The following is a 72,089-nucleotide window of genomic DNA, read 5'->3' on the forward strand; positions in this document are numbered from 1 at the left end:
TTTTGTACAACAATAAAGGTGGTTTAATTCAATATCAATCATCACATTTCTTAGGTTCAATAAGTGGTTATCTACTAAGTCCTATGTGGTTATTTCTGAAAGAGGTTTTGTACAATAATAAAAGGGTTTAATTCAATATCAATCATCACATTTCTTAGGTGTAGTAAGTGGTTATCTACTATGTCCTATGTGATTATCTACTAAGTCCTATGTGGTTATCTATTAAGTGCTATGTAGTTATTTGTAAAAGAGGTTTTGTATAAGAATAGAAGTGGTTTAATTCAATATCAATCATCACATTTCTTTGGTGCACTAAGTGGTTATCTACTAAGTCCTATGTGATTATTTCTGAAAGAGGTTATGTACAAGAATAGAAATTGTTTAATTAAATATCAATCATCACATTTAGAAGTGGTTAAATTCAATATCAATGATTAGATTTCTTTGGTAGAGTAAGTGGTTATATAATAAGTGTTACGTGATTTTTTTACTAAATTTCTTATGAACAATTTTCTTGTGGTTTTTGAGGATACGTTTCAGCAAATTCATTGTTATAGTAAGTGATTATCTACTCATTTCTATGTGATTATTTTTGAAAGAGATTCTCTACAATAATATAAGTGGCATGTGTATGTTGTGATAAGTATTGTTAAAATAATAAATTTTGATATAATAAATTGTGATATTATTAATGTGAAATTTGTTTTTCTCTTTTCTTATTTCTTATAACTCTTCTAGCTTCTGTCATTTTTTCATTTATTTATTATTTTTTATAACTTCAAATATTAAAATAATTTAAATATATTATTCAAAATAATTAACTATATATTATCTATAATAATTATAATAATAAACAATGTTATTATTCATATAATAATAAAATTATAATTATTAATAATGTTTATCATTTTTTATAATAATAGTAATGACAAATATTTATGTTTACAATATAACTCGTGTTAAAAGAAGACTTAGATACTATTTATGTTTCAATATCAAATAGATATTAAAAACATTTTGTATTTAAAATTAATATATGTAGAGTTTGTTAAAGAGTTTAGTTGATAATACAAGCAAGAGAGAGGGAGTATGGAGAATATTAAAATAAAATAAAGTATAAGGATGTGGAAAGAGTTGAAAAATTAAGAAAAATATGGAGTTAATAGAAATTGGATTTGGAGGTTGAGAATTTTGAAGTGGTTCACCCAAACACACTCAATATGTTTACACACTGTTATGTGCACATAATAATGTTGTCAAATAGGAAATCCTAAAACACAACTTGCTAGAAACTTATGATCCTACAATTGCTAGCACATGCACAGAAGTGAAATTACAACAAGTTTTGCTAGAAAACTAGTTTTTCAGAGCAGTGAAATCTGGCTCAGAAGGCTTCTGAGGCATCAAGGGTAGCAATTTCTGTGGCTGTGGCACTCTGGTGCGTTTACCACTTCGGAGGTGGCGCAATGCATTTGATGCAAACTTTGATGCATATACAGTGGCAGCAAAGCTAGGTGAAGACCCTTCTTCATTTTCCAGATTTTGTATCCTTTCTTCTGCTTCACGTAACAACCTCTCTGCCTTCTTTTTTCTATATCTACGCCATGCTGCTTGTATGAAACATGCACCCCATGTCTTCCATTGCAAGGAATAGAACCTGAACCAAAAACAAACACACGTAAGAATAATCTCATGTTCTTTGCAATAACCAAAAACTGTCATACTGTCATCTAATTGAATTATATGTATGCAGACTTTTATAGTAATATAATAACAATTCCCTTTAAAGATTTGTCAACACAGATTTCAGATGGTTTAAGTTATCTGTTAATCAAAAGTCATCTTTGACATGACTTTTAAGATTATCATTGTTATCAGAATTAACATTTTTTAAGGTTGTGGTTGTGTTATAGCAGATACTTTTACATAATTAGTGCTTATATCATCTATTCATATGTTCTTTGTGTGTAATGCTTTCAGAAGTATAAGGAGAATTAACAAAGAAGATGGCATTGCTTAAAATATAATGACGCATTAATGATCAGAGCGGAAAAGGCTTAACCCAGGTGAATCCTTGCCTGAAAGTGTGTTGGAGTTGTTTGTTGTTTATAAGACGTCGAAATTGGGAAGCAACACTTTTCAAGTCCTCAGGCATGAGAGCAAAGGCTTCAACTTCTGATATAGTTTCCACAGTTCTAGTTGAAATGGGTAGATTTGAGGAGTAGTAGGGGTCCAAGGCCCATGTCAGAAGCTCTTCTCCGCAGAAATCACCAGCCTTGAGCTCAGAGGAATTGAAGAAACCAGTTCTTCCACCATTTGTTGTGGCAGTTGCAAGTTTTCCACGCATGATGAACAGCATTTCATCAACTGGATCCCCTTCACGGACTATGTAACTTCTCTCTGTGTACAGGACTGGCTTTAGTTTATCACACAGTGCATCCAACAACTGATTATCCATGCTCTCAAACATTGGAACCTACACCGATAAGAAGGTAGAATGCTCATCACACACATTTAAGTATGCATAGGAAGGAAGAGAAAGAAAAAAAAAACTAGGATTCAGTTGCTTGAGTGATTTTGTGTATATCTCTTACCAGAAGTTTTGTACATAATTTAATTTGCATAGTAAGAACATTCATTAAGGATAGTGTAAGTTATTGAATTGAAACTCCAATTCTGATTCTGATTGAAAAATAACACCAGAAACATCTAAGTAATATATATGCTTTGTCTAAGGGAAATAACTGAGTGAACGAGAGATGGTTATGGATGATACACACTTTTTTAAGTAGATCTAAACAAAGATGGCGCTTTATGTCCCTTCTGAGATCTTTGGGGAGGTTGCGAATCAATGTCTCCTCCTCAACACCCCTATTTTCTTGCCATTTGTATTGTTCATACCGTCTGATTCTTTGCTTCAGGAAATCAGGCAGCATACGGTGGGACATCCACAGTTCTGCATCCCTCCTTTTGATTCTCATCTCTTCAACTCTGACAGTAGTAGATTGTAGATATTTCTGCAACAATAATCAACACAAGTACAGAACCAATGAATTTAACAAATGAGAAAGGTGGGAAGATGAAACTAACTCTTCAATAACACTCAAAATTGATGAAAAATTGGTTTCATATTTAAGGTTCACCAATGTTACAAGATCACTGTATTCTCTTGTCTATTATCTCATCTCACAGTACCTGCATGTTTCCAATAAGTGATGCAAATAGAACCAATCCAAAGACAGCAATGGAGATAGCAAAGATTATCTCCCCTACATAAGTACTTGTCTCGAGACCTTGCCCAACTGAACTGCAAAAAGTCACAAAACAAAAATGACCTTGGCATGCTTTTAGCCTTAATCCTTAGGTTGTATTATGCTTTCATAAGATGTTACAAACACCAAGTATGTATTTGATTTGGTCTTTGGAACCTTGGATCCACATGTGAAAAATAGAAATTGTTCAAAGTAATTTCAGTTTGTTTGCATGTGGATGTACGGATTTACGTTATAGTTATGTTTGATATGATCCGAGGGTCAAATTAAACATGCACTAAGCATCGGCAATTAGATAGAAAAGTTGGCAACAAAATTAAGAACACAGGTACATTAAATTAAGTTCCTAAGTTTATAAAATGGGAATGTTGCATATGCAGTCAAGAGTATCAGTAGAGAAGATTATTGACCTACCTTACACTGCGCAAACCCCACCAAAAGCAGTAGAAGAACTTGTGATGAAAATCAGTACTTGATTCTACCACTCGATACTTTAGAGCTTCTTTGAAAATTCCAAAATTGAAAGCTTCCAGGTCTATAATATTTTCAGGATCAGTGATAGGGCAAGAATGATGGAGAAGTGATTGAATAGTAGAATTGTCAGATCCACAGCTAAGGTAGGATTCATGATAGGAAGTAATATTATTCTTCAGCCGCCTGCGCCAGCACCTCACCCTTGATTCTACTGAAAACAGATACCAGAAAGCTCCAACCACCTGGTACATATGCCACATGTAGTTGATGCTCATAAAACATAGCATGATTACTGGGAACAAGGTGAGGTGTTATGAACCTAAGTGAAAAAATCAACTCACATGACTTGCTAGCATGTAGAGAAAAAGATTGTAAACTGCTCCAGCCCATGCTGTCTCAGTCAATATGCCAGAAGTGCTTGTTACTTCTTTGAATAAAGGGTAGATCCGCAGAAGCCTTGGCACGTACTGGGCTATTACTGTATACTTCAACAAATCCTTTCCCACGTATGGAGCTGAGCATGTTGGGGATAGGATCATAGCTAAAATGACCATCTAAGAACACATTAAAAGTGTTAAAACAGCATCAACTTATGTCTTTCACATAAAACTGAACTTAAAATTATTGTTGCAGTTGCCTTAATTTTGGATACCATGGTACTTGTCATATGAAAATACCCAAAGGAATGAGTGTGTGTGTGTGTGTAAATATATCACAAGGCACTGAAACCATCCAAGGAATTAGTTATATATTGAGTTTAATTGTCAGTCAACTAATCAATAATCATCTTTATAGTGACTTTTAAAGTAGTCATTATCAAAGTTAACAAACTTATCATCGATCTGTCGCAGGATGAGATAGTGTAAAAGATTGTTTACACAGTTATTTTATTTTAATTAAATTTATATATATTTAGAGTCTTGATGTTGCAGGTTCAGACCGATATGCCTAGTGATTCTCCATGAAATATTTTTATGGGGTAATTGGCACTTCAATTACAGGTAATGATACAGTAAAAAGTACTTTTGGAAAGATATAGTAAGAATGAGTGTAGAAGAGAAAAGAAAAACCTGAGGAAGTGGAATAATTGACAGAATGTCAATGGTGAAGTAAGAACTTAAGTATTTCATCACTATGGCTGAAGGGTCATCAACAAGCTCACCCCTTCCAAACACACGAGAGGAAGGGGCAATAAACCCGGTTCGAAACTGAAAGACAATGTGAAGAATGTAGAGAAGATCAAAGAATGTACGGAGAACACTGGCAGTGATCTTGAGTGTTCCATCCAAATCAAGGCATTTTTTACTGTCATCAATCACTGGGATGTAAAAGAAAAGTGGATCCACAGAGATTGCCATCACACTTGTGATTACAAAAATTTTGTTCCACTTTTGAAGTGTTGCCCCCTGTGGATGAAGAACATGCCTCTTACAGGACAAATTTCTGATTGATTCATCACTGACAGAGCTTTCGCATGATTGAACTTTTTTCTTGTGAAATCCGTCACTGGTGGAATCATTGTGCTCGATACTTGAAGATGAAAATGACTTCCAATCCTTAAACCTGGACACAGGAATATAAAACTCAGTTGAGAATCAAGCACATGTTAGAATCAAATTTTTCCCACAAAAAATCGTAATATCAAATCTCCTAAGCAGCCAACACAATGGTTTAGTGCTGATTACCAAAGTATAATGATCAAATTCCATTACTAGCAGTTCAAGGTAGGAATAGGAAATTAAGAACAAAGGATAGTGTTTGCAATAGTGGAGTATTGACAAGATCATTTTCCAATTATTGATTTCACTGTATAGAGTCAATTTGTCATACATTAGAGAAGCATCTTTTAAAGTGGGTACATGCCACTGCTCCTTTTCTTTTTATAGAAAAATCAAAAATCAAAAGTGATGTTTTTCTGGATGGAAAAAATGATTAACTTTCTTTCTGGTACAAAAGGAAAATGAATATGCAGAGGCAGAATATATCATTCTAAAAGTCTGCAAAGAGTGTTGAAGTTAAAACACCAAAATGTACCAAAAATAATTAAAAAAGTAAAAATTGCAGAAATACAAAACGAAGCTTTAGCAAACGAACCTAACAAATCTCTGTCCCTTTGTAGTCATGATTAAGTTACTGCCACATGCACTGAGAATATTTATGCTTTATAAGAGGAAAAACACTTCACTTGTACCATAGAATATTCAGGCCTGCAAAATCCAACTTCAAAGTAAAAACTCTAAACAAGTGCAAATGTAACTAGTGAAAAAGGTTTTGCCTTTCTCTTTTTTTTAGAAAAAAATTTCATAACTTACAGATTCAAAGGTATTGCACTAACAAGAAACCATGAACAACTCAAATATTTACTTAAATTCATCAAGTCATTAAGTAAAGTACACAACAAAAATGAAGTAAACAACACCAAACTACACGTTTGTGTATGTAAATACACAACTAGAGTAAACATAATTTGGAAAAAAACTACACTTAACTGCGTGTGTATCTAAATATATACATATATATATATATATATATATATATATATAGAGAGAGAGAGAGAGAGAGAGAGAGAGAGGTTGACTTGAACGAAGTGGAACAATTGACTAGAGTTAAAAATGCTACATACAATGAAATAATGAGTAATAGGAAAATTTGATCAAAGAACAAGTAACTGAAAGGCTGATATGAATAACTACTGCATGTTGAACATAGACTTACAAAGATAGCAAGACTTGTTCAAACCAAAAACAACTAACTTCAAAGTTTTCTTTGGCAAACTAAGGAAAAAACTCCGAAACTCTCTTCTGAAGATTAAAACGAAACCCAAAGAAAGTTTAAAAAACGAAGACTAAATAAACATGTTTTTATGTTTTGCTTCTGACAAAGTTAAAGGCTGTGAAGTGGGTGTGTTGTGGGTGAGGAAAAGAAGAGAAATTGGCAGAGTAGAAGGTTAAAGGAACATGAACCTTGTTAGCCATGTAAATGTTGCAAAGTTTCTTCTCTGTTTCCTTTACTTAGTCCAGGAAAAAAGCAGGAAGTTGAAGCGCAAAACTAAAGAAAGAAGCTAATTTTGCATTAATAAGCCTTCAGCGAAAGATTTTTTATGGTCACGCACTTACAAGTATGATAGTGATAGAAAGAAAAAGAAGAAAGAGTGAATAAAGCAAGAGCAACACTGACATGATTGAGGGTGTTTGAAGACTGATATAGTACATGCATGCAGATATATACATATACGTTACTAAGTACCTACCAGACAAGATATTATTAGTTACGTAAGTGGTTAAAATGGGTAACTAATGTTAAAATGTTAAAAAGTAATTTAATCTCTATTTCATAAATTAATTATATTTTTTTTATTAATAATAAAATTTATTTTGAATTTAATAATTTTTAGTTCATAAAATTGTATATAATTTAATTAATATAATAACTAGTTTTTTTATTTCTAAATTTAGTTTCTATTTAATAAATTTTCTTGTAGTGTATTATTAAATAATAAAGATAGATCAATTTCTCTTTAATTAAAACTAGTATACACAAATTAGAAACAAGAATATAAATAAATTTGTACAAATATTTTTAACTTATTAACTTATATATAAACTAATTTAGCCTATTCAAAATTTATTTCATATATTTCACTTTTCTTCTGAAAATATTTGTAAGAAAACTTTGTCCAAACATGTTTTATAATCAAATTTAATTTTGGTTTTAAATTTATGAGCAGTGATTAAAGAAAGGTAATATCTCTTATGTTAATTATTGAATTTATTTTCCTCTCTAATCGATCTTGTTGGAGTGAATGATTGATTTAGCTTCAGATTCAGTAATGATCACTGGACATTTCCTCTGATGCATGGCCCATCACAAAGCTGATTTTAAATATCATTATTCACTCATCAATTATTGTAGCTATAATAAAGTAGTTATTTCTTTTAAAAATTTAAATATGCAATTAATATTATTTTAACTTTCATTTTAATAAAACATTAATTGCATTTTTTTACCATTTCTAGATAAAATATTGTATTTTTTTTCTTTTCAATAGTTTTTCTGTTGCAATTTACTGTTATTGTTTTAGAAATTATAAAAATTTATAATTTTCCAGTCAAATGAATTTATTAACATTTCTTTTACGTTGATTTGAAAATTAAATATTATTTATTAATTTATCAATGAGTCAAACTTTAAAATATCATAATATAATTGACAACCAACCATTATTCTATATTTATATTATTTTGAGCTTCAACATGTTTCAGTATCACGATAACAAATACATGCATAATTAATACAAATACAAATTTGTGAACTTTTAAATAATAAGTTATAATTTGTTTCAATTATAACTACAATATAACTGATATGTAAAAATTTACAAAATATTTAACATTAATCTATTTAAGATATGAAAGCATTCACAGTGCATTTTAGTTAAATTTTAAAAACTTTCTCTCCCAATAGAATTGTAAATTCCAACATAGAAAATCAAAGTACTGCTTTTGATAAGCATTTGCCAGATTATGGTGGCATTTCACAAAAGTTGATAAACATCCTCATTAAATTATGTTTTATGTACATTCATGGAATAATAACAATCTTTTAAAGGTTGAACTATAAAAAAAAATATCTTGTGTGGCTATAGTGTCATAATGGATAAGAATAAAGTAATTTAAATTTATTAGTATTTTAATTAATCGATCCTTAATAAGTACTAACTTTTTCTCTCTCTCTATGATTTGTTTTTGATGCATTTGCAATGGTTGAGGTGTTCATATGAGAATGTTGAAGATGAAAAAGAGAAGACAGGAAAAGAAAGAAGGAAAAAGAAGTCCAGAAAGAAAGAAAAAACAATATAAAGTTAAGCATTATGCGCTTCCAACGTGTTTCCCGTCAAAGAATACCAACATATTCAGACTCATTTCTTACACATAACGTTACTTTCTCTATACTACGTACATAATATGGTAGTGCATGCAATTATATATCAGCAACTAACGTATATTTCATAAAACATACTCAAATTATACTGTCACAAGTATAAGAGGGCCAACATCATCACATATCATTTATCTAATGATGTTTATAAAAAGTGTGATGATAATTTTGTAGAAAAATGAAATATTTTTATACTTTGAAATTTTGAATCTTAGTTAATCGATAATTCATCAGAAAACAAATATTAACGAATTTTGGACGTTACTTACTATATATATTAATCGATAATTTTAGATTATCTTTTAATGAAAAATAAGATTCTTCTCTTTCTAGATATTTCTCTTCTTTTTAGTAATGGCGGCCGGGAAAGTTTTTGTAATTCGTTATTGATTCAAAGTGTATTTTTTCTTTCATTTTTGTGGTTGGTAGGCTGATAATTTTTTTTTGTTTAGGTGATTGAGATTGATAGTTTAAATCTCTATTTTATTATTAAAATAATCACGACTATACAATAATTTCTACGTTATTATTGTTTGTTATTCTTAATATTGGAATTGTGTTATTTAGATATTTAAATTTGAATTTCAAAATATTGAAATTAATTGTTAAAATTAATTTAATGTAAAAGTAGATGAAAGTCATTTACGATTTTTAAAAATTTAAATTTAAGTTTTAAAAATAGTAAAAATTATAAGTACTAAAAATTTTGGAATGTACTGAAGTAGGATGGTGATAAAAATTAAAATGATGTAATAATGGGATTAAACCTGCATTTTTGTTGCTATTTTTCATTGTTCCACTTTTTCATATGCAAGTCTCTCTTTCTCCATATCGCAAGTTTCTATATAACATTTAAATATTTATAATGAGTAACATTTAAGGTTTAATCATTTTGATAATCTATGTTTATGTCAAGTTTTTTTTAAATAAGTCTTTTTCTTATTAATTTTTTCAGTTGGATTCTTAAAAGTGAAAAAATCAGTGTAATTGGATCTCTATCTCTAAATTGACAGTCTTAAAGTTAAAACTAAGGTGATTTGTTATTGTGAGCTTTAATTGATGTGGTAGAGTCATCATGTTAAGCTGAACTGTCACCCTATTATGCCACATTATTATCTTTAACCTTTCTCCAAATCGAAAACCCTAATAATCTATGGTACGTAGCCCCCGAAAAACGACACTACTAGCCTCCATCTGTCGCCACACAACCACCACCATCACAAAACCATATTCATCTTCCTCGCACAATTGCACTCGAGAACATAACCAATGTCGTCAGCACCGCACCATCCACCACCGCAACTTTTTTCGGAGTGCCACGCTAACCTAGTAACGACAACCAGACCCAGAAAAATCCAAGAAACCCAAAATTGCAAAATTGCAAAATGCAACAAAACCTTCATCCCCTTTCTCCTCTATCATAAATCGCATCAGTTCATCTCCTTCCACCACAACACAGAAATAAATCCCAATTCAAGATGAACCCTAAAACCCCAAACAGAAAAACCCAAATTATTGAATTCATCTTTATCGTGCCACAACGGTCTCGCAACTTCTCCATTCTCCATCGTGAATAACCATAACCGTGAGTTCGTCTTCATTCAGGCTACCACACGAACCACATCTCGAGCTTCACAACACTCAAACAACCACCATAAATCGCATCACGTTTTCCACCTACGGTTTTGCAAAGCCAAAGCCGCGAGCACTTGCAAAGAGAGGAGAATCCAGAGAACCAGAATCGTGAAACGTGCTGCCACGAAACCCTCTTTTATGAAAACTCAATCGCGAATCTTCTTCTTCATCGTGAGTTCACCTTCAACTCTCCTTCGTGAATCCATTCAAAACCTGCAACACAAACCATAGAATACCCAGCAGCCTTTGGGCCTCACCATGAAATCCAAACATGCACCCAATTCGGATAGGAAACCACCATGCACCGCCGAAAATGAAAGGCCCCAACCCTGGTTTTGAAATCCAAACACAGAACTAACCAAAACCCCCTTGAATGTGCTGCCATGCACTTCCAAACCCAATCGCAAACCTATGAAATCATCCCCTTCATCGCAAGCTTCATCTTCTCCCCTAAAATCGTTAGGGTTTGTAATTTGAGGAAAGGTTGAAGATGATAAGCCCTAATTTCATTTTCATGGACCCTAATTTTGTGATCCCTCAAGTCAAGTCTTAGAAACCCATTTTTTTTAATTACACATATTCCATGTAACATGCTCTGAATGTGTCACGTCAATTAATGATTCCACATCACAATGACAACTCAGCTTAATTTTAACCTCGTTAATCCAATTTAATGTAAAGACCCAATTGCATTGATTTTGCATATTTAGGGATCCAATTGAAAAAAACATAAATAGGGACTATCAGAATGATTAAACCAACATCTAGAAATGTGATATTATTTATTTATATAATGTATTACAATTATATTAATTAAGAATATTTTATGATAAAACCCTTTGAAAATAGAAGAAAGATTTCATTATTTTTATTAGATTAGAAACTTAACCCATATGTTTTATCACTTAGACCTACATGGTTTTCATTCTATTTGTCAATAGGTTAATAAGCCCAACACATTTTTCACTAATCACACATAGGGATCATTATACTCGTTTGAGCCGGTCACCAAGACAAACCATAGACTCTGATACCACTGTTGGGTCTATCGAAGAGGAGTTTCACCAGGGAGAGACAAACACCAATGAGATCTATGTCCAACCATATAAGTGATTGACACCACTCTCTACCCAAAACCTTAAGGCAATGGGTTAATGGGTCTTTCATCTTTATATTGTGCTCTACTTTCTCATTTCTATCCAATATGAGACTTAGACTCACCATTGGATTTCCAACAATCTTCTTCCTCACACTCATCATTCTATTATCATGTGAATTCCTTCACTTTCATCATATTTTCATCACTCCATCTTCTATTTTCAATCCCTTCATCACATGATCTAGATTTTGTTTTTCACATTTTCTCCATCATCCATTACTTTCTTCTTCTATAACTTCCATCTTCTATTTTCAATCCCTTCATCACATGCTCCAGATTTTGTTTTTCACATTTTCTCCATCAAATCACTAGTGCAAAAATAGCTTATAACGTCACGCGTTCAACGTCCAACCACTGAATATTCAACGTTAAAAATGATCGGTGATATTTTTGTAAATAAATGCAATTATTAGACATCATTTAGAGTTGTAATTCGACATCAATTTGTTATATTGGGTAAATTTTGCGAAAATGTTTGGCGCAAAGGTGAAAATGTATTTACGTATCATGTCAAATTCCCTATAATTAGACATCAAAAGGATATAAAACGTCAAATGTCCCAGCGTTAGACATTAAAAGGTTAGTGAATTGAATAAAAATTTAAGCGGGAGATTGAAAATTCATTCTCTTTATCTTAGCACGCGGTATCCTCTTTTGTGCTCAAACATTTCTGGAACGAAGTTTGACGATCATCACATATAATATTTCTTTCCACTACAAAAAAGTAGGGTATTATCGAAGGCCAGAAGCCCTCGGAAAATGCCAAAGGCCGTCGATAATGGGTGTTTACCGAAGGCTTATCGACGGCAAAAAATCCTTCGGTAAATCTGTTGTCGCTAACAATTACCGAGGGCCAAAAGCCCTCGGTACTTACCGAAGGGCAGAAGCCCTCGGTAATTACCGAAGGGCAAAAGCCCTCGGTAATGGCCATTCGAGGGTATTTACCGAAGGGCAGAAGCCTTCGGTAATGACCTGCTGTGGGCATTTACCGAAGGGCAAAATCCTTCGGTAAAATGCGGAGCAGGTTTCAGAGAAATGGTTTTTCTTTGCAACCCACACCTGTATATCAAATTTCAATTACAAACAGACCTGCATATCAGTTTTCAAGCACATACAAACATGCATAATGTGCATCTCAAAGATGCAGATGCAATCAATTATCAATATCCATTGAACATCAATTAATCCATAGAACATCCATTAATGTATAGATTATGTAATTATAGTTCAAATATAAAACAATGTAACAAAAGGATGTTCTAACATCCAAAGTCTGGAAGTAGATCTAACTAACACTGAAATGATATCAAGTCTAAAATGTTCTAATATCTAAATGTTTGTCTAACAAAGTAAGAAGAAAATGAAACTAATAATGTACATAACTATCATCAGAATGATCTTCATCATCCTGCTCCTCTACTGATGGCTGGACTGGTGTGGGTTGGACTGATGTGGGCTGCTGAGTGGCAGCAGGTGATGAGGAGGGTCGTGACTGGGTGGGAGGGATATTTTGTTCGTCTTGTGAGGTTTGAGGCAAGACTTTCATGACCATGGCCTTAAAATTTGTAAACTCTGCTTTGAGATCAGTGATCTCCTGGTCACGTTGATGGAGTTCCTGCCTGAGTTGAAGAACCTCGTCAGGAGTACTGGTGAAAGAAGGCTGGTGCTTCAGAGTTCCTCCTCTGGATGCTGTATAGTTTGCAGCAAGCTGTCCCGCATTTTTATAATCAAAATCAAATATAAGTAATTTTTCTTTTGTAAAACTCACATATATTAAGAATTAATTTTGAAGAATACTGTGCATAATAATAATTGTATCTTTTAGTACTTATAACTCCTTGCTTGTAATCTATATAGCAGTAAATAGGAGGCTATATAGATAATAGAGGGCACTCCAACAAAGGGCACTCCAACAGAGGAATGTAACTAGGAGGCTATATCTTTTAGTACTTATAACTTCTTTTACTACTTATAACTTCTTTTAGTAAATAGGAGGCTATATCTTTTAGTACTTATAACTTCTTGGAATGTAACTCCCTTAATAACCCTCCAACAGAGGCCACTCCAACATCTCTTGTATGAAAATTCTCTAGAGGGGGAAAACAGACATAGAGATTCTGCTGCTCCAGACTTGTCTGTAAATCTCAACAAGTCATATTACATAACACTGAAGATAAAGCAGCAACAATGCTGGCACTACCTAAAGTAGACAGACATAGAGATTCTGCTACTCCAAACTTCCATCTCCATTATGAAAACAATAACTGTACTGATGACATGCACCAGTTGCCACCTGATCATGATGCTGAATCTGCAAAGAAATTGGCTACTGCTGCTACTCCACATTGTGGTTCATCAAATGTGGTAGAAGTGCTAGTTGAATGTAATGTTGGGAACCTCAGTATCAATAGAAGTGTTTCAGGAAGCAACAATGGAAGCAATGGCCAAAATGGGGGCAGCACAGCAGTTAATGCTGGAGGAACAAACATGGAAAGCAACAATGGACTCCCTGGGAATAGCGGCAGTGGCGATGCTAGTGGAAGTAGAAGTGCCAACAGAGTAGATCAAAACAAGACTTCTCAAAGGGAAGCAGCCTTAACTAAATTTCGCCAAAAGAGAAGAGAAAGAAAGGAGAGGTGCTTTCATAAAAAGGTAACAGTCTATAGAGTACATAAGTAAGTGATTTAATATATATTGCTATGATGTTGTAGAAACTGGAAATTATATGTTTTAGACTATATATACTTCTTTTTCCCAGTGGTTGACCTCTATAAACATAATTCTCGAGAAAATTTCAACAAAAGAAATTGAATATAACAATGGGAAAATTCCTAAAACCCCTTTTTGCCTAACTATTTCTCACCATCCCACCCCTCAAATATATCCAACCTTCTGATGGTGATACTATAGTCTTTCCTATCTCTATTCTCTCCATCCAGCTGTTCTTGCCATAAACAATACTCTTGAGCGTTTCTGTGCTGTGACATGTAAAGACAGTGGCACTCCCTTCAAGTGACAGTCATGTCCAGAACTAGCAAGATGTTGTCATGAGTGGCACTCCCTTCAAGTGCCAATGTAAGTTTCTCATTTTCTCATTTCATCGTTACAACCATTTCACTGAATGAATCCTTCTTTTATTGAACTTTTGAGGAAAGTTCTGTCACTCACAGTTTAACTTTTACATTAATTGAAACTTAGGAATAATGTTTAATTGTATTCCTCGTTTTCTTTGATTTTCCTATACTACGGTTAAAGGTTATTTAAACTTTCTAACTGGCATGCCAATACCTTGCCCCTCATTCCAATTACAAATCAATCTTTCTCAATCAAACAAGCACATACACTGATGCCACAACAAAGTCATACAGATTTAACAACATTCTAACTGATAACCAATTTATAAACGAACAACTTACCTCAACCGAGATAGCCTTGACAGCAACGCCCCACAACGGCCACTCCAACGCAGCCCTCAACCAAGTTCCTTCAACCGTATACTAAGAAGTTAATGAAAAGTAGATGAAGGCAGCAACACTATCTAAGCTTTACCAAAATGAACATGACAGTGTCAATGAAGTTCTGTGGAACTTACCTCCGATAAAGTCCCTCAACCTCCACACCACCACCCCTCAACGAAAGAACTAACCTAGGACGAACCCTAGCCTCGGACTCCCGAAAACCACCACGCACCGTGAACCAACACCGATGGACACACCACTGACCACCGTGACCAACCACCGCCGGTTACTCACCGATAAAGTGACAGACAGTGAACCAACGAAGGCAACCGTGTGAAGAGAGGGAGGATACGCACAACACGACGAGGCTGATGAAAATGATTTTGGGGCACGACGAACCTAATTTCTGACTTAACTTAATGAGGTCCTTACCGACGGCTTATAAGCCTTCGGTAATTACCTCTGTACCGAGGGCCTTAAGGCCTTCGGTAAAATGCCGTCTGTAAATCCCAATTTTCCAGTAGTGTTTCATTTGTTACAAATGCATGTTAATTAACTACTTTATGTATGATTTTCGTTTGTTTTGACCGATTATTTTCGTGTTCTTGTGCTTCATAGGTGCATTCTTCTTTCTCTCTCACTTGTGACAATACTTTATTTCGACGAACCCACCTTTTAAAGGTTATATTTCATTTTCGTTTTGAAGAACTTATTTGTTGAACTTGTTTGTTGTTTTTTTTTTGTTGAACTTGTTTGTTGTTATTGTTTAGTTGAATTGTTGTTGTGTTATTGAACTTGTTTGTTGTTTGTTAATGTTGTTTATTGTTGATAGTACACTACACGTTCATAGTTCATGCTTTATAAAATACCAAAAACTGAACTTTGTTGTTTTTCTGCTTTTCAGGTATCGTAGAGTTGTAAAAAATGATCACAATTAATTAAAAAAAACAAAAAAAAAAATTATTAACATCAAATATTGACAAGATTCGACGTTAATTTATTTTATTGTGAACGTCGAATTGTTTTATGTTCGATGTCAATGACGTCGACCTCGAATTCAACGTGAAAGGCCAAAAATCACCGACATTATACAGTGTTTTTGCACTAGTGTCCATTACTTTCTTCTTCTATAACTTTTAAAAAAAAAGAAAATCATACATTTATATTTATATATATATATATATATATATATATATATATATATATATAATTTATATTTATTATTCAGGTTAATTTGTTTAAAAAGTCTCTCACCTTATTTCAAGTTATATTTATTATATTCAATAAGAGGTCTTTAACCTCATATATTTATTTACTAATATTTATTATTTTTATTATGTTCTTAATCTTATTTTCATTGTACTGTATGGCTGAACCCTACCCTCGAAACAATTTATATTCATATTTATTTTATTTTGTAAGATGTCATCAACTTCATTTTTATTGTTTATTTTTTATTCAAATTTATTTTATTCAATGAGGTGTCTCTAAACTCTTTTTATTTATTTATGTTTATCTCTAATGAATTGGTCATAAATATTTAGTGTTTGGTTTAAATATTTATTAGTATACTTGCTTATGGTAAATAAAATAATAAGAATAATTTAATAATTATTGTGGACGATACAAATTTAGCATAAATGAAGATTGGATTGTTGTAGTTGAAGGTGTAGCCTTGAGGATTTAAAGGAGTGAATATTACTCAAGATGAGATATTCTTGGGTTATTATGGTAAAACTTATTTATTCTCACAAACTACTGCAAAATTTATTGAAATCTTTCTGAAGTATGATAAAATGGGGTTGGTGAATTTGTAAAGTGTTTTTGTATCTTATTTGGATTCGATGTGAATTATTTTATTAAGTTGATGATGATAATGTTATATATATATATATATATATATATATATATATATATTAATTATGATTTATTGTTAATAGCTTAACATTACATGTGTCCTTGTGTTGTGACTTATGATTATTGTACTATGTAGACGAGCATATATAGGAAGAGTATTTTAAAGAGGACAAAAATTTTATTTAAATTTGTGGTATGTTATATGTGAACAGATAATATTATAGGTGGGAGAGACAAACAATGATGAGACTACTAAGTGTTGAATAGTGAGTAGTTGTAGCTTAGGTATAAAAAATTTGTATTGTATAGATCCTCATGGTTTATTGAAATTTATGTCAAATGCAAGTTTTAAATTATGATTTCTCACGTGTGACTAGAAATACATATTATCTCCTTATAATTTTTATTATGCTCAATACTTAATTAGTAATACTTTAATTAGTAGGATGATCTACTTAATTAGGGTGTACACCTCCCTTCTTTCTTCTCAATTTTCCCCTCTTCTCATCTATTTCATAAATTAATCACACCATTTAGTAGTTGAAGTGTCAAGGAACGTTTTGGACCCTCAATTTTTCAAATAGAATAAGTTTTTATTTACTTTATTGATCCCTTCTTTCAAATTTTTGGTAGTGTTTTAGTCATCAATCTGAGTAAGGACAGTTGAGAAAAGTGATCTTCTTAACTTAATCTACCATAAATTGAATTTTTATTTTATTTGAATAACTTTGCTCTAAATCTCTAGTTGTGAGTAGCACTTCTCTTGAGTTGTAAAACCTCGGTTTTGATAAAGAATTATTTTATATAAGAGAAACTAGCAAGAATTTAAAATACTATTGTTTCATTCTATGTTAATGGTGATAAATTGTGAAAATGCATGTGATGTTGATATGAGTATGGAGTAACTGATAAAATATCAGTATAAAATTCATCTAAACATGTTATATTAACATCATAATAACACATCCAGATTAAAAATAGCGGAAGCAAAAACGAAAGAATAATTTGTGTATCTCTTGGCATTGTAACTTTAAAATCCAAACACAGTTTTGTTTCTAAACCTTAACTCACTCAAACTCGATGGTGTGTTTTCTTAATAGAGGAGTACGCTTAGTGATCAAAATTGAGAGTAACCCATTTCCTTATATAAAGTCTAGTCATCACAGGGTTCAAAAATAAATGGGCATTACGTTGAACCAAAAATTAGTAACTGCTACATAACCTCTATGCAGTTAAAAAATGATAAAAATAACGGCTTAATGGACCACATTATAATAGGAACTGAAAATGCTATAATATTTAAAATATTGCTAACAATAACTTTTTGATATGTGGTGGATGTCGAGATTGATTTATTTTTTACCTTTGGAATTGTGTTTTATTGTTAATTTCATTGAGTATGAATTTTTTAATTGAGTCCCTGTGAAGAATTTAAGTTAAGTATGTATTGTGTGATTAGGATGTATTGATATTTATTGCTAACAGTTGATAAGGAATATTTTATTCTCACGCTCGAGATGTCAATACCTCGACGTGAAGGGGATATGTTGAAAGTCTCACATCGACTAGAGATAAGGCAAAATTATAATATATAAGTGGGATGTAAACCTCACCATACAAGCCGATTTTGTGGGGTTGAGTTAGGCTTAAAGCTCACTTCTTAATATGGTATCAAAGCCAGGTTGGAGTCTTTCCTAGCGAGATCTATGTGGGCATTCCATTTCACCCGTTGTCGGGCCACTATCGGACCACCCATTAATTCTACTCTCACGCTCAAGATGTCTATAAGCCAAATTATAATATATAAGTTGGGTGCAAACCTCACCATACAAACCGATTTTGTGGGGTTGAGTTAGGCTTATATCCCACTTTCTTAATATGGTATCAGAGTCATGGTTGGAGCCTTTCCTAGCGAGATATATGTGGGCAATCTGTTCCACCCTTTGTCGGGCCACTATCGGACCACCCATTAATTTTACTCTCATGCTCGAGATGTATATACCTCAGTGTGAAGGGGGGATATTGGAAGTCTCAAATCGACCAAAGATAAGACCAAATTATAATATAAATTGGGGTGCAAACCTCACCATACAAGCCGGTTTTGTGGGGTTGAGTTAGGCTTAAAGTCCATTTCTTAATATGGTATCAGAGCCATGGTTGGAGTCTTTCCTAGCTAGATCTATGTGGGCATTCTATTCCACCCACTGTCGGGCCACTATCAGACCACCCATTAATTTTACTCTCATACGCTCGAGATGTCTATACCCCAGCCTGAAGGGATGTGTTGGAAGTCCCATATCAACTAGAGATAAGACCAAATTATAATATATATATATATATATATATATATATATATATATATATATATAAATGGGATGCAAATTTCACAATACAAACGAGTTTTTTGGGGTTGAGTTAGGCTTCAAGCTCACTTATTAATAAGTTTGTTTCTAATTTTAAAGATTAAATTTATATATTATTGAGAAATTAAAGAAAAAAGTGTAATTTTGATTTATCATATAAATAAGATTATTGAAATATTCTTTGGTAATATTTTTTTTCTTTGTTTTTGTTGTACTAATTTTATTTAAATTAAGTATTGTATTCGTGTGTACACATCTAAACAACTTTAGTTCCTATTAGCTATCAAATAGTTTAACAATAATCATTTAAATTAAATATTGAATTATCTAAGTGTTGAGAGATCAGAAACTTATTTTTCATAATTTTTTAATATGCACATGTTATAAGTTTATCCTTAAATTTGAAATTATTTTAATTAAAATTATTTTACTGAATGTATACTTGATTGTGGTGATTTGTTACCCGTTTTATTTAATATAGGTTGGAGATCAATATAAAATACTATTGAAATTTTATCAAATACATAATAAATTTTGTTTATGAATGTTAGTAAAATATGAAAATATATTTTTTCAAATAGACAGTTTCACCTTCAATTAAAAAGTGAGAATCATATATTACATTTAAGAGGATGAAAATTGTAATGAACTATGAATTTATATCACACTTAAAGAGTATAATAAAGAAGTTGATGAAAATTTACGTTAATGAGTATAGAACAAGGTAAATTTTAGACATCTGATTAAATAATAATAACAAAAGGTAAAAGTATTAATGTTCATTATTATTACTAACATTTTCAATTTCTTATGCAGAATTATTTTTATCCATAGTAGTTTCTCTTTTTGTACGGTTTATCATTTAGCAGGTTCCTTTTTGCTGAACTTTATCTGAGAACAACTTCAAATATCATCTTCATCATGCTAGTTAATTATTTTAATTTCTCTTAATCATCCTTCAATTATGAATTTCTTAATATAATGAGTAAGTCCTACGTGTTTTGAAAGTCAAATATGTTATGTAAAAGGAATTATAAAAAACTTTTATTTGAGTTAATTTGTTTTTATAAACATCTGTCTTCAATAAGTAAAATCAATGTAACACATTTAAATTAAAAATTATTACTAGCCTAAATAATAACAACCTAAAAATAATTTTTTAAAATTATTATTCGTCAATTACAATATTTTCATCAAAAATAAATATAAAACATTATATTTAAATATAATAATAAATTTAATATAACAATATATTACACATCATTTTATCTTATATTATATCACAAATATTAAATAAATTAAAATTTTTACTACCCATAAATAAATTGGAACTGTTTTTATCGATAAAATTGATATAATTCAACTATTTTTTGTTCTGCTTTTGTTTTAGCATTCTCTCGAAAGAATTTGAATAAACTATATAACTTTAAATTGTTAAGTGGAAAATAAATAAAGAAACGCTTCTAAACTTCTTGTTTTTTTATCATTAATTGATTTCTCATTCTTCTTGCACTTGATGTAATTATTATTATCATTATTATTATTAATTTGAGACTGAATTGCAACTCAACTTAATAAATATCATGAAAAAATGTTATAGAAAATTCTTGAGTATAGTATTACTTTATTACGAGAACTCTATTTGACTTGGATAAGACTGAAAATACACAAAGAAAGAATTTGAATGTAATTTCTTTAAAAATGAGAATAAGTTTAAGTTGAATATAGAATTATTTCTTTACTTAGTTGGTAGAAAATAAAATATAAGATTATACCTCTTATAAAATTTATAAGTTACTATTATATCCAGTAATTTTTTTTCTTATAACCAGTCCATGAAAAATCTCACACTGTTCTCTCTATTTTTTTCCCCTTCTTCCACTTTTGTGATTCTTTGGCATCAACTAAACAAAGTGTTACATTTAAGTCAAGAATAAAGGACCACGTTGAGCTAGCAAAAAAATTATCCTCACTTTAGTGTGTGTGTAAATATATATATATATATATATATATATATATGTGTGTGTGTGTGTGTGTGTGTCCCTTTACAAAGAAGAAACATGAAGAGTCTAACAACCAATCCACGTTCATAGATCTTTTTGTATGAGGGCAATGTTAGGTTTGTAATCTAATGGAAAAGTTTGCATTATCTTTTAGTACATATTTCAACAACTTCAATGAAAGTTGGTGGACCATACCATCTTTAATTTTGGTTGTCTCTAATAAAGCAACTTTATTTATGACTTGATTGTTCATAATGGGAATGCGATGATTGTTTGGGTGTTAAAAAATGGAATATTGATTACTTGTAAGTAAATTATGAACTCTACATATTTGGCAATACCTTTATGCACAAACACCAAATTGTACTCATTTATTGATTGTATTCTACTGCTGTTTGAAAAAGAAAAAAATACTTTTTTCATAGTAATGGTTTTCTGTGAGAAAAACAGCAAGATGTTTGGTAAAATAATGGTGTTATAGACGAGTAACTGGAAGATTTAACTGGAAACTTTCTATAGAAAGACACATCTTTACTTAATTACAGAAATGTTGTTTGTGAAACCATACATTAAACAAAGTTAAGCATGTTATTTTTCTTTAGAAAGGCATATATATATATATATATATATATATATATATATATATATATATATATATATATATATATATATATATATATATATATATATATATATATATCAGAATCACTTGGGGCAGAAGGGCATTTGAAAAATCAGAGGTTTGAATCAGTAAAAGAAAGCCATCCAATGATTAAGTGAAAATAAATATACAAAACCAGCCAATGATTTAAAGAAAAGGGTAATAAATTTAGGGAAAAAGGGCTAATTTTTAATTATGTAGAAGGATGTTTTAGCAATCTTAAAGCAACAATGAAAGACAGTGCAGTGAATAGAGCTTCAACAATAGTACATGTTCACCCACTGCACTCATTGTAAATGAAAAGCTAAAAAGGACTTTAATCTTGTTATGATGATGCTACAACAAATAATCTGACACCATTGGAGTGCCAAGGACATAAACATTGCATTGAAATTCTGTGAGCACCAACCTTTGGACTGAGAAGGATCCAAACAATATTATATATTATATATATAAATTATATATATCCAAATGCATCAAATCAATTACACATCCTAAACACTGTCCCAACTCTTCCTGATAACAGATTTCTGAAAAGAATGCAAAAGATTGCTAGTTTGCTACTACAGGGAACAATTGACATTCTATTTTCATCCTGATGATAAAGATCAGGCTGCCTACACTTAGGTAACAGTAAACCTGTATGCCATGTAAGCTAGATGACATTTATTAATCCTAAATTTCCCTAATCTAACAATTAATGTGAAACATGCAACTTGCCTCACCTCAAGATTTATCCTCATCTGATTGAGAGCATGGGGGCTCAGAATTAACAAAGAAGTCATCAACTGAAACAAGAACAAAGGTACCTTTGTTTAAATCAAAACAAGGTCTTCAAAATAAGAACTAAAAAGCAATAGCAAAAATTTCTAGATGGACGCCAACATTCGGGTGGCATATATGTATTTACCATTAAATGCAAACCCCATCTTCTATGGTATAAGGTGCTCTACTAGTTAATTTATTTCATGAAATTTAGATTTCATTCTAATGTCCACTTTGTAGATTTGATATTTTCTCCTGTAGTCCCCTACTTACTAAATTTCCATGTATGCCATATATTTCCAGTTTTATACTTTGATACCTAGTTTTGGGAAGTGGAAAACAAGAAAATTATGCTAGGGTGGTCCCTGAACCAGCTGCCATTACAGCACTAAAGGGATCTAACTAAAATTTTGTTTAAGTATTGGAATTTGGAGACTAATTCTGATATCTAGATTAGTTTAACTTTTTTTTTATGTATTGGCAGACAGTTGGTCTAGAACTTAGATCCTATGTCAACAACATATTGTTTGGCCACTATTATTCATCAATAATAATTAAATTTAGATAATTTAAACATTGTATATATATATATAAATTATCATAGAACATTACCTATATCCTGTTGATCAGGAGATTCGAGCAAAATATCTGAATCTGATGGCAAAAATGGTGAACCAGGATAGTTTCCCAGAGCTCCTAGATCTGCAAAGAACTCAAGACAGTAAAAGCAAGAAGATACCAACAATTGTGGAACATATAATTGAAAATCTTGAGTATGATCCTTGACTGCATTCATTGATTTCTAAAATGATTACTGGTCCTTTACACGGAACCAATAGCGCTTGAGACATTAAATCGTACATCAGATAACTTAGGATGGCAACATAAAATACAGTGACAGTTCTTCATAGATAAAGTCCAATTTTACTTGAAACTAAATATTGATGGTAAATGCTGCCTGATTCTTGTTGGTTATTACTGACTCACAGATTCAATTTTTTCTTCTAAAATATTCATATTACTTGGGTCGACGAATAACATAACAGCTCACAATTCAACATTTTCTTCTCAAATATTCGGATTGCTTTAGGTTGATGAATAACATAACATAACAGATCACAAACTCAACATTTTCTTCTGAAATATTCAGATTACTTTGAGCAGATGAATGGCATAACAGATCACAAGCTCATCATATGTTGTTCATCTCAAACAATTTCACATTTAAGTGCATATCTGAAAGCAAATCAGAGAACTGTATAAGAAATTACCTCCCAAGTTTGGTAAATCTGCCGTTAGATCTGATAGACTAAAGTTCCATTGAATTTGATCCAGTGATCTGGAAATTCCATTGCCACCATCTGGCGCAAGCTGTAATCCTACTGAACTTGCCACATCAGATGTAAATGCTGTATCAAGAGCTGAGGCATCTGCACCCATTCCTGATATTTCTGATGCAGTGAAGGGGAAATGGCCACTCGATGCGACAGATGTCGGACTTACTGGCATTTCTGAGACGGATGACATTGTACCATTTGGTGGAATAACAGGAGTCATATCTGGAGCGTTGTGGTCCATCACCATACTTCAACAAAGACAAAAGCAAATTAAGAAAAAGGAGGAAGGTCCTCCCTCCACTTCAAATTAATAACTAATGTAGATGTGAATGAAAAACCGCAACAATCCGGGCATAAAAATGAGCATAATGCAGAAAAACACCAAGGGCACACAGTTACACGGAAAAATAAAATTACTAGACGTTGCATGGTAAACCATGTCTTAAAATTTAAAATGCCTATCAACATGACTAAGGATCATTTTAACTAACAGTTAGAAATACCTTATCAGTCATACAACTGAACAGTTAATGATGAAATAAATTACCACTTAACTACAAAACACATTTACCCATTTCAACTACTTAACTACAAAAGATAACAATCCAAGACCATATACAAGCAATCAAAATTGTAATATTGCCTCCTGTAGGAGTCACAAAAAGGAATTATGTGTAGTAAGAGAAGTTCTCACTCATTCCCAGAGTTCATCCGAATGGGGTGAAAGTTGCCTGGGGCAGGGACTCCATTAACTACATGACAACTTGATATACCACAACCCATGGAATCAAGATGAGGTTGACCTGTTGCTTGCATGGGAGGCTGCTGTAGCACTGGATATCCCATAGGTAGGTTGTTGACTGCACTGCAAACAAATGGTGTTAAAGAATAATGCAAGGAAATGAAAAAATAAAAAAAGATAAAGCAAAGTGACTTGCGCATTTATAATCTATCCATCATTTTAGACTGAAATGTACACAGAAAGAAACACAAAGATTATGCAAAAGACTCGTACCTACAGGCAAACAAAACATTTATAACACAGCAAAAAGTTCCCCGCATTCATAAAAATAACACAACTAAGGAATATGTAAAAGGTTTCCTCAACTTAGATCTTAGGGTAATACAAAGCTAGAAATGCATCGGATAGAAGAACATACTGAACTTTCAAATTTTTGTATTTCAGAATTATGAAGATAAAAATTTCCAAGCAATCTCGTAATAGCACTAGTAATTGATAATTCTTCAAGAATCCAAACTTCTTAACTATCAAACTTTTGGTTAAATCTAAGCATTAACGTCTGGCGTGAAATCAGGCAACACCATAGTTAATACCCAGGAAAATGTATTTAATTACTGATTAATTCTCTTCAATTAATAATGTAATTAAGTTTTCACAGTACAGCCTCTATGCTTTTCAGGAACTTCAGAGAATCATGAGAATCTTACTACTTTTCTAATTTTCATGAAGTATCACTTTAGACCATTTAGACGAGACATGTGGGTTCCCTGTTGTTGGCATGAAGTTTAGAGTGCAGTGAGAGTGAAATTACATAACATGAGAAGTGACACATAAGTGTTATCACTCAACTCAACACAGTTTACATTTAGCAATGCAAAGATGTGAAGATCTTTGTGTTTAACACAAACTGTCACATATACACACTGATAAGAGGGCAAGAATGTACCAGGCATTGGATGGATTCCGTTCTGTATTGGGGCCAATGGTACCTTTGCAGGCATGGGACACTTCATTAGATGATACTGATGCTCAAGCAAATGATTGAATAAAAGAATTTGCTTTTTCAATTTTAGCCTGATATAGTAGGCCCTGAAGAAATCTGCGTTCTCTTCCTCCAACTTCTGCCATACTGAATTAAAAAGGACCGGTTACAAAGCAATGGGACATGAGTCTGCATCTACTTTAAAAGGTATTGAAAAGATACAAGAAGGCAAGTAGTTCCATATTTTCTATAAAAGCTTTAAAATTATGCTAATTAGCATGTAATCTAACACATGAATCGGATAACAAATTAGGCTAAATAAAACTTGCAAAATCCTTGCAATTTACATATCAATATCATTTAAACATTTGCCACAAATATCATATACAATAGTTATATAATTAATTACAATTCACAATGCAATACATAGATGGCATGACGAAGACCTTAAGATGCCTACCAAGGGTAGTGAATCCAGGATCTATCTTTGCCCGTGTCAATAGTGTTTTAACCACTTCATCTTTATTCATATATAACTGTAGGCATCTTTCTATTAAATTCTGGACCTGTTTGAATATGTAATCCAAAAGACAAAAATAAACAGATTAATTCACTTAAACTTCTGCAGATTATTCTAATAAAAATTCAATCCCTGACATATAGGAAGCACGGGGAAAATGGGAAATAACAGAAAACTAATCAAATGTTCAGCAGAGAACAGATATCCTTACAAACTCAATATCCTGCCGTGAAACTTTTTTACTGTCATTGCTTGTAGCAGATGCTGAGCCTGTGTCTGTAACAGGAGCATCATTTGTGTGATTGTTTGGTTGTTCACTCTTAGGCTCATGAGAAGCTTGAGTTGATGACTGCAATTCTTCTGAGCTCTGCAAATTCATAAAAGGTTAGCTTAGTGTAACTACAACAAATGTAAGCAGCCACAGGAGTTATGAAGGAAATTTAGAGGATTAGGCATATCGATGTAGAATGCCAGAAAGCCTGCAGATCTTTAATGTTCAGAACATTAAATATGTACAAACTAGTTTGCTTCTACAAGCATTACAACAAACTAGACAACTGGAAATGGCAAGGACATTTTATTATTTTTCGGGGAAATACTGAATTTTGCCTCTCGTTAACCTCCATAATGTTCAAATTTGATAAAAGAATTATATCATTGCGTTTTGAGTAATAGACCTTCATTCCATAATTATTCAGTTAGATTCCTATTGAAGAACAATTAGATTCAGAACAACTCCATCACTTGTTAACTTAATAATTAGTTATTGCTGGCAACACCAGTGACAGATTAGATAACAAACCACCATGAAAAACCTCCATTTCTTCGATTTTAAAAGCACAAACCATTATCTCAATGCATACTGTGAAATTCACTATGGTAACCGACCATTCCCTTTCCCTCGTCATATCAACCCCTTGTTGGTACACAAGTGCACATCTTATAAAGGTTTTCCACCAAAACAACCAAATTAACAATGTCATATAAACACGAACAAAATCATTCTATATCCATTCAAACCAAGTGACAAACACCCAGACTACAAAAAGATTATACGGGAGGAATTAAGAAAAAGTTACAAATAAACTCTATTAGCAATGACTGGCATACGTAATAAATGTGCACTCAGTGATAACAGAACTACCACTGCTACTAAATTGGGCTAAAATTATTTGTTAAAGTTTATAAATTAGAAACTTTTCAATTCTCCGACCATGATAGATGGTTGAACAAAGACATACCAAACCACAGTGATGTTTCAGATTTAGCTAATACGGGGAATAATACGCTTATGTCGATTGAATTAAGTAGTTTCATAAGGGTAAATTTGTCTTTCTCTCAGCAAACAGCACAGCATGCATCAAATGGTTGGCTGTAACTAGATTTTAAAAGGAATAATATCATGCATATATATTCTCAATGTTGACATCCAATAAGGCCAACTGTATATTAGATTCATAAACTTAATCATTGCGATGGTGGATATTGCAAACTATGCACCAAATACCAAGATAAAAAAACATATAACAGGGGAACCTGCAAGTTCTTCATTTCAGCAGAAAGAAGGCTGACTGCATGTCTTTCAGGGATTTAAGTAACCACTAACAGTCTTCGAATTCAAGTTTGTTTGCATTTATGTCAATGACACTCCCAAGTTGAAGCAGTCTTCATATGAAACAAGTGGAGTAATGAGAGAATGGTAAACCATACCGCTTAAATAAGCATATGGTTATTTAATTCAACAAAAACCAAATACCTTTAAACAAATATAAAATAAAAATAAAAAATAACATGTTCTACATCAGAGAGAACCTCATGTGACAAAGAAAATGTAGTTGCCACTTGTCTGTACTGTTGAAAATCTTTAAAAGGAAAATAAGGTCCATTAGCTGTGCAATTAAAAATAAAAATACCCAGAAAGGAAGGATGACAAATGCATTTATTACTACACTAAAGTAGACATAAGCAAATTAGTGCACCCAGTCTAAGATGACGCAAAAAAGCATAACTTCCATAGTTTTTATCTTTTCAGTCAACTTAGTAATTTCACCATTCCTTGTAAAAGAATAAATCAGATGAGAATCCATGGCGTTTAAGATGAGTGGTAAAATTCTTCAGCCAGAAAAAATAAATTAAAAATTAAAGTCGGTTCGGGTTCTCCAAGGATTAAGCAATAATTAATCTGTCAATTTTAGAAACCACGAGAAAAGGGAAGAAGAGAATGCAATTATTTTCAGAAAAAATGGCAGTCGTGAACCAATGTCTTCCTCCAATGGATCCTAAGTATCCACAATTGATTCAAACGGTAGAACAGACAAAAAAACAGAATTTTTCAAATCTTAAAAAAAGGAATTGGTGAACAAATTTGGAGCAAACCAGATCTCAATTGTCAATGAGATGCTGAGAGGTGAAGTAGAAGAAACAGACGAATTCATCAAGCAAAGAAACACCTTCAAGGAATAAACTTTCCAAGCCACCAAAGAAGAAAGCACCCCCAATGTCCCCGAAAACAAACACCCCATGAAGCAAATAAGGGAAATGAAGATCTACCAAATATATTACCTCACAGCAAGTTCCTGAATCTCCAACCAGAAAAAGAAAAACACAGTTATATCGACAGATTTAAAAACCCCACCAGCTATTTCAAGCTTAATTAGCTTGAAAAAGATGCATCAACTCATGGGAAGGGAAAAGGAATGGAAATTTAGGAAAAATAGGGAAGGCTGGTGAGTGGGGGCTGAGGTTGAAAGAACGAAGAAGTGAAGAGTGAACAATAATAATAATAGCATTTGAGGTTTAAGAAGATATTTTGAAAAGGTTGGAAAATGATATTTACATTAGGGACACAAGTCTGAATGACAATGAGGGTGCTTGAAGAAAATTACAGTGTGTATGAGAGAGAGAGAGTGTGAGAGAGAGAGAGAGAGAGTGTGTGAGAGAGAGAGAGAGTTGTTATGTACAAAAGGTTAAGACAGGGTGAAAGAGATGCCTTGTGGAAAATTTAGGAACGGGGAAATCAAATTTTGAAAAATATATTCTACTAACAATTTTGGATGGTGACTTCTTTTGACTCATTTGCTTTGGACTTTTTATTATTTATTTTTTCTAGTAAGTAAATAATAAATAAATAATGATGAGTAAAATTAAATTTGTGTTTATATTTATATAAGACAAAATATAGAAGTGTTCAGATCCATGCGACTCAAGCCGCTGATTTATCGGCTTTAAACAAAACAAAAGAAACACCAAACTAACTGGTTCGAAATTAATGTTTATAATTACTAGGCTCTATCAGATATTACAATGAAGTCTACCTGTTGTAAAACAATTACAAAAAAATAATGCTTATTTAATTGTATGGATGACTCACGGTTAACTTTGAATTAGATGGTTCATGTTACTCACATAATCAAGCATTACTTCTAAGATTGAATGACTGGATCAATAGTCAAACAGTCAATTTATAAAGAGACTATCTCATCAGATAAAGCATAATTATTATTTATTATACTGTAATTAGATTTTTATCAGTGTAAAGTTTATTTTGAAAAAACAGATAATGATCAATAATTTGAATGGATGGTGAAATACAATTTTAACATAAAAGTACCTTCTGTAAGAAAAACAAACACTTAATGACTCAATATAACATTGAACAGTTGATCTGAACACTACACATTGAAACATTTTTTAGATGTAAAATATATATATAACTTTTATTTTAAATATTATTTTAAAAAATCTTTAAATAACTCGTCAACATAAATGTTTGCAACAAAGAATGGAGTATATACAAACTTTGTTGATACTTAATTTTGATTGAGAAATCTCATTTGACTATTTTTTTTTTCTGTAAGTGTGTTTTAAATATAATTAACTTTAAATTTACTCGATAAATATCATGTCACATTTAGTTATTGAAGATGTTCCAAGTCGACAAGAATTGTCAAGCACACGAAATGGTCTTCAGATTACTTCTAAAGTTATCTTTTTTGGATTCAAATCTTCAATCTATTTCAAACCAACCATACAAAAGTACACCTCAAACCATAAATACACAACAAGCTGAAATTAATAGAAAACTAATGAAAGAGAAAAAACACCGAACATAGTAAAATATGTTATGAAAAACAGTACATTAAAACTAAAATATTAACAAAACCAACGATTGGAGGTTGAAAGGTAATTGTGCAAATAATTTAGGAGATAAAAAATATTTGTTGTAAATACTAAATAAAATAAAATAATTTCAGCAAGGTTGGAAAACTTTATAAAATCACTCTTTGAAGAATATGTATGATACTTGTCATTTTTCTTTTTCTCGCAATCATAAGTTAGCCTCTAATAATTAATTTGACAAAATAAGTCAGAGAATCATATGGGAATCATTATATATATATATATATATATATATATATATATATATATATAATGTCAAACAGATTTGTTTTGGTTTCTTCAAGTATAAAGATTTGGAATCAATTTGTTAGCTTAACATTTTCTTATGAAAGAAATTGAATAATGAGACTTTTGTGTCTTCTTCTAATCTAATTGAAGAAAACTTATGATAGGGAAAGATGATGAAATAGGAGATAGAACCAAGCATGCTCAATTAGGTATATTATTAAATTTAGAAAATCAACCATTTGATGTTTGATTTCCAAAACTAAGCATGTTTTATGTATGGTAATTAGAAAACCTGTTTATACAAAACAGTTTAAAACATTAAGTTAAGTTTTATGAGATAAACTTAGATAATAAATCAATCTTGTTATAAAATGAAAATCTTAATTCAAATAATTTATCTAGACACTTTAACTAAAACATTAACGTAGGTTGTTTTAGTGATTTTTTTTTAATTTAAACATTATAATATTTTTTAACATGTTTATATTGTGCATTCTTAATTTATCGGTCATCATTCAATTTTTCTGAGATCGATATGGTGTAAAAGAAAGTGAATAATAAAAAAGAAAATTAGAGAATAAAGTAAAATTGTTTGAATTAAGTAAGAGAAATTGACAAAGAAAAAGAAAAGTCAAGCAAAAATATTGTTTAGAAGTAACTGTAATTGAAAGTTTATAAATTTTAGTTCGTTTTGCACTTTGGATTAATGCACATAAATAATATATTCACATGGTAAGTCTATTAAGACAAAGTATCAAAACATGAAAGATTTTAGTTTACATAATTGATCATTAGTTATGACGAACTTAAACTAAAACATTATTTTTCCCTTCTCATTCTTTTTCTATAAAATATTTCTTACAATCTTAAATACAATTGCATACATGTTATCTTCCTCTTTCATCTTGTCTTCAATTGTAACTCAAATCTTCATATCTTTCAAGATCAAATCCTATATATGTGGTAACAATGTAAGAAGCACACCCATTTCTCAAGTTCATTTTTTAAATACATTTTATCTTCACAATCTTCCGTAAGTTGTTGTGGTTGAAATGAAAAACACACTTTACTTTGATTACAAAGTTGAATTACTCTATATTTGATTGAACTATTTTTATTTTGTAAAGTGGTTATATTGATTCTAAATTTAAGATAATTGATTTGGAAGTAGACGAGTGAGGTTTGAAATAGAAATCGATGAAGTTAGAAATGTAATTTAACTTTGAATGATTTAATTTATTTATTTGGTTCTAAAAATATTAACTACCCATTGGACTTTGAAGTAGGTTTTTTCAGCTAGAAAGAAAATGTTATGTTATCAGATTAGAATGGTTTTTGTAATATATATATATATATATATATATATATATATATATATATATATATATATATATATTATCGTCTGAATTGTCACTAGTGCAGAATTGGCTTTTAACATCATCCAATAAACGTCCGTCCACCAAATCCCCAACGTATATAATTGACCGGTGGCATATTCGTAAATAAGTGGAAACCTAGACGTCCGTCCTTGCTCTTGTCGGACGTTTATAATGTGAGGAACGTCCGTCCCCCTAAGACGGACGTTTAAAGTGAACCCATGTCAGCCCTTTGAACGTCCGTCCTTGGTCGAGACGGACATTCATAATGTTATAAACGTCCGCCCCCTAGGACGGACGTTTAATAGCTAGCCATGTCAGCCCTTTGGACGTCCGTCCTTGGTCGAGACGGACGTTCATAATGTTATAAACGTCCGCCCCCTAGGACGGACGTTTATTAGCTGGAGAAAGTGAACCCATGTCAGCCCTTTGAACGTCCGTCTTTGGCCGAGACGGACGTTCATAATGTTATGGACGTCCATCCCCCAGGACGGACGTTTAATAGCTGGAGAAAGTGAACCTGACAGCCCTTTGAACCCATCTCATAACGTTTTCAATTACCCTTCCAGCCTAAAACTTCCGTCCTTGTTCGAGACAGACGTTCATAATGTTATGAACGTCCGCCCCCTAGGACAAACGTTTAATAGGTTGGAGAAGTGAACGTTTTCAAGTACCCTGCCAGCCTTAAACGTCCGTCCTTGGTCAAGACGAACGTTCATAATGGGCTGAATAAGTGAACTCATGTAAGCCCTGTGAACGTCCGTCCTCGGCCGAGACGGACGTTCATAATGTTATATCACATGTGCCAGTTTATATCACATGAGAGTATTTGGTCTTCCCCCACATGTGCCAGTTTATATCACATTATCTGATGCATTGGAGATGATTGCGGGAGACCGGATGTTGAATATTTCCATCATTCAGCTCTGGTGCATGTAAGATAGTCAATTTGGTCTTTCATTTTACTTTTATTTACATTAGTTTCTAATAACTTAACTTTGTTGTTTTAGGTACATGGACACAATCCTTGTAGACCAAGGTCGGTCTTCCATGTACGGATTTGTTGAACCTGAGACCATTCAACCGTCTGGTAACACACTTCAAAACAGACAAGATTATTTGCAAACATGGATGGATGAGTCAAAAAGAGACGTATACCTTGTGCCATACATTGAGGGGTAGGTGTTGTTAAATGTGGTCAGTTTATTATTATAGTTTCCTTAATTAGTTGAATAACTATTTGTCCTTCGTGATAGGTCGCACTGGCAGCTGATGGTCATCATTCCCAAACAATGTAAAATTATATGGTTTTGTTCGTTGCACAGGAGGATGAAAAATGACTTGAGAACCATGCTTCAAGGGTAAGTGTTTCTCCAAAAATGACTTTGAATTTCATGTTCACCTTCAACTTTTATGATAAATATAGTCATATTAATTATACTTTGTGTTTTCAATCTGTACAGAGTTATTGGTAAATCTCGTGGTCAACTGGTTCAAATTTTGTATCCAAAGGTTATAAGTCATTTATAGTTTCTAATTCATTTTCTATGTTATTGAATGATCTAAATTTTTAACTATTTAGTTTGTGATTTTAGTGTAACCAACAGCTAGATTCATGGGAATGTGGCTTCTATGTGATGTGTTGGATTAAGACCATCATTCGAGCTGTCATTACAGATGACTGGAATGAGGTAATGATGTATAACTTCAATACATTACAAATCAAATTCATCTTCAACATATATGAAATCATAATGAATCTTTCTTGAATTTTGCAGCGCTTCAAGAGTACATCGCCTATTCCAGTGGACACAATTAAACAGATAAGGCAGGAGTGGACCGCTTATCTTCTCCAAAGATTGAGTTAGGAATAGTTTTATTTCTTGTTGAACATTGTTTAGTTTTAGTTTAAGTTTTATGTTGATAGTTTTGGTAGTGGATTGAACTCCACATTATGTAGAACATATGAAACGCATATTTATATTATTGCAAAATTGTTCTGGGACATTTTTCTGCTTTTCAGGTGTGGTTTTATTGAAAAAATAAATATATTTTTTAAAAAAAAACGCCCTGTAGACGTCCGTTAGTGCACAGTCGAACGTATATAGACGTCCGACTGTGCACTAACGGACGTCCAACTCCCCAGACCCTACCACAACAATTCAGCCAAGTAGACGTCCGTGCGGGCACCACAGACATTTATATAAACGTCCGTCCTGGCACCACGGACGTGTGAAAAAACGTCCGTCCCCTTAGGACGGACGTTTATATAAACGTCCGTCCTGACACCACGGACGTTTATATAAACGTCCGTCCTGGCACCACGGACGTTTATATAAACGTCCATCCTGGCACAACGGACGTTTAGATAAATGTCCGTCCTGACGCACGGACGTCTACATAGACGTCACCCACATAACGTTCGACCACCCCCGAACATTAAAGGGCCCACAGAACGGACGTCTATAGCCTGTTCTGCACTAGTGTGTTCCAAATTAATTGTTTAAGTTGAAAAAAAATCCATCAAATCATTCAGATTCAAATCATACAATTAAGTTAAATAAATCAGTAAATAAGTATATCAAGATTATCAGAATTATATAAAAAAAATCTATAAATAAAAGTGAAAGATATGATTTTTAAAAATTTAATAACGCATTTATTAAAATATTAATTGTTTAACTAATAGAATGTGAATCAATTGAAATATTTAAAAAGAGAAGAAAAAAAAGTGAGAAACCGAACAGTCGACCTTATAGACCTAGATCGATAATTTAAATCTTATGTTGAGATCACAAGACTTATGAAAAGTACCGAAGTCTTCATGGAGACGTTTTAGCAAGCAATAGAGCACAAGTTTTGACACATATGAAACAAGAAAATTATTTAATTTTGTTGTGTGGTGAAGAGATACCGAGAGAGAGGGTTGGCATGCAAAATGATTGAAGCAATTAGAGTGATGGGCGTGGTCTGCACAAAGCAGCAGATGCATGTCTTTCTTTGAGGTCTCGGGTGAGTGAGAGAGAAAGAAGGAATGAATTTGTTCAAAAGCCACCACACTGCCAAGGCTGAATCATTCATTCATTCATCGCTCTGACCTAATTAGCGGATCTATGTGCAAAATGACAAAACCCCTTATTGCTCTCCCAACTTGTTCCTTGTTTGCTTTATTTATATACTCTCATCTCTCTCTCTTTTCTTTATCACTTTCTTCCATTCTCAATTTACGCGTGGTCCAACCCATCCTCTACCTTTATAATAACTACGCTTAATTCATCTATTCTTTTAATTACATTAAATTCTACATATTTAACTTCACCAATTAAATCTTTAGGATAACTTAGGTTACATGAGTTCAATTTTAGGTTAATTTGGTTAGCTCAATATACCTCGTACTAGCTCATGTGATAGGTCAATCATTAATACTGTGGCATATTTCATTAATTTGTTAACGTATTTAATTTATTTTAATTATATTTTTTTCACGCTAATATATTGACAGTGTTGTTTCTTACTGATGTGGCTGGAGAACAAAAGGCTGGCTCGTGAGCCGCGCATGTGCAGGGTAGTTTAGTTTGCTTGCGCTAATTATAATTAATGATAATTAATCTTGACTTAATAGTTTAAGTGGAGAGGGAATAGTTATTATTATTAGGATGATTATTATAAAATAGGAAAGCGGAGCAATAGGAAAGAGACACGTAAGAGTTAAGAGAGGTTTTGTTGGGATGCAGAGAGAAAGGGAGGGCTGATCCATTGTGGTTGAGAAGTCGACACGTGGCGAGTATTTAGCGGAGGATCGTGGTGAACGCGTGATCGTTAATAGTTAGGGTTTCTGTGGTGAAAATATAAAATAATAAAAATAATAATTTATTAAGAAAAAGAAAAGAACGACTTTCAAAATTCCCGCTAAGATTGTGATCTCGGTGGCTCTCGTCTACTAGTGCCCATCTCTCTCACCTCAAATCATTATTTCATATCTCACGCAATTAATTAATTAATTACTCAACTTTTTATTTTAATATTTTTTGTACTTTTTTAATAAATATAATAACTTTTTCTACAACCGTCCTCTTTTCTCTACTCCTTTTTTCTCTTAATAATTTGAACTGATTTAATGAATAATAATAATATAGAAACAGAGCACTTACTTCGTGTCACCCACTGCCCAACAAAGACACCAACACAAAAAAACGAAGAAGCTAAAACGTTCGTGTTTCCGCCACGTTCCATCCGACCCACACCCAATCATCAAAACTCGCTTTTCTATGCTTCCGATTTTTCATTTTAAAATAATAATTACTAATAATTTTTTGTTTATATTTATTCAGACAAATCCTTCGCATCTCAGATAGTATTTTTAGGATTCATCATACCATATTTCAGGTATTATTTATTATTATATTCTTTCAAGGAATTCCATTAAGCTTTTATATTTAAAATATTATCTGGAAATTGCAAACCTTGGCTTTTCTTAATTTTTATTGCTATTTCAATATGTCTAATAATTTCACACAAACTAAAAAATAATTTAAAGAAAAATTATAACAAAAATTATAGCTTTCAAAACTAACAATATCTCATATATAATAATTCACTTTAACAAACTTAAATTTGGGTTAAATCTTAAATTTATTAATACAGAGACATTGTAAAATAACAAAACAATATAAAAGTTCATTTTTTTTTCAATGAAGAATAAGTTATTTTTGATGAAAATTTTAATAATGAATATTAATGAATCGATTTTGTTGGCGCTGGTTGAAATGACGATAGATACAGGTCGAGATTATTGAGGTGCAAGATGAAAGAGCATTATTTGTCGGTGCTCGTTCACCCATGATTGTCAATAGCATATTCGTTTATTACTTTTTTTTCTCTCTCTCTCTATAATAACAATTTTTTTAATATTTAAATATCAAAATAGAAAGAGGCTATTGGTTGTTAATTGAAGAGACAGTGTCATTTTACGATGTTAAATCCATAAATAAAAACTGACTAGAAAAATAAATAACCGATGAAGTAGTCATACAGTGAAACTTTAGGTGTTTTAATGATGTACGTTTAAATTAATTTAGTTGCTCAACTTTATTAAGTTATCAATTTTAGACTTAAAACGCAAACTTAACATTCTATATGTATAATTAAGTATTAAATTGTGAAATAAGTAAATTAAACTCGGAGATTAAATCATTTATACACAAAAAATTTAATAAATTTCAAAATATAAACACTGACACAAAAATGTCATTAACTTAACTAAATTCACGTCTAACAAAACTTTTTAAAAAATGTACGGTTAATGAAGGAAGCGTATTTATGTATGTAAAGACAAGTAAAAAATATACTTTAAAGTTTATAATCTTTTAGTTTTTCTTTAAAATTACAAGATAATTGGCAACTTTTTATTGAATTATCATTTAGAAGAAAAATATAAAATAGATTAGTTCTAATTGATAAAAAAATTTATCAAAGTAAATTTTTCTTTCTCTTTATATTTCGAGGTCTATCCTTTTTTATGTAAAGTTTTGTCTTTAAATTCAGGAAAGAATTCTTGTTGGTTAATGATTTGGTGATGTGTTTAGTTTCTAAATCAGATTCTTTAGAAGCAAATTAGAATTTTTGTACTCTTCTTTTTGAATTTTTTTAAGAAGTATAGTGTATAAGTTATTGTGAAATGCTTAGGATAGTTTGAATATTTGAGAAGAAATATTATGAGAAAAATATACATTAATTGAACCTAAGATTATACATTCTGAGTTTATACGAAGAAAATTAAAATATTATACTATTTAAATATGTTGATGTGATGAGTTAAGTTGAAAAATGCAAAGTATTTGAATTATGGTGAATATGGATATTTAAATTGACATTGATTGGGTGTATTATTTGATTAAGACAATTTTGTTTGTGTAAATGAAAATATTTTTTAGACGTAGTTTGCACTTGTTTTAATTTTATTAATTAGAAACTCATTTGACATTTAAAAATTATGAAAAAATTTAGTTTAATTGGATTTTATATTTGCTGGCCATTGACTTTCGTTTAAGCAATGTATTGGTCATTCATATAATATTGAAGTAAAGATATTTAATATTAAGAATATTAAGATTGGATGTTATCATGTTTATTTGGTCATTTAGACTATAGAATTTTTCACTCAACCCATAGTATATGGTTTATAGTTTCATCAAGGAAAAGATTGAATTAATTCACTCTTATCTTATATTTTATATGTTCACTTGTTTGTCTGAACGATCAAGTAATGAAATAATCAAATAAATTCTTTATTTTCTAAGATACTTAGAATAAGAATTCATAGCATAGAGAAAACTTTAATTAATAAACTTGTGAAGTTTAATTCCAACAATATTTATATTAAATATTTATTTGACTAACTTTTTAAAAAAGTATCAAAAGTATTACAATACTTAATTGTAATGTTTTTTTTTAAATTATCTTATTTATTCTCATTTCATCCTTGATTGTTTATGCTAATCCTATTAGTATAAAATTAATGTAACACTTAGTATTATCTCAAGTAGGGTTCAATACTCTTAATTAATTCTAAAACTATTAATGAAAATGGTCCGTTTGCAAAAAAATAATTCTAAAGCTATTTGAATTTTCTTTCATTTATTTTTTCTTGTATAAGATATTATCCTTTAGATATTACAATACTCCATCGTAGTACTTAATGCATCAATACACATTGCCTCATACATATCTACCTCTGTTATAAGGTATGGTACTTTTTCTATGTTATTTGCTTTACTACCTATTACTCTTTCCTGTTACATATTACCTACTCTAATAATTATAATGTGCGCTTCCATGCCATAACTTGTTTATGACTAACCAAACTTTTATTTCTTATATATCGCTAAGAGTAAATAGTCAATTCAAAAATTATAGTATTTGGAAAATAATGAGACCGTAAAAATTCAAAAATTTAATACATAAATAGTCTTAAAGAGTATTAATCAACCGTGTGGTAATAGTTTTTATTTTGGACTGTGGGATCGAGGTTAACAATTATCTTTATTTCGTTTGTTTAATTTCTAGCATAAGTCATTATTTGATCAAACTTAAAGATTACTTGCAGAGGTATTCCGATCTCAAAGTCAATATAGATTTGACAGTCTAGCAAATTGTAACTAATTTACCGCGATACTTCAAATTTGTATTTGTAGATTTCAGAGTAGGCTTCAGATTAGCGTTGGCCTAATCACGACCAAACTTGTAATGATCATGCTTTGGTTTAATATAATCATCCTTAGTTCTGAACCATGTTTAAGGTCTGGCAAGTGGGACTGCTCAATTCACGTTTTCAAACTAACTAAGTTCCTAACATGTCGGACCATCGGGTTCTAACTAACTGGACGATCATACGATACACAAATTTCCCAAACTCGAACATATCTTAATGTGCAAAGGAGTTTGTAGTTGGAAAGGTTATGCGCGTTGTTGGGATGGCAGAGTTATTACTCAACTGATTGGTCGCAAGCAGTTAATTGCTTAACGAAGCAGTTTGTTCACTTGGGAGTGATGGAGTTTCAACTTGCATAAAAGATGTCAATGCTAAATGGAAAAACGATATAAATTGGTCAAAACTAACAAAATACTCCAACAAAGGCAGGAGACACACTTTCTTCTTTCTCGTACTCGTTTTCGAAAACGCAAGTTCAAATAGAAATAAAAGCGTGAAGAAACAATGTTAGTGTGTTATGTTCTTACCAAATTTTTATAGGATATATGACGTCGGAAAGATATTAATTCTTATGTCTTATAAGCATTTGATGTCAGAAAATAGGATATCAGACTATGTTAATAAATTTTACAACTCTCCGCTAAACGTTTTAATGAATTCACAAAATTTGAAGGACATATAACATCCAGAAAGTGAAATTGCAACTTTAATTGCTTCATTGATAGCCCAAGAATCATTTTTGTGCAAGTTGAAATGATCCATGCACTTATATAGCGTTTGAGGAGTTACTTTCCAACTTAATTGTTGTCAAAATCTAATAATTCCAATGTCAATTAAGCATATGATGTCTGAAATAGAGACATTTTTAACATTTAAACAGGTGATATATTTAAAACAATGCTGCTGATATTTTTAAAGTTAATTTTTTTTAATACTATTAAATGCTAGACGGTGAAAAATTTATTTCGCATTAGTAAATTGAGAACTCTACCTATCACTAATAAATAACTATGAAATGTAAAGAAATAATTAATGATTGGGTGACATATATTTACATTTTACATTTGTTTAACACATATTACAAAAAAATAATATGAGAATAAATTTTTGTATTTTTTTTAAAAGAAATAAAAAGTAAAAGCAATATCAAGGAAAAGAATTTGTGTGTAAACAAATTTGTTAATGTCACTCACATGTTTCTTTAACAATATTATATTATCATGTGTTTCAACCCATCTTCTAAATATGATATCTAGTGTGCCAACCTTCATTATACAAACAAGGCTATGAGCAAGTGTAAATAAGATGAAAACTCATGTAGAAGAATATACACATAATTACTACGATATACTTGTAAGTCTAATTAGTCTATTTTTTTAGTGTCTTGGTGTCTTTGTAAGAATGAAAAAATTGTTTATATTCCCCTCTTGTAAAGTAAGCTACTTTGTAAGGAAATCTCTTCTTATATATTCTCTATAAGAGAATTATCCTTTCGTTTTGAATCTTATTCTATGTTATTTATAGCCAGAAGGGTCAAATAAAAACACTTCAAATTATTAATATTAAAAAATAATCATGTATATATAGTTAATAATGACTTACACATTTTATTTATAATCAATTTTTAATTAGTAAAATTTGTTAAAAGAAATTTAAAGAAAAAATGAATGTAATACAACGTTAAGTGAATCAATACAAATTATTTGTAATCTTGTTACTCTTTTAGATTATTTATCTTACATATACCTTCATTAATAAGCGAGACAACAAAACAAATGATATAAATAAATAAAAATGTGTTTTATCAAATAAAAATAATAATATTTGATGGTCTCTTCATAGGCTATATGATGTGGATATCACATATCATAAATGTTGTTTATGTTTCTCATGAAGGTTTAGAAATTTGACCAAACGTCATAGAATTTTGCGTGAACGGAACGGATTTGGTAGGGTTGTATCTTCAAATTGAATCATCTATTTTTTTTTAATTTTTTTACACTGAAAAAAAAAGTATATTATTATAAAAAATTAGACGGAATTGCAAAATATAATAATTATAAACAAAAAAGGGTTTAAACCAATCAAAATCTACATTTTATGAATGTTTTTGTGCTTGAAACTATGAACACATATGTTGGTTAAAGACATTAAAGCTTGACTAAATTGTGTTCACTACTTTCTCCTAATATCACCATCGCATATGTTTAAAAGTAGACATATTACATTCACAAAACCATGGGCATCAGCCAAAAACCACTCACCAACCAATTTTCAGCCACTTAAAATGAAACCACCTTAAACAATTCTAGAACAATTGTTTCTGGTGATTTTGGAGAAGAAGGACATGTAACAGTGGCAGCTTATATTATCTTAAATATCACGTAAACTCGAGCAGAAAAAATGGACCGACCCAGAAAACAAATATCATTGGAATTTTGCTGCTAATGGATAAGCATAAGGTGTGCTGGCTCAGCTTCCAAAACCTCATTAAGCACTTAGAGATAACCTTGTTCTTGTTAGTCTTTTCTCAATAGACATAAAAGTAAATTTCTTCACGACATGGTACTATAAAATCTTTCATACATTTTCGATTCAATCGAGTTCCGTGACTCAACATCAAAAATCTACTTCACCGCTTCACTAGAATATTCTAGGTCTCTACATGTTCGAGATTTTAAATCAAGGTAGTGTTAATTTTTATATGAATTTATTTTTATTATATGTTAAGAAAGTCATGCTATTATGGAGGAACATACTTATCTAAGTCCCGATCATCAAACTTTTCGTTATGATAATAATTATAGGAAAGGACACATAGATTGCCATAATGATAAAATATTGTTAATTATGAGTCAAGTTTTCATGAATTTTCTTTTTGTATCTAAACTTCTTATTAATGAATGTATCTATTTCTTGTTTTATTTATATGAATCTTTGTTTATATCCTAACAAATAGTTCTATATCATCTAAAAATTAGATTTAAAAATAATTTAATTTTTCTTTTATCTTCTCAAATATTTTTTAAGCACAAAATTATGACAAATAAAATTTTAAAATAAATAATACTTCATATATCGCAATTTAAATTCTCTTTTCATTATTTAAAATATAAATAAAACCGTGACAAAATTTGAAATTGGAATATATGATATCAATAATATCATAACTATCAAAATGGACTAATATCATACAAATAATTTTCATAATTGAGGAAGGAAAAGTTAAGAGAAGTAATTGTTTGAACACAAAATAGGTTGCAAAGAAAATAAAGAAGAAGAAAAAGGGCAAGTGTGAAAGAAGAATGAGTTAGTCTTATTCAAGAAAAAAATGTTGTGATATAGGAGAGAGGCAACATGGTTGTGTTGGTGGTGATGTGGAACATAGGTGTGAGAAGGAGAAGAGATTTGAGACATGAAATTAAAGTTGTGTTTTGGTGCACATGGGTGAGAGTATGGGTTGTGGTGGTAATAGAAGAAGCTATATATTTTAGTTTTGGAAGAGCAAAGAGAAACCTAACTTTAGTTTAAACTTATTAGGGAAATAATTGAAAGGACCACAATGCATCAATTTCTATCACCTTTCTTCATTGTGTCTTCATCCTTTGTGTTGAGATACCTTTTGTAACCACTTGGATCCCAAAGGACAACTGCTCCACACACTTTGGCTCTTTTCCTTCCCCCATTGGGCCCTCTTTCTTCTATATCTATTCATATTCTCTCCAAACCCAACAAATTTATGCTATATTTCTCTTCCCTTCAATTTTACCTTTTTTTTCTAATTTTATTCTAAACTTTATTCTTTTTTTTTCCTCTAAAAACATCTTAAATTATATTTAGTGTTAAGAAATGAAATTTAAAATTAATTTAACTCGTCAAAATCAATTTATTTACATTACTTTTATAATTTCATCTTATATATGGAATTTATCAAGGAACATGTTTCTGCAATTGTTATTTTTTACAATTCTATACTATAAAAAAAGTTATGAGTTTCTTTCCAATCTCTTGGTATCATGTGCAAAATGATAAAATATTACCGAGTGATACTTCTTATAATTAAAAGTTATAGGAATGAAAAAAAAATTCATATATCAAAATTATGGGTATTTAAAAATAACAAAATAAATTTATAAACATATTGAAACTTTGTAAATATAGGAAATAAGATTATAATTAGAACGAATTTTTAATTTGTACTCCAATTTTTTTTTTAAGTAGGAAAGTCAGCGTAATGTATTTGTATTTAAAGGGTGATATTTAATGTGAGATGATAACCATGAGGTCGGTCACGTTTTCTTAATTTGAATTCAAATTTATAGACAAATCCAAACTACTGGATAGAGATAGGAAAATATGATTGAAAAAATTCACTAAAATTTGAGTCAAATTTTGAGATAAAATAATAATTAAGTGATTAATTAAGGCCCTACTATATAATTTTTTAAAATTCATGTTTAGAGACGATTACATACTGGTGAGATCACAAGATAGTAAAATTATTATCTAAAATTTAAGAGAAAACAAAAACATATAGTATAGTGTTTGGTAATAAGAATGTAAAATTAAAATAAATGGCTATTAAATTACTAGTAATTAATTAATAATAGAAATAAAAACTTTAATGATATCTAGATAATAAGGATTAGTTAAATATTTTTACATGATAAAGGGAAAAAATGAGTTCTCAGAGCATGGGAATGTTTGAGACGGAATTGGGGCATAAGGAGGAGCTGTTTGGATCTTCATTTGAACCTATCAAGCACTTGCATATGACATTTTCAACCTTTCAAGTGCAGGCCCAAACACATTTTAGGCATCACCTTCTAATTCAACTATAGAATGATAAATTGGGTGTTGCTCCCTCCACCACCACCCTATACTTCCTCCACCTCCCCACATTATTTTAAATACAATTATATTCTTAAGTTAAAAAAATTTTAACTTTTACCCTATTTTAAATAATTTGAAACCCTAATTTTACTTTCTCAGTACCCATCCACAGATCTTTCTTCCCCTTTTCCCATTTTTGTTTCACCTCCCGCACTTCTATTCCTTTTTCTTCCCAGTTTTTTTTTGTTTGAAAGCTTCCATTGCCGCCATGGTGTGGAGGAACATCGAGGAACATCCAGAGAATCAACCAGCGTGAGAAAGTATACATCAACACGGAGGTGACATCCTTCAACGGATGTCCCCTAATAAAACAAACTCTAAAATAAAAACGTAATCGGGAGGTGACATCCGTTTTTCCTTAAACGGATGTTGACATCCGTTGAAGGATGCCACATCCGGGTTACGTTTTTTATTTTAGGGTTTTATTTCAAGGTTTATTCGAATACGATGAAGCACTCCACGCACTGCACCACGAGAGGGAGATTGCTTGATAATTCTTTCCACCACCACCAACATTTGCAATTTGTAGTATCTCACAATGACGAAAGAAAGAGAGAAAGAAATATAATGTTAAAATGAAAGAAAAGTATTTTAGTCATGTACGGGACTAGAATAGGTTATTAATGAAATAAAATTTTACTGAGGGATAAAATAATAAAAGGGAGGTGGAGGGAGAAAGATGTGATAGTAAAGGGAGCAACACCCTCTGATAAATTTACTATCAATTAAGCTAAAATTATTCATTTATTCTTAACTCCAATAAGATCACTATAGAAAAAAAAAATCACTATGATGATTTTAATAGAACATAATGTCAATTTTCACTATAATAATTAGGGTAATTATGTCAGGCAAAAATATCCATATTCATGAATCAAATTTATAATAGATAATTGGTAGTTATATGTATTTATTATATGTAAATAACAGGTATTATATATTTTAATATTTGTTTAAAAATAGAAATTAGGTATAAATATCATATTATCATTTTCCAAAAAATATTAAAATTAAAGTTTAATTTATATTTTATTAAATTTAAATTAATTAAAATTATTTTATGTTTTATTATATATTTTTAAATTAATTAAATTAGGTATAAATATCATATTATGTATTTTTTATTAAATTTAAATTGATTAAAATTATTTTATGTTTTAAATTGATTAAATTTAATTTATTATGTTTTATTATATATTTTTTTAATTTTATTTTAAGAATTTATAAAAATATTTAAATATCAGCATGTATCCATAGATACGTGAATACTTGTTATTTATAGATAATTTTTAAACAAATATACGATTATGAATAATAAGTTAATATTTTTATTACAAATTAGGTAATGAGTAAAGTATTGCTATCCAATCCGACTAGTTATTATCCTTAGTCATACATGTAACTACTTAATACACGCAAAGTATTTCTTAACATGAGTTTAAATGTTGTGCTAATCAATATTTTAATATTATCATCGGCTGAGTATTAAAAATATACTAATATTAATATATTAAAATTATTTTTAATATATTTTAAAACATCAAAACTAATGTACATCAAGTTGGACAAAAGTAACTGATATGTATTGTATTATAGTTAATTATACTATATTATGTTCATTATATTATTTTATGGTTTAGTTTTTAAAAACTGAACTTATAACATTTTCGGTTCAGTTAATTACGAGAACTGTATCTACTCTTTCTTCTTCTCTAGTTTTGCTTTGTTTTGCCAAAAAAACGTTATTTAATAATAAAATATTAATAAAAAAAATCGTTCACATAAAAAATTAATAATGAATTTTTTAAGACAAAATTTTTTATCACAAATTTTTATATTTTTTTATCAATAAACATATATTACTTTTTGTAACACCCCAAAATATAAACATCTCACACCCAAATTTATTTCATTAATAAATAAAATATCATACAATATTACAATCCTCCATTTAGGAGTAACATAGTTCACACTGGAAATACATTATATTTTCACACATAAATAAAACACTCTTAATTTTATTTTATTTTTCTTAAAATATTCTTCAATTTTCTGCTGCTTCCTTCTTCACTTGAATTGGTTCAGACGTCGTTCCCTCATCTGCTCCCGTATAACAAAAATATTATACGATCATCGCAAAAATAAGATTTTTCCGGCACAAACAAACAAGTAAGGGTGAGCTACCATGCAAAGTTCAAAGAAAAACATGACACTATTATTATACGTAATACATTCACCATAAATTCTAGCAAGATGCAATTATCATACCAGACTCTATTATCCGGATATAATGTTGATGGAAGTCTCGGGTGGTCATGCACTTGTGGTGATTTCAACAACAAAAATTTTGGCCAAATATAATATATCACATCACCCACAAGGTTAATCCATTAATGTCTATAAACATAGACTAGGACCTCCTACTACTCTCACCACATAACACATCCTTCTCTAATTGAGACTGGAAGATTATTAGAGTTTTAGGATCACCACCAACAACAGGACCCTCAACATCAACATATACACTAATACCATGCCATTATAGAGTCTCTCCCCGAGACTCATACTATATTTCAAATGCATAATTTCATATCAAACATCACAATAAACATTCATAACAGAATTCATACAAGATAATTATAAACAATTAACAATAAAAAATATTACTATAAATGGTCATAGAGGAATACAATATTTGACAATCATAAAAATAATCTTAATATAAAAATTCATGGGGAAACAAGAAGTTGAATCTGGCAGAGCCGGTTAGACAACTTCTAATCCATCCAAAATACAATATAATTAAATAACAAGAACAATACATGTCTGGGGAAATAAGAAGTTGAATCTGGCAGATCCGGTTAGACAACTTCTAATCCTTCCAAAAATGCAATAAAATAAATAAGTAAAGCAATAAATAGTTTGAGGAAACAAGAAGTTGAATCTGGCAGAGCCGGTTAGACAACTTCTAATCCTTCCAAAAATGCAATAAAATAAATAAGAAAGAAATAAAAAGTTTGGGGAAACAAGAAGTTGAATCTGGCAGAGCCGGTTAGACAATTTCTAATCCTTCCAAAATACAAAAATAAACAACTAATAACATACAAATGGCATAACATAATCAACATCACATTTTACAATTATCACACTTGGATATCAACACAAAAGCATACTCTCATTTAAAATTCAAGATCATACAGAAACAAAATACTCCATATTCAAGATTTAAGATCAGACAAAAGCAAAATATAGCATATTCAAGACTCAAAATAATACAAAAGGAAATACTCAAGTTAGCTCCCCTTACCTCTATTCCAGACTTAGTTTTCTCTTCTCAAATCGGTCTCCGGAAACTTCCAGAATTTCCCCTCTTCAACTAGAATTTCTTCAAACTCTCTTCTCTCACAAATTCTCTAGAATTTTGGTGCAAATTTTCAGCCTCCCCCCTTGGCTATTTATAGCCAAAAATTTTACTATTCATTTTTATTATTCATTTTTACTATTCATTTTTACTATTCACTTTTACTATTCAAAAATTATTTTTTATTCACCATTCTTATATCTGAATAATTGAGTTTTACGTGGAATGTTCTCTTCCACAATTTATTTTAATATTTTTTTTAACTATTCACTATTCACTATTCACTTTTACTATTTACTATTCATTTCATTTTTTTTTAACTCTTAAAATAAATTCTCAAATTTTTAAACTCCTTACTTTGAAATTATTATTATTGGTACCTATCATAAATTTTAATTTTTTTTTTCTTACCATACTATTATTAAATAAATAAAAAAACAACTATTTATTAAATTTAAATATTTTACATGGGTCTTACACTTTTTAAATAATATTATTTTAAGAAATAAAAGTAAAATATATTTTTTTTAAATTTAATTTTATTAAATGATTAATTAATAGAAATTATAAAAGAAAAAAAAGACTATATATAAAAAAATAATACTTTAAATATATTATATTCTTTAACATATTATTAAATATGTAAAAATATGTTAAAAAAAACTTTTAATGTTATTAAAATGTGCGTAAGCACACATACTAAAATAATTATTTATTTTAAAAATCAACTAACTTTAAAATAAATATCAATATTATTATTTTTAAATAATAGTATTTTACTGACTAAAACTAAAATATATTTTTTAAGGTTAAATTTTATTAAATGACTATATAATGAAATATCATAAAAGAAATAGTAATATAGAAAAAATAATTAATATTATAGAAATATCAAATGACAAAAAAATTAACAAAGAGTAACTTCTCTACTATCATCTTTTATTATATTGTAATAATTAATAAATATTAGTTTAATTTTTACATAATAAAATATAAATAATAAATAATTCATTAATAAAAAAAATTTATGAGGCAACAAAATAAATATAAATAAAAAATTATTTTAAAATAAAATAAGTAGATAAAATAAATTATATACACATATAAAACAAAAAAATATAAATAAAAAATTTTAAAAAATAAATATAAAAGTAAAATAATATTCATGAAAAAATAAATATAAATAAATAAATAAAAAATAAAATAAAATAAAATAAATAAATAAAAAATAAAATAATTTCCATATACATATAATAATAAAAGAAATATAAATAAAATAAAAAATAATAATATCAAATAATTAAAAAATTAATTTATAAGACAGTTATGAATAAAATAAAATAAATATTAAAATAAATTTTTAGTATTATTTTTATATTATAGTAGATAATAGATTTTCTAAAAAACTCTCATCTAGAATCAAATAAACGAATTCTTCGAAAATATTTAAAGAAAAAATGTTAAATAAAAAATATTTATAAAATCATAATATTTTTTAAGTAGAATTTAAATATTTTTTATCTAATGAACCCATCAGTTAAAATTTTCAAGAACATTGTTATACTTTTCAATTTCAATTAAAAAGTTACTTTAATAATTTATTTAATATAATTACTGTATTATATCAGGGTATTAGATGACTACCATTTAAAAAATTTAAATAATTAATTTTTTTGTAATAAACTTTTATAATTACAGTTATATGTGATTGTGGCGATTCAACAGTGTTAAAATTAGTATAATTCAGTTTGTTTGAACTATTCTGCAGTTTAGTTTAGACAAATTAATTTTTAATTTAATACATATTTTAATATTGCAGTACAATTCAATTCTATTTGCCCACACCTTAACAATTATTGAAGTCGGAACATTGGAGAAAAATCCAATCCAAATTCCCCCCGCCCCCAATATATAAATAAATCCAATCAAAATACTTAGTTATTATAAAGCTTTGAAAAGATACAAATAATTATTAACAGAAGAAAAGACAAGAATTTGAATGGAGAGAATGAGGGGTTGTGGGGTCTGTCCACTGTTCACAGCCACATGCAACACAATCAATTAATTAACCAAAGAAGACTTTGTATGAAATAATAATGACCATGCAAAAAGAGTTACACCATCATATATAAACATATATATAAACTAAATTCTTAATTTAGTATTACTTAAAAAGGTGTTTATTCTTTAATATTAAGTACTCTCAATGATTCATGGTATTGAGGCAAAAAGGGTGATTTATATATTATTGTGTTGTAGATACGATGAGTTAAATTATCCCATTCCTTTCTAAAGACAATGCACTTTGGAAAATATCCTAATGTCCACTTTCATACATAGTTGTCAATATTACTATACTATATAGTGTGTGTTCATTTCATGCTATATAGAAAGGGACATGTACTTTGGTTTAAGTCAACATATGATAATCATAGCTAATATTTTTCTAATTGCATGGTCAAGTTAGGTACTAAGAAAAACAAATTGAGAATGGGGTTTTAACTTTTAGGTTTTTTAATTATTATTTTGTGGTAAGTGATTAGGGTATTTGGATGCTAATTAAACCTACCCATAACTAATTTTATTTTGTACTATACTTAGTGAGCTTACTCAATGTTAATAATTGATGCATTTTTGCTTTTTTCAGTCAAACATATATATATGTATACGTTAAAAAAATGAACCCCTATCAAATTCGTATTGAAAGATAAAAACTTTATAAATTGTAAATGTAATAGTATTCTATGTCCATTATTTCTTTAATTTGTATATATTAACCCTAACTAAAAATCAATAAAGATGATGGAAGTAATATATAGTAAAAGTTATTAATATGTTCTTTTTGTTTTCGAAATTAAATCAAGTGGGCCTTTGGATGTGCACCCCATGCCTTAGGGTATGCACCCCGTGTTGAGTCTCGTAGAATGTTTTTGTATGAGTCTTTTGGGCATGAACTTTAAAAGATTGAGATGTGTATATATTAAAATGACTTCTATTTATACATAATATGGAGTTAGTTTAAACCTATAAAATAGATCTTTTTAAAAATAAATAAATTAAGCAAACACGTGCAGAAAGTAGAAATCTGCTTATTTTATTAAAAATAATCTTAAAAAAATTCAAATAAACATTCCCATGTTACATTAACTTTTTTTTTTCTAGTTTAGACACTAGAATCCTTGCAACTATCACCTTATCATTCGTAGTTTCACTAAACTAATATTGGAAGTGACAATTCACTAGAAGAATGAACCCTAATTTTAGTTTAGTGCCTAACTAGAAGCAATTAATCTCCAATTGGTTATATGCAATAAATTAATTGGATGAATCACCAAAAACAACCAAACTTTCCAGATAAAATAATTTGCGGTTGAAACAGCACCATAATCAATTCATGATAAACACTCTCACAGATAATATAAGATCATTGTTGCAAGCAATTAGGGTAGTAGCAGATATAAATTTGCTGTGAATTCATGCTACACAGTGGACACCACGAAGGTTGAAGAATAAAAAATGAAGTTTGAGAATTAGAAATGAAAAACAGCATGTCCACTCACAAGCATCATAATATAATGGAATTTGATTGAATGATTAAGACATTATTCAACCTCTTTACGAACATCTATGGTCGGAATATTATGAGAAAAAAGCCCTTGCTTTTGTTTAACTTAGTGAGGTTTGCTTTTTATTTTGTTTGTATGCCTTTCTTTTTTCCATCACTCTTGTTGTTGTTCCATTTTTTTTATGTAAAGAATATATATATATATATATATATATATATATATATATACTAGGTTTATAAGGAAAAAAATTTACTAGAAAAATACAACATCAATATAAGACTCGAGTCTTACCATACAAGAATTTAACACCATTATCAACCTAAAACCTTAAAAAAATAGATTAATAAGTCATTACCTTTAATATGGTGTTTCATTTTTTTTAATATAGGATTTAGACTCATACTTAGATTCTCAACCATCTTTCCGAGTTTCTTCCACATTGGTACACTCCTCCTTCAGCGGAAGCATTCTCAACCACAATAAGTACCCTTCGTACCACTGTTTATCTTAACGGAACATGCTTACTTTTAAGCCTTACAAGAAGACTTTCAATACAGGGACCATATTGGACTCGTCTGAACTGAATTTGACTCTGATATCATTTGTTAGGTTTATCAAAGAAAATGAGTTCACTATAAATACACAATATCAATGAGACCTAAATTCAATAAAATTGACATCATTCTCAACCTAAAATCTTAAAATAATGAATTAATAAATTTTAATTTTTATATAATATTCAACTCACTCTAATATAAAACTTAAACTCATACTTAAATTTCTAACAATATATATATATATATATATATATAGTACAGAACTTAACTAATGGATCTTTTGCTTAAAAGTTCGATAAATGTTTATATTAAACTAACTTAAACGTCTTTTATATAAAAAAATATCTCTTTAATGTGTGTTTTTTTTCTATTTATTTATTTATCGTTACAAGTGGAGTTGTTAGTCAGAATGATATGAAAAAGGAGGACATGTCAAGAAGACCGTACATCTTATTTTATCAAAGCAGTTAATGCATTTAAGTGAATTTTAGTTCTTTTTTTTAATAATTAAACTGAAAACTAAATCAGTCAATAATTAACTTATCGTTATTTTATATTTAATAATGTTCAAATAAAACTCACAAAGTGCAACTCCCAAATATATATATTTGATATTAGAAAACATCGATATTTGTAAAGTTTAAGAAAATTTCATAATATAGAAATTGTATTTCTAGTTTTGTTTATGAACATTCATTTAACTTACCACATCGTTTGCTTTTGCATTAAATATGATCATAATAGTAACAACATGCATTATATTGGTAATATAATCTCAACTTTCTATGTTAAGGTGTTCTTGCTCCTACTTTAAAACTTAATTGAAGATCCTCGTTTGTTTATCACTACAATAACATATGATTTATAAAAACAATATTAATAATTCAACATCAACTTCTTCTTGTGTTAGGGTTCTTTCACCTAGTCATCAAAGTTTAATACAAGAATTTTCATCATTTAATAGCTTACGCAAAAATAAATTAACCATGATATTATCGTGGATATCTATATGATAAATGTGATAAATATTTATTTTATTCATGTATGACATATTTCACGTCTCATTTGTGAAAACAATCTTATATGACTTTTATAAAGTTCAGCACAAAATAAATATATAGTTTAATTTATTAAAGAAAAGCAATTTTTTAAAATACTTTTGAATCACAAACATATTTAACTTTGATAAATTTTAAATCTAATATTTACATGAGCTTGAGAGAAATTGGTCACTCATGTGCTCGTTAAAGAGCAATTTCCAATGCGAAATTTGATTTATGATGAATATTTGAAGAGATGTTTTTTTAATTTACGAGAATTTTGGATTTATTTTGTCCACCAAAATTTACGTAACAACTATGTGTAAAACATCTTTATTGTTGAAGTCATTGAGGTCTTTATAATTTAATTTTTCTAGGTTCCACTGTGCCACGTCACTTTTAAATATTTTTGTAATTTTATGCAAATATGTTATAAGATCCACAATATTCTGTTAATGTTTTATTTAAATATATTTTCAAGACAGAAAAATAATTTGATATTTTTATGACCAATGAGTCTTATTAACATATTTCAATAGATTGATCTTATAAGACACATATGTCTTATTTTTATAACCTAGTATATATGACTCTAAAGTAGATATATGCCATTAGGGTTTCATATACAAGAATTATAAGTCTAAATAAAAATATTAATTCACTTTCTTATTTCTACCATTTCATTGCTTTATCAATTTCTTGAATCTTGGGATGATAAATAAACATGTTATTGGAGGTATAGTCAACATGTCTCAATTTTTGTGAATATTATAATCGGGTATGGATATATGCATAAGTGATATATAAAATTTTAAATTGATTAAGGGAAGAAGAATTATTGTTCATATATTTTTTCATAATACACATGCGACCAAATTAATATTATTTTATTATAACAACTTTGTTAATATTGTTTTGTGAATAGTCTACTATTTTATTATAACAATTTCACTTTAATCATAACTAAATAATTACAATCTTTACAACAACAAAAAACCTTCCTTGCATTAATATCAATTAATGAGATGTCCTTTTAATATGCATTATATTTTTTTTATTAGATGGCATTAAATTTTATTTACTATAGTTACCTACAATATTAATGTTAATATACAATTACACAATAAAAATAATTAATTTAGTTGACTCTGTGAAATTTTTAGAACTGTTACCAGTACATGAAACTTATTATATGACTAATATAAATATTCATAATATTTAATTAAATAATATTATATGAAAAGTAAAAAGACTTTTTTGTAACTATTTTCAATGTATACATTTTTTTCATCACTTTAATATAAATTTAAGTAACAACGTACTTTAATAATTGCATAACAATTCCTTTTTTAGTTATACTTTTTTGGTAATAAAAGAATATATATACACATTAAAAAAATATTAAATATCAATAAATTTTAAAGACAAAAAATAATTATAATTAGTTATTATATTAACTAAATTAAATACTATTTTATAAATACAAAATTATTATTATTTAAAAGAAACTCTATTATAAATAAAAAGTTATAATTCAGAATTAGAACTTCAGTTTCTAACCTTGATTATGAAAATTTTAACTAGTTATTATTATTAGTTTTAAATTAATTTATAAGTTTGGATTAAAAACTAATTTAAACAGTAATTTTTATTTTTATTTATAATTAATATTAAAGACTAATTTTAATTTTAATTCATAAATTAATTATATTTTTTTATTTACAAAAAAATTATTTTATATATTAATAATTTTTAATTTATAAAATAACATTTAATTTAATATTTTTTTTCTCTTGGTTGTTATTTAATAGTTTTATCATAGTGACAAGATACCGAATATTTATAATAAAAGAAAATTGTAAATTAACCCGATGCATAAAAAGTTTGAAGTTGAAGACACATAATTTTCATATTTTACAGAAAAGGTAAATATTTGTATATTTTGCAATATTTTTTGTAATAGCAATTATTTTCCCTTGTTAAATGGTAAAAGTAGTATCTAAGCATGATTTGAAATGAAGAAAGAATGGAGAAAAAGTGAGTAGAAAGGAACCATTTTTATTATGGGCTGCAAAAGTATAAAGGAAAGTACCCCACAAAACAAAAACACAACAATTTGTGACTGATGACTCATGACCTTCTGTTACATATTATTAATGTAACATATATTTCTTTCTTCTCTTTCTCACTTTTCATATGTTAAGTGTTACAAATTCATTTGTCTAAGACTCGGTGTTGCATGTTCTTCTTCATCAACCCTTTCATTATTTCCTGCCTTTTCTGCAACTCTTCTTCTCTTCTGTAAGTATTTCTTCTCTTTAACTTTGCTTATCATCTTCTTATGTTTTTCAGTTACATAGATAATACATATGTTTATGTATGCATTATGGGTGTTTTTCCACCATCCTTTCTTCATGTTTATGTCTCTTTCTTTTCTTTACTTTTGCCATTATTCAACTCCACTTTCTTGATTCTTCATTTTCTCCATAGAAGTTCATCACCAGGAAATAAAAAGGAAGAAGATATGAAGAAGAAAATAACTAAAACAACTTTTACACATTTTAGATGTTTTTCAATGCCTAGTGAGACAGAATAAAATATAGGTTTCATAATTAAATAGTGATATATATATATATATATATATATATATATATATATGTATGATGTAATTTGAAAAGAAAAAAAGAAGAAGAAAGAAATAAGATTAGTTTATATGCTGTGTTCTAATGAGTGAAGTACCTAAAAATCCTTGTGGTTATACTTGGGACAGAAAGAGGAAAAGTTAGTGTATGAATTATATGTTAAATTCATGTCTATCATATTGTCTAATTTATCTACCAGACATGAGTTTTTTTATTTATTTATTTATAATAATGAGATCATAAAATTAAATTAAGTGTATTACGTTAAAAAATAATGACAATCAAAGATTATCCTATTATTTTTAATAATAATAAATATGTTTTTAGTTTTTAATATTTGATACAAAATTAAAATTTATTTTTATTTTAAATAATATAATTTAATTTTCAAATATTTTAACATGTTAAATAATATTTCAAACTCACGTTTTCATACGTTAGAACTATTTTTGTTGTTTGACCTATTCAAGTTCAAATATCAATGTAAAATATTATTTAACACATAAAAAACAATGTTAAACTATATTTTTTATTTTTAAAATTTGAATATTATAATATATCGAAATTTAAGAAAAAAATAAATTTTAATTTTTTGTAAAACTTTAAAAACATCAAACATATTTAATCTTTTTTTAAATAAAAACAAGGAAGAAACTAAGGTAAATGAAAATATGTGCTAAAATATCAATTTTTCTTGGTTGTATTACTAACATTAGAGTGATTGAGTTTTGTGTGTAAAGTGTTCCCCTAAAACTACAAAAATGAATCAATCAGAATTTTCAACAATCATTAAGCTTTAAAACTACCAAATGTATATTCCTATATACGGTTAATAATTTTTCTTTAAGCTTTTTTCACTTGAATAAATTCGAAAGAGTGATTGAATGAATTTGAGAAGATTTAAAGGTAATTTTTTTATTATTTATTTGAGTGAATTTGGAGGTAGGTGAGAGTGGATTTAAAAGTAAAGTTTGTGAGAATTATTATAGAATTTGATTGATGTGACAGATTAAAAAAATTTACTTTCAAATCCACTCTAACTTACCTTCAAATTCACTCAAATAAATAATAAAAAAATTTACCTTCAAATCCTCTCAAATACATTCAATCATTCTTTCCCAAATTCATTCAAATGAACAAAGTTAGATGAGAAATCAAAGCATATGTGAATGAAATATGCATTCATAATTATTAATATTCTCTTTAAAGTATATGTTTGGTCAACTAATGTGAAATGACAACCTCTTTCTATTACTTTAACGAAGCTATTAATGTGAAATAATGTTTTTCCAAGACATTAATGGAATATTTTAGTGTTTGATTTAGCTGTTGATTGGTTTAGATGCTTTAATATATACTTTTTCTATGCTACAGGATTATTATAAATTAAAGCCATTCATCTATTAGTTAATGTTTCGTGTGGTGATTAAAACTACTATTTATTTCAAAGCACATGCTGATAATTAAGAATAATTAATATTCATTGATAAATATTTTTAATTAAATGAGTATTTAACTGTTAAGTTAGTAGGTGTACGTTGATAGTTGAGTTGACATTTGCAAATATATCATGATCATTGGATCCCATGATTTAAAAGATATGTAAGCAATGTTAATGATGATACATTAACTATGTGATTACCATTTTAATAATATACTAAATAATAATATATCTCTTCACACTATCAATTTAAATTTATCATATATAACAATTTTGTTTGACTATAAACTATTTACAAAACTTTATCTACTATAATTTTTAATTGATTGAGAATTTTTTTTTTATGGTTTTAGTTCATGAAAATTAAAAAAATATCCAATACAGGTTCTTTGTTTGACGTATAAAAAAGTATTCATTTTTCTTACATATAAATATATTAAGAAGTAAACATATTTATCATTCACAACACTTCTTATTTTTAATTTTAAAAAGTCACGATGATTGATGAAATGCCATATGGTCCACTTCCTTAATTATTTTCCAAATTAATTAATGTGTTTACACCATTTCCAGATCCCACAATTCTATTAAGAATGATCCTTTTCACACTTATTACTTAATTGTTTATTAAGAATAATTTATTTTTTAGTTAAAACTATTTTTTTTATAGGGGTAATTACTATCTTTTTTTCCAACTTAGTCACTTTAGCATCTTAGTTATATATAAAATTAAAAAAAAAACTAAATCTTAGAAAAAGCTAAAAAACGGAAGAATTTTTTTTATTTTTCATTACTTTTAAAAATGCACTATTTTATTCAAAACTTTTGTTTGTTAGCAGATTTTAGTTAATAGGTTCTCTCTAACCTTAAAACAAAAAATATTCCTTAACAATGGTAAACTCTAAACTTAATATATAAAATAAATTATTTAATTATATTATCACCACTTTTAATTTTTATATTTTCAGAAGTGGATGAATAATTATAGGTAATATAGGTAGAACCAAAAGAAAAACCGATTTGCAGTAGTATAATATAAAGATCACATATGATCATCGTTAAAAATATATTATATTTAATATTAAGAGCATCTAGACAGAAAAGATGCATTTGAGGCTGTTATGTTTCTTTTTATTTTATTTCTCCACTGTGGAAAACATGACTCATTGTTTGATCATGAGATCTTATTGACAACTTTTACATTAATTGACAAATTTTATTTTATTTTATGTATTTATTCATTTATTTGTTGCCTATCATTACCTAAAAAATAAAAAAGTATAGCTACATTATTTTTTTTCTTCAAAAAGTACTTATGAATATCCATTCCTTTTACTTTTTTTCCTTATATTTTTTTTATTTAATAAAAGCGACTACTTTATGGTAAAAATTGTGTATTTACTATTTAAAAAACGTTAAGCAACGTTGACACGGAGAATAAAAAAAATAAAAAAAAATATTTGTCTCAGAGTGATTTCTAATAGAAAATTATTTATTGATTCCTCAAAAAAATCTTTTTAAGGTACTAATTAGCAAGATTCTTACCATTTTTATTATTTCGATTAATTAGAATAGTCTAATAGATAATACTAAGTGTTTGCTTCCTTTTTTTCTCTGTATCAAAACAAATTTACAAGATACAAGAAAGCATAGTTTCAGAATACTTTTTGTTGCAGAACTATTATTATTGGAACATATGCCAAAGTAGTCTCAATAATGCAGTTGTAAAGTTTATGCTAAAAAAAATGGACAAATATTAGTATTATGTTTCTAGTGAATCTTTTCAAAAACCCATCAAATAATCAAATAAGTTCACAAAGTAAAAATTATATTTTAAATTTAACTTAATCTTACAAAACTAATAAAATAAAACTAATACCATAAAATTTGCATTCATTTGTATATCATAAATTAATGTTATTTCTGCCATTACCAATGTAATTTATTATTGTAAATTAAACTTTATCATGGCTTCTCTTTATGGTGTATTGATCTCTGCAATCCATGGCATTCCTTCCTCAGCTATTTTCCATACTCTTGTGATTCCTTAATTGGCTAGCTTTATCCATCAACTTTGTCACAATGAATTTGTAGCCACAAAAAAGAACATGGGTTTTTTCATTCGTTGAATTCTCGGAGTTTATGATGTGGAAACTAATGCAGAATGTGACTGCTTGAGTTCCAGATAAGGAGCTTCTTTTTCTCTGAAAAGATAAGGGTATTTCACGTGGTTTTCACTTTCTTTGCACAATTGCACTTCGTGAACAATAAGAAAGTTCAAAGCCAAAGGTACCCTTTAAAAACAAAAGCCTTGTGACAACTTTCTATATTCCTCTTTTAACGGTCAACTAACACAAACTGTATATACCTGTTTTTGTCTCATTTTGTTTGGTTTTTATTTTTCCCTTATTTAGTATTTTTTTTAAGACTCAGATTAATTACCCTTTACTCTAATTAACACCTTTTTTAAACTTTTGTTAAACAAATGTAATATAAAATTTATTGCTTGGATGTATATTTAAAGCAAGACATTATTTCCACCATTAATTCTCTTGAATGCAGGTAGCAAAGATCAGTTTCTGCTTGATTATATTTTACAGCATCTCAGATGGGATACTTATCACAACCATCAGAACATTCAAACATGAAACCAATCTCACTTGCAAAGATGGACGACAATGAAGAATTATGTTCTTATGCTTCCTGGCTAGTAAGCTTAAAACTTTCATTTTCATACCAGTAAAGTTTACTCAATACTTGGTGATGTATGATTAGGGTGGTTAAACTTATTCACATATTCTGTAACTTAAACATACATGGTGTATCTGCAAGATTTCAACCAATTATGCTTTGGTGTATCATGATCTATCTGAATGGCTCAATAATGCTGGTATTGATTTATATATATGGACCTCCTTTTCTGGTTCTTGTTCTTAATTATTATTATTATATATTGTTTACTTGTGTGGCTCAAAGGAAAAGCATCCTTCTGTCTTGGAGAATTTTGATAAAGTGATGAGCGTTGCTGAAGGGAAAGAGATTGTTGTGTTTTTGGACTATGATGGAACACTCTCACCGATTGTAGATGACCCTGATAAAGCTTACATGAGTGATGCTGTAAGTGCTTTCCATAGGACAATCAACACCACAAGAAAAACTTGTGGTGGCTTTTTGAGTCCTAACAAGTTCTGTAGTTTTGGTTTTTCTCTGTTGCTTTCATTTTCTCAGAACTTAGTTGTCAATGCCGTATGGTTGCAATCTGCAGATGCGTGCAGCTGTACGTGAAGTTGCTTATTGTTTTCCCACTGCCATTGTTAGTGGAAGGCGTAAGGATAAGGTAATCCACTCACTCAACAGAACAGTGCACTATGCAGACATGAGACAACATCCTTTTTTTGAGGATGCATTGTTTTTCAGTGCCTTGCATTTTCAGTGCCTTTATTTTCCTCTTGACATGCAGGTGTATGAATTTGTGAAGTTAAGGAATGTTTACTATGCTGGAAGTCATGGTATGGATATATCAACTCCATCAGGGTCTTCAAAATGTGAAGATCAGAAGCATCAGATAAAGGGTGTTGATGAAAAGGTTTTTACATATGTCTGTCTTCTCTCTGTACATTAGTTTTGTTGTGCCAACTGTTTGGACAAAACCACACCACAGTTAAAAAAGATAATGACAGTTAATGATGCTTGTGACAATTTGATTTCGTCATTCATGTCTCATACTGTGTTACCTTTGTAGGGTAATCATGTTGTTCACTTTCATCCCGCAAAAGAATTTTTGCCAACCATTCAAGAGGTAATGAACAATCATGTCTATAGTAGTTTGTTCTAACTTGCATTCAGAGTTAAATATGAAAAACTTCTCAATAAATATTTCCAGAAGAAAAAATTAAATGAGAATTTAATTTCAATATACAGCCAATTTAGAGGGTCTCTTAATCATAAATCATCATTAATATCAATTTTAAATTAGTTATTACAAGATCAGTGTAAAAAATGCATAGACTATTAAATTATTAATTAAAGAAGGAAAATAAATCAAACATTTTTGCATAAGAAATTCTTCAACTTATCCACTTCAAATTTTTTCCATGAATAAACATTAATGAAGTTTGACAGTTGAAAGATTCTTACAAAATTTACACTGTACCTTAAATCTCTCTGTTGCACATGTGAAGAGAATTGAATGTCCATTAAATTTTCTTTTGCTCATGAATGTTCCACTTATATCATGCAGATAATTAAGGTTTTGAAAGAAAACACAAGAAGAATAAAGGGCTCTATGATTGAGGATAACATGTTCTGTGTCACTGTACACTACCGGTGTGTGAAAAATGAAGAGGTATTATGACAAACACAAGATAGACATATCTAATGTAAAATCATGAGGCTCATAAAAAAGCTTATGCAATTGTGTTGATTCACAAAATTGTAGGATATTAGTGTTCTGAGAGAAATGGTGGAGTCCACAATGAAATCTTACTCCAATTTCCACATATCAAGTGGAAGAAAGGTACCAAAAAAAGATTGCCATTGATGAATACAAAAATGTTGGATTCTTAAACTTGAGCTTCATCTTTGATCAGGTTATGGAGATACGTCCGAATGTAAACTGGGACAAAGGGTGTGCTCTTATGTATTTGCTTGACACTCTTGGCTTTGACAACTTCAACAATGTTCTTCCTATCTACCTCGGTGATGATAGAACTGATGAAGATGCTTTTAAGGTACGGTTTCATAAAACATAAGCCTCATTCATGTGTAGAGTTTTATACCTCGACTTCTATAAATTAGGGTAAATACTTTTATATTACCTATTAAAATTAATTCAACTGTGTGGTCAAATAGATTGAATAAACGATATCCAAGCAACTTTACTCATGATATGTAAATGCTTTCGTAAATATTTTTAAAAATTATTTGTTTATATAAATCTACTTAATATATTTAGTTAACTAGTTTTTGTATTATCTATTTTATAACCTTCAATTATGTTGATGTTTTTGTATATAGTTAAATCTTTGAATGAAATTCAATCATAGAATTGTTTCCTTCATGGTATATAGAGACAAGGACCTTTTCTATCTTCCTCTCTTAATCCTGTTTTCTCCCTTAGTCTCTTTGTTTGTCATCCATGATTCAATGAACCCCATTAAGCTTTATATGTTTTCAATATAAGAATAATATCCAAAATAGAAAATGATTAATGTAAAATATAGGTTAAAAATTTAAAATTCATGTTCGATATCATAAGTAGTTGCGAGTGACAAAGCTTTATTAAGAGTGATGGATCGTACACACTCATTCATTCTTTCACACATAAATTAGTATAAATGTATAATTAATTATTTTTTATTTTAATATATTTTATATATTTGGTACTTTAAAAAAAATTGTATATTTATCTTGGTATTTCCAAAATGTTTCCTGAAGATTTGTCAATGTTCACGAAATCCTTCATCTTATCATTTCATTGAAAAGAAGACACCAAAAACTAACAAGGAAAAAGAAATGTGGACAAGTCTTAATGCCATTATTCTTCACTAGATTTGTTCCACTATTTTGAATGATCTTTTTGGATACCATACTTGAACCCAACTCCACTAAAACAAATCTTCTCACGTGCAATCATACTTGAGTAGAAGATTTTTCAAATTCATCATCGTATTGTTAAGTACTAAAAATGATTTCAAATTAATTGAAAAATGTGAGTGCACTTGTTTCAAATTAGTTATTTGTTTCCAAATGACATCTAGACTCACTAATGTGTATAAAAGGTTAAATAAATACATTAATTTGACAAATCAACCCTCTTCCTTCTTTCTATCAAGGTCACTCCAAGCTTACTCTTGAAAGAGCAAGTTTAATTAAGATGACAGCCACACAACCAAATTCTTTTACTACATTTCACACCAAAGCAACATTCCCTGCATATATTAACTATATTAATGGTGACATAACAACTGTCACAACCTCATTACAAATTGTGTAACAACTTGTTTCTCCTATCTCTCTACCTAGATATAACTTTCTATAACTACAATCCATTTTTTCTTCACTACTAAACAAACATTCAACCACCTAGTCAACAAAAGACTCAACAATTCATACATACCATGTCAACTAGAAGCATTAATGACATTTTTAAACTAAAACATTGAAACTATAGGTGTCTCCCAAAAAGGTTTCTTTATGGTCTTAAATAACCCTTTGTATTTTGTATGAATGGTTAGCTAACTTTGTATCCACCATTGATTTTAACCATGACAAGTAAGATCATTCATTCATGAAAGTAATGATGTAACTCGCATTCTCTTATATGCTAATGGTATCGTCCTTACTTCCTCTTTAGATGATCTTTGTAAGAATATTATATCATTCCTTGCTTCTTAATTGATATAAAATATATAGGTTCCCAAAACTATTCTTTACCAATGAAGATATGCTAAAGAGGTCATAGACTAAGCTGACATGATCTTATGTAAACCTACTCCAACAAAGTCTTAGTGTTACTTCAAGTTCTTTATATAAGGATTTGACTCACTATCACAATTAGGAGCATAACAATATCTTACATTTATGAGACTTAATATATCATATCTTGTGCAATGTGTATGTTTACATATGCATGATTCAAAGACAAATTAAATGCATAGTAGACGACCTAAATTTTGCATACCTCATTAATTTATTATCTAATTTCTTACATTGATGTTGATTGGGGATGTTATCTTGACATTTGATTATCCACTTCTAGTTATTGCATTTTTCTTTGAGATAATCTTACCTCTTGGTCTTGTAAATGATAATCCACTTTGTCTTGTCCAATATTGAAGTCAAGTATAGATGGGTAGCAAATGTCGTTTATAAGTCTTATTGTTGAATTCAATATTTGGTCCTAGAGTTTCCTTGTCCTATCCAAAAAAACTACATTGATGTACTAAGAAAATGTGAGTGATATATTTCTCTAATTACTACCCAGAACATAAATGTACAAAACACATAACATACACTTTGCATGTGTGTGAGAAAGTTGCTCATAGATAAGTTCATGCCCTTCATGATATCTTTCACTATTAATTTGTTTAATACTTTTTCTAAAGAGTTTCAACACAAACTCTTTGAAGATTTTCAAGTCCATCTCATTACATGAAAACTTTTCTTTTTGATGAAGAGATGTGATATAATATACAAATATTCTTGTAATATTTAATATTAGATTAGTTAATTTTTTCGTTAATTAGTTTATTATTTTATATATCGCAGTCTCAAAATTATATTGACACTTTTGTATATAATTCATCTTTTTAAGAAAATATAATCATCAACAGTTTCTTTCGATTTTTAAAATCTATAGTAAACAAATCTTTCATTTTCATGATTAGTTTTAAGGGGAGATATTTATCATACTATTTATTTTTCCTTAGGAAAGGTTAATTAATTTGCACAATATTTTGTAATATTTGTTAATTAATTACAGTTACCCAACAAAATTTAGAACTAAAACAATTTTAGTCCTTATATATAATGTAAGTTAGTTTTGGTTATGATTTTTATAAAAAACAACTGTTTTAGTTTTGGTTCATCTAGAATGTAAGATAATTAATTTTGATATTTAGTATTATATGAAACTAATTAATTACTTAGTACTGAAAAAAAAATTATATGACTTGTTCAAGTTATATTATATTTCTATTGTAATATATGAGCATGTCATTTCTTGAAAAAAAAAATTATAGTAAATCTTAACTATAAATTATAGGAACTAAAAGTAGTAAGTTAAAATATTTCTACATTATGAAAACATAAGATGGTAGATAGCATGATAATGAAATTTTTTGTTTGGATGAAATCAATGTAGGTTATAAGACACATTGGACAAGGTTTTCCCATTGTTGTTTCTTCAATTGCAAAGAAGACTCAGGCTTCATATTCCTTGCGTGATCCTTCTGATGTGCTGGCTTTCTTGATTCGTTTAACAAGATGGAAGAAGAACATGTTACAAAAACTTAAGTAAACAACCTCAAAAAGGGGAAAAAGTGTAGGCTAATTTGCTAGTTTTAAATTTGACAAATTGGTCTATTTTTTTATTTTTTTTTGTAAAGGATAGAAACAAAAAGATGATACTAACAAAATGATTTAGAAGATACAAAGTTTAGTTTCATCGATTTAAATTTTTATAAAGTGCAACTTATTTATAGGTCTATTTTCACTTTTGCTTTCTTGAACTCAATTACTCTTTGAAGTGATTTTTTTTAATTGTGTTAAAATTATAAGTTGATAGTCTTACTTCAAGTAGAAATATAAAAATTAAATGGTACATAAAAAAAACAAGAATTAGAAACATTGAACTTTAAGGTTTTATGTCATAAGTGGTGTTTAATCTCTTATTTGGATAATTCATACTTTAGACGTGATCAACTTCTTTTTTATATTAATAAACCAATGTTTATATTCATCGATTTTTATAAAGTGTAACTTATTTATTGGTCTATTTTCACTTTTGCTTTCTTTAGCTCAATTACTCTTTAAAGTGAAAATTTTTTAATTGTGTTAAAATTATAAGTTGAGAATCTTACTTCAAATAGAAATATAAAAATTAAATGGTACATAAGAAAAACAAGAACTACAAACATTTTACTTTAAGATTTTATATCACGTGTTAAATCTCTTATTTGAATAATTCATACTTCTTTTATCTAATTTGACACACCGATGTTATTTTTCTTACTTAAAATTGAATATTTTTGAGTTTGCAGTAAAATTAAATTCTCTTCTATATTTTGGTCTATCAATTAAAAAGTACATTGAAATAAAAAATTTACAACAACAATGAATAAATGTATATCTAGACTTAATTAAAAAAATATAATAAAAGGAAAAAGAAAAACAAGAATAAATTGAAGTTAATTTTTTTAATAAAATTCTTGTAATTTTATATGATATCTTTTATCATATTTTTCATATAAAATGTACTTATAAGAGTTTATATATTAAGTTCTAATTCTTAATGAATATACATTTCATAATATACATTAGAAATAATATGTTACGTTATTGTACTTTCTTGTAACAAATAAATAACTATGGAATTATTTTAGAAGAAAAATGCTTTATTATTTTTAAAATTAGATGTAAAATTATTTATTATTTTTAAAATTAGAAAGAATTTTTTTATTTTTAAATTAGAAGAAATTTTTTAATTATTCTTAAAATTAGAAGGAAACTTCTAATTTCTTTTTTAAATTAGAAGAAAATTTCTAATTTATTCTTAAAATTAGAAGGAAAATTCTATTTTATTTTTAAAATTAGAAGAAAAATTATTTATTAATTTTAAAATTAGAAGGAATTTTTTAAATTAACTCTAACCCTATTTTCCACATGTAAAAAAAAATAAAACATAAATCTAACAATTATATTCCAATAATATATTTAGAGTTGATTTAAAAATAATGAAAGAAATATTTAATAAAAATGTGAATTTTAATAAAAATTAAATTTAGCCTAAATTTAGAGGGGACAAAATTATGATTGAATTGAACAAAATTAAAAAAAATAAAACTAAATTGATAAAAATGAATAAAAATTAGGACTAATTTAAATATAAGATATTGACATTAATGATATTGATATTCCACTGTGATAATAACATTGTCATGTGACACAATGTTAATTTGACACATAAAAACTTTTTTTAAAATTAAAAATAAAATGAAAGAATAATACAAACTTTTAAAGAAATTTAAAAATTAAGAAAATCACAAACTCTATTCATCCGTTAACCGTTTAGATATATCATGAAAAATGGTTAAATTGAATATAATTTATCAAAATAAAACCAACATTAAAAAGAATCTCATATTTAAAAAAAAATAATGAAAATAAATCAATATTTAAGCCATAAATAAAAAATAACATGTCTTACGTAATTGTCTTAAAAATATTATATAATATTATATCATTATTGAATAAATCTTATCAATTTTTAATTATTAATAGGTTTAAACCCTCCCTTGATTTTCATTTTTTATCAAAATTTCAGTTCGGTCTTTATTTTTTCATCTGTCTCAATTGGGTTATATTTTTTGTAAAAATGAACACATCTTATACTAACTGTTAACTAGTCTCAGCTGACGTTAAATTAAGGCCCCGTGATAAAGAGAGAATGTGCTTATGTGTGTTTGTGCAGAGTACTGTGCATTTGTGCATATAATGTTTTGATTGTAATCATTAGATATATAATTTTATTATTTTGAAAAGTTAAAAATACAATATATATGTTGAATTTATTTAAATTTAAAAATAAAATAATTTAAAAAAAATATTAAAATAAGTTATCTTTTATAAGTCTAAAAATTATTTATATTTGGATAGAATTGTAAAAATACATATTTTTTAATTTTCTCTGTGTTTAAATATTTTTATGAATTTATTTTGACAAAAAATTTTAAAAATTATATATAAGACTTATTTTTAGTTATGAAATCTAAAATATAATAAACATATTTTAGTTTAAAAAGAAATGTTTTCTCTCAAATAGTGATCTAAAAAAATATTAAATAAGTTATTATTTTTTATATAATAATTTGATATAATATAAACAATTTTGTATATTAATATTCAATTAAAATACCCATAATTTTATAAAAATTTTAAAATTAAAAAATTAAATTTAAAATAATTTAGTTTAAAATAATGACTAGTGAATATGATTAAATTGGATTATTAATTAAATTAATATATTATCTTAATATATTTTCTTAATATTATTAAAATAAAATAATCAACATATAAAAAAATCATAAACTAAAAATATAAAATCATATATTATATTTTTAACTTTTAAAAGTAATAAAATTATATATCTAATCAAAACACTCTCTACACAAATGCACAATTAAAACACTCTATGCACAAACACACATGAGCACATTCTCTCTACACCACATGGCCTTAATTTAACACCGTTTGAGATCAGTTAACAGTTAGGATAAAATGTGTTCACTTTTACAAAAATATATAACCCGAACAATTGAGATTTTCATACAAAAATGAAGATTAAGGAAAAGTTTAAACCTTATTAATAATAAGAATTGAATGAGAAACCAAGTTGGATGATACCAAATAGGTTGAAAATTTTAACTTTAAGATTTTAAATTTTTAATAATTACGTATAAAAATCGTTTAAAATTAAAGAAGGTTGGCAAAGGAAATTTAGTATTTGAATAAACACCTCCAATTAAAAAAAATAGTCTATTTTCACGTTTTCTTATCATAGTTTTTAAAATTTAGTACCAAACATTCTAATTAAAGAATCAACATAAAAAATATCAAATACGAACTTTCATGTAATAAGACATTCTTCAAATTTTGACAAAATAAAAAAGGGAGTTCAAAAAGAAAATCTAAATCCTTAAACCCTAATTCCCTGCACAAAACCCTCGTTGGTTCTAACTTGGAAACGAACCACACAGACACACCCACTCTATCTATCTCTTTTTCTGCTGCTATGCATACAAAGCTGTTAACCCAAATTCGTCTTCTTCATCCCCTTCTTCCCATGAAGCCTCGCACTCTTCCTCTTCTCTCGCGTGCCTTCTTCTTCCCTCCCTCCAAGTTTCTCCGAAGCGCACCTTTTAAAGCTCGCGCCTTTTCCTCCCGGGCCCACGCTCACGCCCGCGACAAGCTTCCGGTTCGCCCCTCCAAGAGCCTCGTAGACGACGAGGCTGACCTCAGCGACTGGGTCGATGATTTGCGGACCGGCAAGGTCGACCGCTTCTCCCAGCGGTCCAGCAGCGACCACGATGAAGACCGAAAATTCCGGCCGCCGCCGAGGAACAACAATAGGGCTTCCACCAATTTGGGGAAGAGGAGGGGCGAGGGTTTGCGGATGGGAAGGCAGAATGCGAACGCAAGGAGAAAGATTCAACCAAGGAGTGACGACGATGAGGAAGTGGTGGAGAGTGGAAGGAAGTTCAAAGGTGGTGGCGTTGGAGCGTTTATCAGCGAAGATGAAAGTGAAGATGAAGAGAGTGATGGGAGTGAGGAGGAGGAGATATTGAACAAGAGTAGAACCGCTTTGTTTGGTCAACAAAACGGTCTGAACCGGAGGACGGTTGAACCGACTCCTAGACCATCTTCTACTGGGGGTTCTGATTCTTATCTGAGTGAATCAAGGTGTGTTCATTATACCATTAATGTTTCTGTTATGCTACTTGAAGTAGTTTTGGAGTATGTCTGAACAAACTCCTCCGTTAAACATTTCTAGGAGAGAGAGAATGATAATAAAAAGTATAGTTATAAGTTATGTTTACGTGAAGCTTATCTAAACACGCTCTAGGTCTTTGTTTCTTTGCTTATATGAATGTATCGAGTCTGTTGTTTATTATTGCACAGTATACTTGTTTGGCTAGCTGATACGGGGTTACTGTAGTTGGTAGTACGTGTTTGAAAAGTGTGTATAGACTTGAGGTGACAAAATGAACCCAGTTTGCTGGAATTTATTAATGTAGGGCTTGAGTTTAGCAGAATTAAGTGTGACCTTTTTAGCGTGATCTGATGATGCTCTGATCCAGGATTAACTCTCCCCCCTCTTCGAAACCTGCAAAGCCCTTGGAAAACTGGGCTTTCATTGGGTTTAGGCCTCAGTTTGATTGTCCAAATTGAATTTGGATGTTTTACCTTGACCACTGACTGCTCTCAACGCGTATTGACTGAGTTGCCTGTCTTGCCATCTTTCGAATTGTGAGCCTTGAGAATTGGAACAAAGTTAAAAAGAAAGGGATAAGAGGGTGTCTATTTTTCAATACAGTTTTTTTCTAAATTGAATGGATACTGTCTTCTTTGTGTAATTGATGGGATTATGCAACTGTACTTACTGGATGGTTGTTCCATACCTTCCATGAATGAATTTGGAAATTGGTTATGGATTCTCTCATGTTGGGCACATGTTAAATGCCAGTTGTCTTGTATTCATAGAGGGATAGGAATGAAATTGATACAAAGAGAAAGGTGAGCCTTTTGCTTGTATTATGTTTACCTTATGTACACTGGCATATACTTTAATCTGATTTTTGAGTTATGATGCCACAGATTTGACCAATGTTCCGTCTCCCAGCTGTCACTTAAAGGAGTAAAGGATGCTGGATATGAGAAAATGACAGTTGTGCAAGAGGCTACTCTTCCAGTAATTCTCAAAGGTTGGTCTTTTGCTTGTTCATGGAGAATGGAACAATAAGAAAACAATTTTAAGATATAATCTTTTTTTTTGTGGTTATGTTTTACCTGTTTGTAAGAGATGTCATGTCAGATGATTCTGTCAAACCCTCTGACCTTTTCTTCTGTTACCTTTTGTATCCTTTTCGTGTGGACGTTATATTATGATTTTTGTTGCAAATATCATTCTATGTTAAGAATCTATATTTAGATTATTGGGCTATTCCTAATTGATAATATTAAAGAAGAGAGGAATTTATTCCAGATTTGGTCCACGTTGTTCTGATATTTCTTGAGTTTATTTATTATTGGGGCACTTATTCAAATTAACATTTTTAGGTAAGGATGTCCTTGCCAAGGCCAGGACAGGCACAGGAAAAACAGTAGCATTTTTGGTAAGTCTCTTGATGTGTGTTTGCGAGAGTGAATTGGTGGTTAATTGCCTCTTTATTATCGGGATGTTTCTTCATATTCCTTTATGGGTGACAATTAATGTAAGAAATATTTGACACAAGGGATACATTTGAAATATGCAAACTACTTCATCGGATCACTCTGCTTAATTTCTTGGGCTTTGGAATCAGAGCTGGATATTTTATCATGATAATTGGGCAATTCCTGCTTCTACTTTCTTTTCAATTGTTTTTTTTAGGCATGGAGGCTGCTGTAACTTTTTTTAAGTAGTCTGCGGTGGGAGTATTAAAGAATTTTAAAATACTGATTAAAATGTCTGATAGAAGAAAACACCAAAAGTTCTACTTTAACTTGAACTTAATAGCACAAATCGTTGAGCTTGAAACTAATCTATTGTTTTATTGTACTAGTAGTAATGGATTAATAGTAATTTTTTACTCTTCTAAAATTTTTAAGTGTTTTTATTCAGCTTCCATCAATTGAAGTTGTGGTGAAGTCACCTCCAAGTGATCGTGACCACAGGCGGCCACCAATTTTTGTTCTTGTCATATGCCCGACTCGAGAACTTGCAAGTCAGGCTGCCGCAGAGGCCAATAAACTGCTGAAGTATCATCCTACCATTGGTGTTCAAGTTGTGATTGGAGGCACAAGACTTGCTTTAGAACAGAAACGAATGCAAGCAAACCCTTGCCAGGTAAACTCTTCTCATTGCTAACAAAGTTTATTTATGTTGTTATTAGTTACTGACGCCTCCATATGACCCATAGTCAAATAAATGAAAATAGTCTGAAATATCCCTACGCTACTAAACAGTCTTGACATAAATACGCTGAACATATTCTTCTTGGCACATTTATGTTCCAGCCGTCACAAATTGTAGGATCTTTTGTTCTTTTTTCAACTGAACATATTAGATTATAACTTATTTTTATCATCATCGTATGTTTCTTTACTAATTTCTGTTAAACATCAAGAGACAGAAACAAATTTGTGTTGGTGTATAAGTGTTTTAGCAAAAGATTTTTATGAGTATCACCTGAGGGTAGTCATCTTGATATTTTAATTTGATTGAAGGCTTTTGATCTATTATTTATTTGCATCCTCAACCTTATGTAGCTAACTACTAACTAGTTTTCCAGACTTTGTTGATGATGTATTTAGTTTTGATAATAAGGTCACATGTTCTGTTCACACACGTTGTTAACTTCCATTTGCATGCTGTACAGATCCTTGTTGCTACTCCTGGAAGGCTTAGAGATCATATTGAAAATACTGCTGGTTTTTCAACTAGACTGATGGGTGTGAAGGTTTTGGTGCTTGATGAAGCTGATCATTTACTTGACATGGGATTTCGCAAAGACATTGAGAGGGTAATTGCTGCAGTCCCTAAACAACGACAAACTCTTATGTTTTCTGCCACAGTTCCAGAAGAGGTATGTCTTTTTTTACCTTTTTATTTTATGGTTGTGTTTCTTGTTTAGAAACTATATAAGTATTGAGCTTATTCTGGTATTAATATTGTTGCAAAGGTGCGTCAAGTTTGTCATATTGCTTTGAGAAGGGATCATGAATTTATCAATACAGTTCAAGAGGGTACTGAGGAGACACATTCACAGGTAATTGTTTATAATTCAGGCTAAATAACTGACGGGGTACTTGCATAATGAATGTGCATTTGCATGAACCAGCATATAATATATTTTCATGATATTTATTTATGGAGTTTTTAATCATTTCAGGTCCGCCAGATGCATTTAGTTGCCCCATTGGACAAGCATTTCCCTTTACTATATGTTCT

General features: G+C 29.4%; 4 protein-coding genes across 8 annotated transcripts in view; 2 read left to right on the plus strand and 2 right to left on the minus strand.

The window, feature by feature from the left end:
* Positions 1-1,142: 1,142 nt before the first annotated feature.
* LOC108318904 (cyclic nucleotide-gated ion channel 1) lies at positions 1,143-6,836 on the minus strand. Of its 2 annotated transcripts, XM_017549892.2 has the most exons (9): positions 6,710-6,836; positions 5,841-5,953; positions 4,817-5,309; positions 4,088-4,300; positions 3,687-3,988; positions 3,196-3,307; positions 2,781-3,017; positions 2,079-2,476; positions 1,143-1,657 (listed from the first exon to the last, which is right to left on the minus strand). In XM_017549892.2, the coding sequence occupies exons 2-9, from the start codon at positions 5,867-5,869 to the stop codon at positions 1,357-1,359; spliced, it is 2,085 nt and encodes a 694-aa protein (XP_017405381.1). In that variant the 5' UTR covers positions 5,870-5,953; positions 6,710-6,836; the 3' UTR covers positions 1,143-1,356. The 2 variants fall into 2 exon arrangements, with proteins under 2 accessions (XP_017405381.1, XP_052724802.1); XM_052868842.1 differs by lacking the exons at positions 5,841-5,953; positions 6,710-6,836 and adding an exon at positions 5,432-5,554.
* Positions 6,837-22,244: 15,408 nt separating this feature from the next.
* On the minus strand, positions 22,245-29,165 carry LOC108318898 (uncharacterized). Of its 3 annotated transcripts, none has more exons than XM_017549885.2 (9): positions 28,729-29,165; positions 27,703-27,831; positions 26,378-26,533; positions 26,107-26,212; positions 25,611-25,793; positions 24,617-24,782; positions 23,857-24,170; positions 23,198-23,287; positions 22,245-22,608 (listed from the first exon to the last, which is right to left on the minus strand). In XM_017549885.2, exons 2-9 carry the CDS (start codon positions 27,715-27,717, stop codon positions 22,547-22,549), a joined length of 1,092 nt encoding a protein of 363 aa, XP_017405374.1. In that variant the 5' UTR covers positions 27,718-27,831; positions 28,729-29,165; the 3' UTR covers positions 22,245-22,546. The 3 variants fall into 3 exon arrangements, with proteins under 3 accessions (XP_017405374.1, XP_052724256.1, XP_052724257.1); XM_052868296.1 differs by lacking the exon at positions 28,729-29,165 and adding an exon at positions 27,979-28,000; XM_052868297.1 differs by lacking the exon at positions 27,703-27,831 and having other exon boundaries at positions 28,729-29,136.
* A 25,633-nt stretch (positions 29,166-54,798) lies between these two features.
* Positions 54,799-64,851, plus strand: LOC108318882 (probable trehalose-phosphate phosphatase 3). Of its 2 annotated transcripts, none has more exons than XM_052868035.1 (10): positions 54,799-54,877; positions 59,222-59,369; positions 59,636-59,776; positions 59,925-59,996; positions 60,120-60,245; positions 60,402-60,458; positions 60,900-61,004; positions 61,098-61,175; positions 61,249-61,389; positions 64,524-64,851. In XM_052868035.1, exons 2-10 carry the CDS (start codon positions 59,268-59,270, stop codon positions 64,677-64,679), a joined length of 978 nt encoding a protein of 325 aa, XP_052723995.1. In that variant the 5' UTR covers positions 54,799-54,877; positions 59,222-59,267; the 3' UTR covers positions 64,680-64,851. The 2 variants fall into 2 exon arrangements, with proteins under 2 accessions (XP_052723995.1, XP_052723996.1); XM_052868036.1 differs by lacking the exon at positions 54,799-54,877 and adding an exon at positions 58,649-58,948.
* A 3,224-nt stretch (positions 64,852-68,075) lies between these two features.
* The window catches only part of LOC108318902 (DEAD-box ATP-dependent RNA helicase 31), a 6,201-nt gene continuing 2,187 nt past the window's right edge, over positions 68,076-72,089 (plus strand). The window contains exons 1-7 of the mRNA XM_017549889.2: positions 68,076-68,839; positions 69,755-69,861; positions 70,217-70,272; positions 70,761-70,985; positions 71,518-71,724; positions 71,821-71,907; positions 72,031-72,089. The exon at positions 72,031-72,089 is cut by the window's right edge and continues 37 nt beyond it. Coding sequence (XP_017405378.1) covers positions 68,172-68,839; positions 69,755-69,861; positions 70,217-70,272; positions 70,761-70,985; positions 71,518-71,724; positions 71,821-71,907; positions 72,031-72,089 — 1,409 coding nt within the window. The 5' untranslated portion in view covers positions 68,076-68,171. The remainder of the gene's footprint in view (positions 68,840-69,754; positions 69,862-70,216; positions 70,273-70,760; positions 70,986-71,517; positions 71,725-71,820; positions 71,908-72,030) is intronic.

The sequence above is a fragment of the Vigna angularis genome, chromosome 9, assembly GCF_016808095.1.
Source record: "Vigna angularis cultivar LongXiaoDou No.4 chromosome 9, ASM1680809v1, whole genome shotgun sequence".
In the NCBI taxonomy this organism is placed as follows: domain Eukaryota; kingdom Viridiplantae; phylum Streptophyta; class Magnoliopsida; order Fabales; family Fabaceae; genus Vigna; species Vigna angularis.

Excerpts from the sequence above, each read along its gene's own strand:
- LOC108318904 (XM_017549892.2), bottom strand. The coding sequence starts at position 5,869 with ATGACTACAAAGGGACAGAGATTTGTTAG. Across the intron at positions 4,301-4,816 it reads CAATTATTCCACTTCCTCAG|ATGGTCATTTTAGCTATGAT; the intron begins GTTTTTCTTTTC and ends ATGTGTTCTTAG. Across the intron at positions 3,989-4,087 it reads TCTACATGCTAGCAAGTCAT|GTGGTTGGAGCTTTCTGGTA; the intron begins GTGAGTTGATTT and ends CATATGTACCAG.
- LOC108318898 (XM_017549885.2), bottom strand. Across the intron at positions 26,213-26,377 it reads CACGGCAGGATATTGAGTTT|GTCCAGAATTTAATAGAAAG; the intron begins GTAAGGATATCT and ends ATATTCAAACAG. Across the intron at positions 25,794-26,106 it reads TCCTGGATTCACTACCCTTG|TATGGCAGAAGTTGGAGGAA; the intron begins GTAGGCATCTTA and ends TTTTTAATTCAG.
- LOC108318882 (XM_052868035.1), top strand. The coding sequence starts at position 59,268 with ATGGGATACTTATCACAACCATCAGAACATTCAAACATGAAACCAATC. Across the intron at positions 60,459-60,899 it reads TTTTGCCAACCATTCAAGAG|ATAATTAAGGTTTTGAAAGA; the intron begins GTAATGAACAAT and ends TATATCATGCAG. Across the intron at positions 61,005-61,097 it reads GGTGTGTGAAAAATGAAGAG|GATATTAGTGTTCTGAGAGA; the intron begins GTATTATGACAA and ends ACAAAATTGTAG.